This window comes from Dipteris shenzhenensis, chromosome 31, assembly GCF_047967505.1.
Source record: "Dipteris shenzhenensis isolate YYH24624 ecotype China chromosome 31, Dip_SZ_1.0, whole genome shotgun sequence".
NCBI classification, from domain to species: domain Eukaryota; kingdom Viridiplantae; phylum Streptophyta; class Polypodiopsida; order Gleicheniales; family Dipteridaceae; genus Dipteris; species Dipteris shenzhenensis.
The window spans coordinates 6,700,800-6,772,888 of record NC_141626.1 but is presented as its reverse complement, the minus strand read 5'-3'; the positions used below and the strand labels follow the sequence as shown (position 1 = coordinate 6,772,888).

At 41.4% G+C, this 72,089-nt stretch overlaps 1 pseudogene; it reads right to left on the bottom strand.

The window, feature by feature from the left end:
* Positions 1–31,889: 31,889 nt before the first annotated feature.
* Positions 31,890–34,729, bottom strand: LOC147880961 (receptor-like protein kinase FERONIA pseudogene; annotated as a pseudogene).
* Positions 34,730–72,089: the final 37,360 nt, after the last annotated feature.

The window sequence follows — 72,089 nt, the reverse complement described above, 5'->3', positions numbered from 1 at the left end:
GGAAGAGGAGGAGGAGAGTAGGGCGACAGATATAGAAGGGAGGGAAGGAGTTGCTATAGAAGGGAGGAGGAGGGGAGAGATGCTACAGGAGGGAGGAGGAGGGGAGAGATTCCGTAGGAGGGAGGAGCAAAGGAGAGGGATCCTAGGCGGCTACAGAAGGAGGGGAGAGGAAGGAGGGAGGAGGAGCCAGAAGGAGGAGGAGGAGGGAGAGGGAGGAGGGAGGAGGAGGAGCAAGATAGAGGAGGGGAGAGGAGGAGGAGCAAGACAGAGGAGGGGAGAGGAGGAGGGAGGGGGAGGAAGGGAGAGGGAGAGGGAGGAGGAGGAGGGAGGGACAAAGGGAGGGAGGGAGGGAGGGAGGAGGGAGGGAGAGAGAGGGAGGGAGGGAGAGAGAGAGAGAGGGAGGGAGGGAGATTTGAAATTTGAAATTCAAATATCAAAAAGTGGCCCCCTCCCCTCATTGATGGGGGGAGAGGTGGGCTCAAATGTGGGCTTAACCCACCTAGGTTGAGTTGGTTAGGCATCTTTGGGACCCTCCAAGCCCCTTGCATTAGACCACTAAGCATTCCCTAATCCATTACTTATGAGGCCCTTTTGAGACCCCAATTCTCCCCTAATGATTGGTATTTAGATTCACCCTAAAATGGAAGAAGTTGGAAAAGTGCAATATGTGCATGTGCAAAGATATTTTAATAAATCAAACACTATTTACAATTTTGAATTATTTCTTTTTTCGAGCATTTGCTTGCTATATGGATCATAAGCATGCCAAAGGTCATTGCATTTAATAATACATAACATCAAACCCAATAGCATGCCCTTTGGCCTATTTGTGTTTTGAAGCATTTTAGGCCACATTGCACTTGTTTGGGATATCCAAGTCTGCTGACGTCTATCACCCGAGGGGGGAAAACTGATGGCTGAAATTTCGCTACTCTCACCAATTTTAAATTTTCACACCTCTCGCCCATCAAATCTTGGAAGATTAAGTATCTGTAACCTACCCTCGCCCTGCAAACACCCTACAACCCACACACACCTCGACGTGACTTTGCACAGACTTTGGTTTGCCATTGTCTTCTTTTGGGTAAGGTGTCTTCTATTCTTTGCTTGCCTCACCATCTAGCTTCTCTAGGTCTATTCTAGAATGATCGTGGCCATGGCATCAATGGCAACATGTAGCTCGCCATGGCTTGCAAAAGAAGCATATAGAGGCTATGAGACAAGAAAGCCGAAAAGCCACGTCAAGGCATAAGGAACAAAGTGTGGGTTGAGGAAAGCACTAGCATAGTATCAAATCGACAACGAAAGACACTTTTGTAACATCTGCAAAGGGAGAAACAATGAGAAGAAAGAAGAGTCCTTGCAGAGCAACAACAGGAAGTGATTGCAGATGCACGCATTTGATTATTGCCATCGGAGCGAAGAACACGAGTTGGGTGTCACGATTGAAGGGAGCATTTGAGGAAGCAACATCAGGCCATTCCAATCTCGAGTCTTCACAAGCTTTAGCTTGCACCTTAAAGTTCATAGAGTAACAGCCCTACCAACACCTCGAGAGATGCACATCCAAGAGGCAATGCTCTCTAACCTGAGAAATGGCCTACAAAAAGTGAAAGGGGTGCACTCCTTAGATCAACTAGTTGCAAAGAGGGAGACATTACTATGTTGGTGTCCCCTGAAACAAAGAAGAAATGGCTTGGGCACACAATGTTGAAGATGTTGTCAATCATTAAGACCAATGTGGCTCCAGCGGTTGAACGTAGAGCAAAAGCAATGCACGATCATCCCGATCTGGACAAGAAAAGGAGAGACAGCCTAATTGTGGAAGTCATTGCTATAGTGATGATGTTTTGGCACGAATATACAAGAGTTTCTCCAAATAAAAAGGAAATTTGTAAGAAGCGGGCAAGACACAAGGTGTTTGAGGAGCACATCATACACATGCTAGATTGGTGCATAAACCAACCTATTGGTTGTTTGTGATTGAACTTTGGGATAGTTTATGTGTTTCATTTCTTAAACCAAACTTGGACTAAATGTGATTGTCCTGAATCAGAACATCATGCAACCATAGTCTGGTTCATCTCAATCACCAGTTATGTGATTGTCCTAAACAAACATGATTGAGTAGACAATAGTTGTTGTCTCGAGTCTTCACAAGCTTTAGCCTGCACCCTAAAGTTCATAGAGTAACAACCCTACCAACACCTCGAGAGATGCACGCCCAAGAGGCAATGCTCTCTAACCTGAGAAATGGCCTACAGAAAGTGAAAGGGGTCACACCTTAGATCAACTAGCTACAAAGAGGGTGACATTAGCTATGTTGTTGTCCCCTAAAACAAAGGAGAAATGGCTTGGGTGTACAATGTTGAAGATGATGTCAATCTGAAGGACCAATGTGGCTCCATCGGTTGAACATAGAGCAGAAGCAATGCATGATTATCTTGATCCGAGAAGTCTGTGGGCTTCAACAGAACATAAGAAAAGGAGAGACAACCTAAGTGCGAAAGTCATTGCTATAGTGACAACATTTTGGCATGAAAATAAGAGAGTTTGTCTAAATATAAAGGACATCTATAAGAAGCGAACGACGGGATGCAAGATGTTTGAGGAGCACATCATACACATGCTAGATACAACATAGGTCAGTGGCCAACTAGCCTAGTGGTTGTTTTGGGATAGTTTACGTGTTTCATTTCTTAAACTAGGCTTAGACTAAATGTGATTGTCCTAAATCAGCCTGGTGGTTGGAACATCATGCAAATGTATTCTGGTTCAACTCAATCACTAGTTATGTGATTGTCTTGAACCAACATGGTTGAACAGACATCAGTTCTTGTCCAGCCCAGTGGCATGATTGAGTAGAAATTAGCAGTAATATATTTCACAATATAGAGTTATTTTACTAAACCAACCCAGTGGTTGAAACATCATGCAACCATGGTGCTTTGGCTCAATCACCAATTATGTGATTTTTGTGAATAAGCATGGTTGAAGACATTAGTTATTGACCAGTCCAGTGGTTGAAATTATTGTGTTTCTTAGTACTTGAATTCGTTAAATTTAATTTCCTACTATTTGGGTCATATACCACTATTCAATTGTGAAATTCAAAAATGAAAAGCAATATATTGCTATTTTTTCATGGTGAAATTCAGAAATGAAAAGCAATATACTTGTTATTGTCTAATATGTGAAGTTGAGACCATTAGGCTAAACCATCCCAGTGGTTGAAACTATGATAGTGTCCTAAACCATCTCGGTGGTTGAAATTGTGATTGTCCTAGAAATCAAACTGTGTAAGCTCGCACATCTAAGTTTCGGTCAAGCCCTCCCTCTTGTTGTTGCGTAAATGTGTGAAAATCCTTTAGATACATTTTGTAAGAAAGAGCATTGGATAATAAAATGATTGGCCAAGGGGATAATAAACAGTGAAGTATGTGGTGGAATCAAAGTTAAGAACAAAATCATGATGAAAGTAAGGGTGCAACAAACTTCCATTCATGTCAGTTTGTTTGTTGCTATCTATTTGAGGACAAATTAGTGTTAATGGTATCTCACAATGTAGACCTTAATCTAGGGTGTGGCAATTGTTTGATCCCAAAAAATATTAAAGTCTATGCTAAGATAAAAGACATCAAGAATTGGCATGATAGATGGAGTCCCAAATTCCATTTGGGTGATTTCGGGACCTTTTGTCACAATATCCCATAGATTCAGTACATTGCAACATCCATCATACCATTTACATGGAGAGAAAATTGTAAGAGCCTGTGAGCCTAGGGACCACCTAATTATACTCAACCATGATAAGATTGATGGTCATGTTGAGAGGGACTTGGGGATAGCAGAGGTCTTTATGCAAGTTGGATTGAGATCAACAAAGTATCACGAGAAGTTTCCACCCAACAACATCCTGCTCATGCTCATAGAATCATGCCTACTATGGTTGGGTTGGGCTAGACTCAACATGGGTCCACCTACTCTACCAAAACTGACTCATCCATGGTTGTTCTCAATACCAAAATTGACTCATCCATGGTTGTTCTCAATACCAAAATTGACTCATCCATGGTTGTTCTCAATGTCAACGTCTATGTGGCCTTGATGTTAATAGGCTTCACTTGTCTGTGTTCAATTGAGCATCTTTAGCTAAAATCTTTGGTCCTTTACATCCCTTTACATTTGAATAGCGAAACAAGGAAAGGAATCATTTGTGGGATGTTTGTGTTTGATTTAGCATCTTTGGCTACAAATATTGGCTATTTATGTGTCCTTATATTTGAACACCACTAATGAGTCAAGGAGAGAAATCATTTGTGGGATGTTGATTTGGCAGTCACAAAATTTTGGCTACCTTTTGGCTTGATCAAAGAAGGATCAGCAACCTTTGGTGAATTGAGGAGCAAAATCAGTCGTTGTATGTTGATTTGGTAGTCACGAATTTGGGCTGGCTTTTGGCTTGTTGATCAAAGAATGATTAATGTTGGATGTTCCAAGTCTACTTCACTACCTTGGCTTCATGAGGATATTTGGCACCATCACAATTTCCTGGATCGGAAAAGTCATGCAAACCAATCCAAAGAGTCTGCATGCCCGAGACCGTGGATTGGAAATCTCATGATCTTAATGCAAACCTCTAGCTGGCACATGGGTCTTCTCTTCTCCTCCGAAATTCCATGTGTTATATTTTTGCCCGTGGTTAATACATAGAATAGCTATACATACATATGTGCATGCGCACAGACACATAGAGGTCCCCATGAAGACCCTTGTGTTTCCCTATGTGCAACTACCGTGAGATGGCTAATGTACTTCTTAAGGAGCAATGGCACTTTTTTCACTTAGTGGGATGTTCTTCTTCCCATGGTAATTACCTTGGCATATGATTTGCCCCACATATTCCTTATGGAAATTACCTTTGCATTAGAAGAGATAAAATGTCCATGAAAATTTCAAGGAGCACTACAAGCATTTATCTCTAGCAATAGCTTAGAGGAGCCGATTCCTTCCCCTCATTGTAAGATGTTGCTGGATGACTCTATATACGTTCAAGGAGCTATCAAGCACTCTGGCTATAGATTTCAACAACACATAGCTCGAGATATGGACCTCGATTGCTTAGATGGGTTGGAGGATTGCAATGGGTCAAAGGAGAATAGATAATTGCTCAGTGCAAAGACCTGAGCTCGTATTTTCCAAATGAATAGGAGGGGTCTCTTTGCTTTTCTTCCTTATAGATTTTGTGACCATCCCAATTCATGAGATGGAATATATCTTGATGTGCTTTGTACACCGCCATCGAACTCTATCTACAAAAAATGGGTCATAGGAGTCATATTAGTATGTTACTATTCTATTTTGGTGATGAATCCAACCCATTCAAGGAACGTATGACTTGTTCTCTAGCCCCTATCATAAGTTACTCTCAAAACTATGACCCACCAATCAGAGCCCTTTCCCTTACCTCTACATTCTGCTCTTGTAACTTGAGCTTCCAATCCCCAGCTGCATTATATTTATGCACATATTGTTGGAATGGTATATTTCTTGGTTGAAATCATAGAGTGGCATGTAAAAAAACACCTCATCCACTTCTACGATGCTTCCTTTGACAGTCATGCACTATGCAAGGCTCGTTGAAAGGGCCCATGTTGGCTTCGGCCCTATTGCTTGGTCACGTAGAGAGAATACTCATCCTCACCTATTAGCTTTGACACCTTGATATTCAAGCTGAGTGGTATTTTAAAGGATTGAAATTGTTCTTGAACCTTCCCAAGTCTCTATCTTACTTCGATATTTCCTAAAGAACTAAAATTGTAGAAATTTTTGGACAACTAGTTTCCAGCTTAGATATCTCTCAATCCTTGAGGATTTGTAGTCTAAATCCAACTAAGAAGTTGTATAGATATGAATAAGCTGCAACTTTGCTTTTCAAATCAAACCCCTCCGAGATTTATAACAAAAGTTATGGTGCATTCAAATTAGCTAAAAGTTGTTTTTGCTACAGCCAAGAAAATGCCTTGAATTGCACAAAAATTTGGACAGCTAGTTTGCAACCTGACTATCTCTCAATCTTTCATATTTGCAATAGGAGTCCAACTTAGGAGTTGTAGAGCTCTAAATAAGATACAAATTTGCTCTTGGAAGAAAACACATCTGAGATTTATAACAAAAGTTATGGTGCTATCAAAATAGCCAAAAGTTGTCTTTGCTAGAAGCCAAGAAAATGCCTTGAAATTGCAGAAATTTTTGGATAGCTAGCTTGCAACCTAATTATCTCTATATCTTTGAGGACTTGCAACAATATGAGTTCAACTAAGAAGTACTACGTAGATCTATGAATAAGCTACAACTTTTCTTTTGGAAGCAAACCTCCCTGACATTTAAAACAAAAGTTATGATGCTATCAAAATAGTCAAAAGTTATTTTTGCTACAGCCAGGAAAATGCCATGCATGTTTGTGAAATGTATGATTTACTTGGGATTCGCAATTATTACATGGATTTTCTTTGAGGAATCAAGTATATTCTTTAATGGATTTCTTAATCATGAATATATGATGAAATATAGGCCCTTCAAGGATCAATCACTTCTATGAGGCATGGGAATTTTTCCTAAGTGCCCCCTTACTATTTTTGGAGTATGGTAACAAGTGCATTGGTACAAGTACTACTACTTATCTTTTCTTGAAATTGAGATTGACACTGATTATTTACATTTGTCAACCTTTAATTGTCTTTGGAATATGAAGATGCCAAGATTTTGTTAATGCTAATCTAGATAGGGCAACATGGATAATGGCTATGAGCCGGCATTGAAGCCTAGCTTCCACAACATGAATGAAATATTCTAACATTCATTATGTTGTGATGGTGCCAGGTGAGTCAGCACACCTCTCCATTGGATTTGCAAGTAGATATTGTGATAAAGGATGTTGGCAACCTTGAAGAATACACTTGGGAGACTTTTGATGAGAGATATAGTACTCTTGACCCACATTTAAATAAGTATACTTGTTTGCAATTAGAACTAGAAAGTGAACTACCTTCAAACTTGCTTAATTTAGAAATTGTTTTATGGTTTTCACCATTGGAGAAATTGACAAGAAACTATTTCCTTGGATTCTTGATTTAAAAATAAGCTAGAGTAATCAAATGACTTTCTCTTTACTTGATGATTCCCTTTGCTATACTCTTAAGCATTCTTGTATTTGGAAACATAGTCTTGATGAAGCAATGGCTACCAGGGGTTTTTTGAAGCTTTGACTCAGAATGTAGATTAGTGAATATCTAGATTCATTGAAGTAGTAGGTGACACACACGAGCACATGCACACACGAATTCCTCCCCCTATCTAAGATGAGATCAGACACATTGGGGTTGATTGGAACCCTATATAGAGAAGAAGAGATACCATTGACTAAGTAGCCTTAACTACTAATATATTTTAACTTTAGTAAAAGGGTACTCCATAGGGGAGTGACATAAGAAATGATGTAATAACCAATGGGGATATGGCACCTGGCAGTGACCTTTGTAAAATTTGCTTAGGGACACCCAGTGCCTAATAACCCCCAGAAATGTGCATGTGCCCACTCCATTGTCCATTACTAGAGGATCTATTAAGTGAGATAAGATATGGTCCTAGATACCATATTTCATACATTTGGCATGAGAATTACAAGTGATTATGGGACCTTGAAATGGCATCATAAAAGATCTGCACTCTGGTACACCATTGGCCAATACCAAGGGAATTGTGATATACTAAGAAATGATACATCCTCGGGTCTATTACTAATTATATCCTAAGATTTTTATAGAAAGGCTTTATAGCCGATAGATAATCCATTGGATGGAAAATGAATTAGCTCAAAAAATGAGCCCAAGTTTGTGAAGTAGCACTAATTATTCATCTTTAGTATTAGAATCTCTAAGGGGAGACTGATCCCATGACTTGAAAGCTAAGACTATGCCTCAGAGTTATTGACCCTTGAATATATGCATGCCTACTCACCCTTGTACACTTCCACAGGGGTTTATTAGCTAGAGACTACGAAATCTCCAACCCCATAAACTATGGGAATTATGTTCCAAGGCATACACAAACAAATTTAGTGGCCCATATGATGACCAAACATGAGCGTCTAAGTTGATACAAAGGCCTACTTAAAAAGGAGAATTGCCACGATTGGTTTCCAAGGTATAAGTGACCCATAAAAAAGAGGGGACCTTGAAACGATATTACTAAAAAGAATAATGGTATGAAAAGAGATTTACATATATAGAGTACACCCATGATTGTATGTACAGCTCAACATGCCAGAGAAAGGTAAAGACATGATGTGGGGTGGCTTCAAAGCTTGTAACCTTGAACCCCCCCCTAAGATGTCAGTCGGGCTTGCTTTGAATGAGCCTTCATGTCGGAGCCTTCCCGCCTTCTCCCTAGAAAAAGTATAAATTGGACCATAGGCGAGAGCATGAAAAACCCATTGGTATACCCAACACCTACCAGAAGCTCTCTATTCCCAAGTGGATGTGCATGTTCTCTAGGAGCCAATTATTCAACTCAATGCACTTCTCTAAAGTAAGGTGCACACCACAACCATTAGGTTTATCAGTCCAAGTTAATTGTCCCATTTACAATCTCACATAAATATATTGTTGATCTTCCTTTTCGAATGCCAAGGTAATCACTTGTGCTATTACCTCCTCCAAGCCCTAGTCTCTATCCAAAGGGATATTCTCATAGAATTTTCTGATGTACTTTGTGAGGGTGGAATAAATTCTCTCTGGTAGGTTTAATTTCACCTCATAAATAGAATTCACTATCCAAAAAGCATTTAATAACACTTTTGTAGTATTCCAAATCTCATTTTGGAGATCCTTGGAAACTCTCATGCCTACATCAGAATGATTCCTTATGGACCTTATATGTGGCCATCAAATATTGTAGTGATAATGTTGTAGTGAAAAGTGCAAGTCCAAATACTCAATCTCTCTAACCAGTTAGTCCAGGGTATGAGAATCCCTTGCCAAATGGAAGTCCCTACTTGTCAGTCTTTCTCTCACCAAGGATGCTCTTGCCACACTTTAGTCAAGGAAAGCAAGGCTCCCTCAACACTATAACTCCTCCTCACAATATGGCCCAATCCTTTTTATATTTCCAATCTTAAAGTTCTCTCCTTTACAATTGCACAATCCAAAGTAACCACATTTCCCCAACTCTTATGTCAAAAACTAGAGAATGGCCATGCATGGCAATCACAAATGTTATCACAACCATCCATAAGCATCGATTCTGGTTTACATAACATAGACGATAATGATTTCATAAACTTCCAGCCAAGGGACACATTATTCAACATTTCAGAACCATGTTTCAATTCCCATAAGTGGAAAAATTTAGCAATCAATTTCTGTATAGAGAAGTATTCTATAAAGGGTTATCAAATAACACATGAACGAAAAGGCCTGAGGGACTACAATGACATTCCAATGTAAGTCTTCCATGAGGTAACAACATAATTTGTCTTTTAAAAACAAATACATACTTGTAAGTTATCAATCTTTTTCATCATATAATAAGTGCTTGACTAGAAATTACCTCTCCTTGAGTTTGTTTAGGACACCTTCTTTCCCCCTCTCAAAGCTTTTGTAGTCTGTACCTCAAATTCCAAACTGTCCAAGTGGACTGTACTCTCAAAAAAGGGCTGCCAATCAATGATTATCCCACTACCTTGGCTCCATTGGGGGTATAGGCCTGCTTCCATGCTTCCATCTGCGAGCTATGATGATATGACTCTTGAACCTTGATTTCCTTGCTAGACCAAAAGATCTCAACGGTTGCACATTTGGGGACCTCAACGTAAGCTCCCCATACGATATGACTCCAAGAGAAGGTTGTGGGAGCAAGGGGGCCTGTAGATTCTGCTCCAAATTTTTTACTACTATCAAAACCAACTCCCTCATGTAGTAAAGGCTAGCTAAAGCTTTGCAAAATTGGACAATATAATAAGACTTCATAAAAATGAGAAATGAGTTGAAAGTTGCCATTAGAGGATGGTTCGAGAAAAAGGAAGATAGATTATGAGCAATAACTAGGTTGCATGGCCAAACTACAGTGGATGTGCCTTACAATCAATATTATATTCCACACATCTACATTTTAAGTAGGGACGCCCCACATTAAAAATGTCACTCAGTTGCTTTGGTGTTCTCCTTTGAGTTTTTGAAATTCAAATTTTGCACCTCCCAAAGACCCCCAATGGGTGAAGTGCACCTGCCTGTGGCAAAGGCTGACACAATGAAAAACTTGACCAATGGGTAGTTGTTGACTATGCAACCCCCCTAGCTTCAGATTTTAAAATTTTCTCATCATCCACTAAATCAGATCAGCAAGGAATAACCAAGTACCTGGGGCGAATGGGGCTAGAAGGTTCATGTCATAAAGTTCCCAAGTTTTATTGTGATATGGCATGAGCTCCACTTCCAACATGTAGGGAGGGAAGAAGGGGTTTGTATATGTGCAAATTGACCTCTTGTTGGGGGTAGTGATTGGTGTCATATCCCAGTCTTAATGAGAGAGTTGTTGAGATATCGAGCTCCATTCATGATATGCTAGGGTGACCATTGTGCATTTATGTCACCGACTTGTTATAGCTGCAGATGTGGTTGGTACACCGCCCATGAATAATAGCTAGATGACAGCTATCTTTATGTACTCTAGTCAATGGCTCAATTAGTATGCCCCTAGGTTAGTTGAGTTTGGTTTCAAACCCACATATAGGGTTCATCTATTCCTTTTGTACTAAGAGAGAGAGTTCTTTTGGCTTTCACAACTAAGAAGAGGAAAACTGTTTTCAGTCTCCACCTTTGTGTGTATTCCCCCATTGTGTACGTGAGAAAGCTACAAGTGAGACTCCTTACCTCTCTCCCACTCTCTTCACATGGTATTAGAGCTTGGTTCATGGTAAGGAGCTTAAGGAAGCAAACCAAGTTCACAGTGTCTTGGTAAGAGGATCAATGTTGCTTTCCTTTTTTGAGTTTGGGAGTAAATCTCTGCAGGTAGCATAGTCAGAAAGTGCAAGAGTGCACTATCTTAGATTGAGACACCCTTTGTGGTGTAGCGAGAGGGCAGTATATGCTATGGCCGAGGGCGAACACTGTGGTGACATTATTTCTTTGATTCAAGGCCGTTTTGGTGGCAGAAGTTTTCCACATCCACTCAAAAAAGTGCCCTATTTTGGTTGTGTGACCATTGTTCAGCAGGTCGGTGAAAAGTTGCCGCAAAAATTGCATCATATGCCTATGTGTAGAGATATTGGGAGTGACAAAATCATTCGTATTGCCTGTTGATGCAAAATCATCACTAGGAAGTGACTATGTGGTCAAATACCACTTTTGTCAGCTTTGCAGATCTGCCCTTGTGAGACAGAAGTTGTGTTTTTTGCAGTGACAGAATATTTTTCATGTGTTCTATAATGGTGTCTGATGCTCTTTCATAGGTAGTCACTGAAAATCTTGACAAGAACAACTTCCAAGCATGGAAGTTTAGAATGACAAATTTCCTTAAGGGAAAATGCTATTGGGAGTTCATTACTAGAGCTGAACAACAACCAGTTATTCCTAATGTTCCCAATCAATAGGAGTTGCAGGCATTTAAAGGATGGCATGACAGAGCCAGGAAAGTTATGTACTGGCTATCTATCAGTATTTCAGATTCTATGATTGTGCATATTCATGATGCAAGCACGCCAAAGGAGGCATGGGATACTTTGACAAAAATGTATAGCACAAATACGCAAGCCAGGAAAATGCAGCTCAAGCAGGAGTTGCATAATGTGCAAAGAGAAAATATGAGCATCAATGACTACCACATGAAGGTGAAGAAGATTGCAGATGCACTTGCTTCCATTGGGTCGCCAGTGGAAGATGATGATTTAGCTTATGTGACATTGAATGGTCTAAGAAAGGATTATGCACAGTTCCGGACATCCATTGCTGTCCGTGAAAATTTTCTTGATTTTGAGGAGTTGATTGCTCTTCTAATTTTGAAAGATCAGAGAAATGGTGATGCATCTTATTTAGGAGGAACTTCAAAAGAAACTGTCTTCTACTCAAATGCTGGAAGAGGTAGAGGTATGTGAAGATAGTGGGAGAGAAGGAAGGAGTCTCAGTTGCAGCTTTCTCACATACACAATGGAATACACACAAAGGTGGAGGCTAAAAACAGTTTTCCTCTTCTTAGTTGTGTAAGCCAAAAGAACTCTAGTGCAAAGAAATAGAAGAACCCTATATGTGGGTCTCAAACCAAACTCAGCTAACTAAGGTGGCATACTAACTGGGCCACGAACTAGAGTACATAAGGATAGCTATCATCAGCTATTATTCATGGGCGGTGTACCAACCGTATCTGCAGCTAACAAGTCGGTGACATAAATGCACAACGGTCAACCTAGCATATCACAAGTGGAGGTCGATATCTCAACACTCCCCCTCAAGCTCAATCCCAATTCCTGCACACCAAGTAGGTCTCTAAACTTGCACATCTTCTCTATGCCCAATGCCTTCATGAATATGTCAGCTACCTGATCCTCTGTGCTAACATAAACTAGATCAATAAGACCTAGTAAAACCTTCTCCCACACATAGTGATAATGCACCTCAATGTGCTTTGTTCTAGCATGATAGACTGGGTTATTTGCAAAGTGTATACTACTCATGTTGTCACAATAAATGACAACTGGCCCATCTGTAGACTAATGCATATCATAAAGTAGCTTATGCAACCAAGCTACCTCACATGCAGCCATTGTTGCACCCCTGTAGTCAGCCTCTGTGCTCGACAAGGAAACTGTAGGCTATTTCTTGCTGCTCCAAGTGACTACAGCACTCCCAAAAGAGAACATATATCCACTGGCAGATCGTCTATCAGAAATACAACTAGCCCAATCAACATCAGTGTATTGATGCAACTGTATCTGAACCCTAGTCTCATAAAATAGTCCATACTACAATGTGTACTTCACATACCTGAGTATGCATCTAGACGCATCTAAATGCGGTTTCCTTGGAGCCTGCATAAACTGACTTACCAATCCAATAGCATAGCTCAAATCTAGCCTAGTAATAGTCATATAAATCAAACCTCCTACTATGTGCCTGTACATAGTAGGGTCTTCCAGAATCTCACCTACATCTACGCTCAGCTTCACATTCTGCTCCAAAGGAACTGAAATAGGCTTACAGCCTGTCATCCCATATTTGGACAGCATGTCCAATCCATATTGCCACTACAAGAGCCGTATCCCACTTGGTGATCTAATCACCTCAACGTAGCTCTCCCAAATCCTTCATCGCAAACTTCTGCTTCAATAACATTTTCACATGAAGGATATCTTCATCACTATCACCTGTGATGATCAAATCATCAACATGAATGACAAGCAGCATAATAACTTTCTCTGTTTTTCTCACATAAAGTGAGAAATCTGCCTTGGAAATCTGAAAGCCAATAGTGACAAGATACTATCCTATCCTTTCAGACCATGCTCTAGGTGCTTGCTTCAAGCCATACAAGGCTTTCTTCAACCTGCAAACAAACTTAGGGCGAATAGCATGAACATAACCTAGTGGCTGCTCCATAAAGACCTCTTCTTGCAAATCACCATGAAAGAAGGCATTCTTTACATCCATCTGATGTAAAGACCATCCCTTTGATGTAGCCATAGCAATGATTGCTCTTATGGTTGCCATCCTTGCAACCGGACTGAATGTTTCTTCATAGTCAATGCCATATGTCTATGCATACCCCTTGACAACTAATCTTGCCTTGTATCTATTCATAGAACCATTTGCATTGTGTTTCACCTTATAAACCCACGTACAGCCAATTGCATTCTTGTCTTTAAGCAAAGCCTACCAATTACCATCATGTAGCATTTGCTTCCAAGGCATCCATTTCTTCATCCATGGCTTTCTCCCATTTTTCTTTTCCCATGGCTTGCTCAAAAGAAGTCGGTTCTAGTTCCTGTATCACTTTGACCATATAGGCATAGTGAATGGCTGTAAATCCATCATATTTCAGCCTATCCATATGATAGACCTATGCAAAATAGGCTCACTTCTAGATGCTTTCAAAACATCCCTGGTCTTCCTTACTCCAAGTGTAACAACAGAAGGAATACCCAACTCATCATCAATGCTCTGTTTTGAGCCACTGGATTCACCATCCACATAAGAGTGACCTGCATTCACATCAAACATGGGCTGATCTACCTTCTCTTTTCCTTTTCGCGATACCTGCATACCACTATCTGCATTGCTTTGAGGAAATTCTCCTGATCTTAATCTACCTGTCCATGGCAAAGTATGTGAACCACTGCTAGAGGACACTCCACGTCCACTAATATTTTGTGATTACTACTATGAATTCTATGTAGCATTACCATTTTGTGCATCTACATCATCTATCACATTTATTGGTTTATACCAACTGCTCATCTCATCAAAAACAACATCTCTGCTCACTGTAAACTTACGAGTAGAAGGGTTATAGCATCTATACCCTTTCTACTACATAGAATAACCAATAAAGATGCACTTCTCAGCTTTTGGATCCAACTTGGACCTCAACTCATCTGGCACACAAAACATAGGCAATGCAACAAAAAATTTTCAAATGAGAAATATCTGGTTTCCTACCAATATACATCTCCTCTAGCGTCATGCCATGTATTGCTGCAGTGGGACTCTTGTTCATTATGTGGACTACTATAGTCATCAAAAAAAGTGACAAAATAATGACAGCCTCCAATAATTCCAATGGCTTCTTACTCTCTTGAACATGTCTAGGAAATGGTTTCCTTGCTTGTTTTCCAAATTGACAGGCTTCACATACCTTATGCATTTCTGCAACTTTGAATTTAGGCAATCGTGCAACAATATTTTGGGCCTGCATCGATTTAAGTCGTTGTACATTAACATGACCAATGCGTCTATGCCAGATATCAATATCTAAGACTACAGCGGTCCCATGTACAAACATTGCTGCACTCAATTCAGGCATGTCCGCATCCAACGTAAACATCCTGCCCTTCTTCTTTCCTTTTGCTATCAAGCGACCATTATTTTTCATATCCTCAACAAAGCATCCATGAGGACTAAATCTGACTTGCAAGCCCTGCTGACCAACAGAAACCAGGTTCTTGGTGATATTCAGAACATGAAATACATCAGACAGGTATTTCTTTTTCCCATCCTACATAGACAAAGGAATTTTACCAATCTGCACAATAGGATGTGCACTATCATCACCAATCTATGGAATTGCACTTTAAAAAGAGAATGCCTTTGGATTGAGCCTATGGGTTAAGTGCACTTATGTGATGAGATGGTCTTCTATGCTTGAAATCCTTGCAAAGTCTCAGTGAATTGGGGCTGCGTGCTCAGTTACAGGGAAGGTCTCCCAAATGCCACTTGTAATCATTTCACTATGAAATATAAAGAAATACCGAAAGGGGTGCCACGGTGTTTGGGGCCAATCGGGTGCACTTGTCTATGTTTGTTGAGCAAGGGCATTCTAGCCTCCATCCCTTTTTCAGTGGTTTTGTTTGTGAACAAATGGGTAAATGCCAAATGGTGATCATGCAATGGTTAATGGTTGTGATATATGCTTTGTGAGTTGTAAATAAGTAGTTGTAACACATTCTCTCTCTACATGTAGAAGTTGTAACACAAAGTTGTAACACAAAGTTGTAACACAAAGTTGTTACACGAAGTTGTAACACAAAGTTGTATCACAAAGTTGTAACACAAAGTTGTATCTAGAAGTTGTAACACAAAGTTGTAACACAAAGTTGTATCACAAAGTTGTATCACAAAGTTGTAACACAAAGTTGTATCACAAAGTTGTATCACAGCGAGGGAGAGGGATGACGGGGGAGGGGACGGGGGAGGAGAAGGGGGGCGGGGGGGGCTGACGAGTGGGGGAGAGGTTGGGCAAGGAGGGAGAGGTAGGGGGTAGCAGGGGGGGAGAGGGAGGGTAGAGAGGAGGAAGGGGAGAGGAAGAGAGAGGGAGGAGGGAGAGGGGACTACCGAGAGGGGAGGGAGAGGAGGAGCAGCGAGGGGGGGAGAGGGGGGGGCAGTGAGGGAGAGGGAGAGGGAGAGGGGGCGAGGGAGAGGGAGAGGGAGATGGGGCTGGCTGAGAGAGGGAGATGGGGCTGGCTGAGAGAGGAAGAGGGGAGGGCAGTAGCTCATGGGGAGGAGCAGTAGCTCCACTTGCTCTTGCATTTATTTAAGGAGGACAATAGGATTTACACATACCATATCAAGAAAAAAAACATTTATTTTTGAATTGAGTTCTTTGTTTTTTGCTCAATATTATTTAAATTTCATGTAAGTAAAATAGAGATTGCAAAGACAAAGGCATAATATTATTTCCTTTCTTTAATTTGCATGTAAGTAAAATAGGCATTGCAAAGACATAGACACAATATTATTATTTTTTCATATTTGCATGTAAGTAAATTGAACATTACAAAGACAAAGTCATAGGCTACAAATAATGTGGAAAAAAATAACTTTATTATGTTGAAAAGAAGGATATGCAAGATTGAGATTGCCAAGGTGTAATACACACACCCATCCTAACTATCACCCAAGGCATAGTACACAAACCAAATGTAAGTACCCTTGGGCTACTTAAGGCTTACAATAAATTGCATATCCCTTGCAGTCACTCATGATGAACCTCTTCATGTGGATGGCAACCATTTGGACATCATCCATGAGGTCTACCAAGTAGTCCTCAGCTATATGATGCAAGGCAAGTAGAACATCTACTGCTATATGCCAAGAGGCCTCCACAATCCCTCACCAATACCACCTAGGCATCTAGATTTTGTTAAGATCTTTCATAATCTCATGCACCACTTTGGCAAAATCTCACTTTTTGGATAAGGAGACCAATAGATTTTTTATACTTGCGGATCTCCCAAAGTGCCATAGTTCTCGGCATGAATCTATGCTTCCTCATTGGCAAAGGATGTAGTAGACCTTTGGCTAGATGTAGTAGTGATTGCTCTGCTTATTGGATTGGATGAGGTGCCTATCGCTATGCCCCCCCTCCCCCCGATGTTAGCTTGGGGTTGAAGCTCTTCTCTCTACTTTTGTTCTACCTCCTCTTGATGGATTCTCTCATTCAAGGGATATTGCTATCCCCCCCCTCCCCCCGTCATTAGGTTGGGGTTGAAGATCTTCTCTCTACTTTTGTTCTACCTCCTCTTGATGGATTTTCTCATTCAAGGGATGTTGCTTCGTCCTCTTCTCTGCTCATAGTAGGACTTCTTCATCTTCATCGTCTTACTTCTCTTGCCTTTGTATGGGAATCTTCTTACGATATTTTGGCCCTCTAGCATAGCTAGCTCTTTCTTGGTTGGGGGGGGATTGTTCTGGTCTCCTCATCATCAGACTCACACAACTTAAGGCCGAGATTTTGCCTTTTGCTTGGTCCTAGCCATGCAGAATGGAGAGAGAGAGAGACAAAGAGAGACAAAGAGAGATAGAGAGAGACAGAGAGAGAGAGAGAGAGAGAGAGAGAGAGCAAGGGTAGTGGGAGGGGGTGTGGAAGTGTGATAATTAAGTGCTCTTATAACAATGAAATGAACAACTCCTTTATATAGGCCCAAAACCCTTATTTTTAAAGATACTTGTTTTCAACTCTAAACTACGAGACAATACAATTGAGTCAACTTTGAATTGAAAACTTATAATGAACATGCATGAACTCAAATTCTCCCTTTTGTATTACAATTCAAAGCCTCTATACATTGACTTTACTATAGATCACATAACTTAAATTACAAGTAAATTTTGAACCTTATGCATGGGCATCCACATCGAAAGAGTACATACAATCACTTTCAACTGACTCCACCCATATGTGCCCTTATCTGCCATGATAGGTTGCACGCCACGTTGCATGATTTGGCCTTGCATTTGATGGATTGTATATTCTTTTTCTACATTTAACCTTAACATCTTGCATTACATGGGACACCAATGACTCTTTGAATGCTACTATTGCAATGATTCTTATTTCATTATGCTTGTATCACTAGGGAACCAATTGAACTATTGGGCTCAACTTAGTTCTACTACCCCAATGTTGTGTTGCTCTATTATATGCAAACGTGCTTGCCAATGCAATCTTTCCATGTCCTAAGTGGACCACACTCCAATGCTTCCGTAATGCCATGCCATATATGGTGCATGAGCATATAAAATGTACTACCAAACAAGAAAACAAATTAGTAAGTATGGGATCATTCAATATGTACATCTCAATATCTAAAGAGATTACCATGTACTATGTGAAATGATTCTTTCCCCAAGAGATCTCCATGTTTTGGCTAAATCCATTCACATCAATGAGATTAAACACTTTGCATCATCATATTTGGACCTTCTCTTTTGTAGCAAAGGTACTAAGGTATCAAGAGCTAATCAAACTCAATCCTTTTCCAATTATTTTTTCCCCTTTCACCCTCATTCACAAGAGCCATTGTGTAACATTTTCCATACATCAAACTTAGCAGCACATTTGAGCTTGTCATTATTTTTCTTTTCAGGAAGAAAGTTTAAAGTTTTGAAATATCATATCTTGGCTTATGTGAACAATTTCTTGTTTTCTTGTATCTTTCTCATATTTTGTAATCTTCACTTGCCTAAAGTGTACTCCCATATCCAAAAGAGTCTTTTCAATTATTGATATCATCCTCTCACTCTCTTATTGGGGGCTTCCAACTTATATGCATCCATGATGTATCATCGCACAAGTTTTTCAATTATTTTGAAAATAGCATGAAGGCAAAATATGGATACTCTTTCAAGAGTAATTTCAAGAAATAGGCTCCAAGATGGATCTTTCCCTAGATTATCATGCTCTAGTGCCTTATTTGATCATTTACAAGTTGAGAAGCCTAGTGCTTTTGGTTCTTTATACCATCCTATGATGGTACTCTCTTTTGCATGCACAATGGACAAGGATGGCTTGTATTTTCTCCATGTACCATATTAAACATCCATTTAATAGTCTTGAGGTTAGCAGCAACTAGATGCCATTCTATAGCTCAACTTCAAGCAACTCACCATTGTTATGACCTTTGATCACACTTGGGATATTGGTTTGGTAAGAGAACCACTTCCAAATTGAATATGACTCCTTTGACACCTGAAAAAACCACTCACATTCCAATTTAAAATATTCTAATAAGCATTTTTCCATTGCCAAATCAAAATTCAAATTTCCATGCTACCTCAAATGCAGCGATCCACCAAATCTCATGTTTTGATTGCATATCAAAATACCTTGCATCATCAAGCTCAACTTGAAGGTTGAGTATTGAATTCGTCAATGTCAAATTGACTCTTCTTGATTTTTGACCTTTGGCCACCTCACTTTCATCAAGCTTTAGTACAATCTTTAGTTGAACATTCAATTCTACCACATGTGTATCGTAAAATTTCACCATGTCCTAACGTAAGTCTTTGAACATTCATCACAAAGTTGTGTGAAGATAGTGGGAGAGAGGGAAGGAGTCTCACTTGCGGCTTTCTCACATACACAATGGGGGAATACACACAAAGGTGGAGGCTGAAAAATAGTTTTCCTCTTCTGAGTTGTGTAAGCCAAAAGAACTCAAGTACAAAGGAATAGAAGAACCCTATATGTGGGTCTCAAAACCAAACTCAACTAACTAAGGTGGCATACTAACTGAGCCATGAACTAGAGTAGATAAGGATAGCTGTCATCTAGCTATTATTCGTGGGCGGTGTACCAACTGCATCTACAGCTAACAAGTCGGTGACATAAATGCACAACGGTCACCCTAGCATATCGCGGGTGGAGCTCGATATCTCAACACTCCCCCTCGAGCTCAATCCCAATTCCTGCACACCAAGTAGGTCTCTGAACTTACACAGCTTCTCTGCACCCAATGCCTTCATGAATATGTTAGCTACCTGATCCTCTATGCTGACATAAACTAGATCAATAAGACCTAGTAAAACCTTCTCCTGCACATAGTGATAATGCACCTCAATGTGCTTTGTTCTAGCATGATAGACTGGGTTATTTACCAAGTGTATACTGCTCATGTTGTCACAATAAATGACAACTGGCCCATCTGTAGACTGATGCATATCATAGAGTAGCTTATGCAACCAAGCTACCTCACATGCAGCCATCGCTGCACCCCTGTACTCAGCCTCTGTGCTCGACAAGGCAACTGCAGGCTGTTTCTTGCTGCTCTAACTGACTGCAGCACTCCCAAAAGAGAACACATATCCACTGGTAGATCGTCTATTAGAAATACTACCAGCCCAATCAGCATCAGTGTATCCATGCAACTGTATCTGAACCCCAGCCTCATAAAATAGTCCATACTGCAATGTGGACTTCACATACCTGAGTATGCATCTAGCCGCATCCAAATGCGGTTTCCTTGGAGCCTGCATAAACTGACTTACCAATCCAATAGCATAGCTTAAATCTGGCCTGGTAATAGTCATATAAATCAAACTTCCTACTATGCGTCTGTACATAGTAGGGTCTTCTAGAAGCTCACCTGCATCTGTGCTCAGCTTCACATTCTGCTCCAAAGGAACTGAAAGAGGTTTACAGCCTGTCATCCCATATTTGGACAACATGTCCAATCCATACTACCTCTGCAAGAGCTATATCCCACTTGGTGATCTAATCACTTCAATGCCCAAGAAATAACGCAGCTCTCCCAAATCCTTCATCTCAAACTTCTGCTTCAATAGCATTTTCACATGAAGGATATGTTCATCACTATCACCTGTGATGATCAAATCATCAACATAAATGACAAGCAGCATAATCCCTTTCTCTGTTTTTCTCACATAGAGTGAGAAATCTGCCCTTGGAATTTTGAAAGCCAATAGTGACAAGATACTGTCCTATCTTGTCAGACCATGATCTAGGTGCTTGCTTCAAGCCATACAAGGCTTTCTTCAACCTGCAAACAAACTCAGGATGAATAGCATGAACATAACCTGCTGGCTGCTCCATAAAGACCTCTTCTTGCAAACAAATTACCATGCAAGAAGGCATTCTTTGCATCCATCTGATGTAAAGACCATCCCTTTGATGCAGCCATAGCAATGACTGCTCTTACAGTTGCCATCTTGCAACTGGACTGAATGTTTCTTCATAATCAATGCCGTATGTCTGTGCATACCCCTTGACAACTAGTCTTGCCTTGTATCTATTTACAAAACCATCTGCATTGTGCTTGATCTTGTAAACCCACTTACATCCAATTGCATTCTTGTTTTCAAGCAAAGGCACCAATTCCCATGTAGCATTGGCTTCCAAGGCATCCATTTCTTCTCTCCCATTTTTCATTTCCCATGGCTTGCTCAAAAGAAGTGGGTTCTAGTTCATGTATCACTTTGACCATATAGGCATAGTGAATGGCTGTAAATCCATCATATTTCAGCCTATTCACAGGATACCTAGCTCTAGTAGACCTGCGCAAAATAGGCTCACTTCTTGGTGCTCTCAAAACATCCCTAGTCTTCCTTACTCCAGGTGTAACAACAGAAGGAATACCCAACTCCTCATCAATGCTCTGTTCTAAGCCACTGGATTCACCATCCACATAAGAGTGACCTGCATTCACATCAAACATCGGCTGATCTACCTTCTCTTTTCCTTTTTGTGATACCTACGTACCATTATCTACATTGCTTTCAGGAGATTCTCCTGATCTCAATCTACCTGTCCATGGTGAAGTATGTGAATCACCGCTAGAGGACACTGCAGGTCCACTGATATTTTGTGACTGCTGCATTGAATTCTGTGCAGCATTACTATTTTGTGCATCTACATCAATCATCACATTGATTGGTTTATACCATTTGCTTATCTCATCAAAAACAATATCTCTGCTCATTGTAAACTTACGAGTAGAAGGGTTATAGCATCTATACCCTTTCTGCTACAGAGAATAACCAATAAAGATGCACTTCTCAGCTTTTGGATCCAACTTGGACCCGCAACTCATCTGGCACATGAACATAGGCAATGCAACCAAAAATTTTCAAATGAGAAATATCTGGTTTCCTACCAGTATATATCTCCTCTGGCGTCATGCCATGTATTGCTGCAGTGGGAGTCCTATTCATTATATAAACTACTGTAGCAACTGCTTCAGCCCAATAATAATCTGGTAGATCTTTCTCATTTAGCATGGCCCGAGAGACCTCTCCAATATGCCTGTTTTTCCTTTCTGCAAGTCCATTTTGCTGTGGGGTATGACTGCATGAATATTGCTGCTTTATGCCATGCTCCTGCAGGAACCTTGCAAACTCATTTGAGAGGTACTCTCCCCCTCCATCTGACCTTAGGCATTTTATTTGTAGGCCTGTTTCTTTTTCAACCATAGCTTTAAAAGCTTTGAAGTGCCCAAACACTTCACTTTTCTTTTTCATAAAATACTCCCACGCTTTTCTATTGAAGTCATCAATAAAAGAGACAAAATAGTGATAGCCTCCAATAGATGCAGCTTTAGTAGTCCACACATCAGAGTGGATTAATTCCAATGGCTTTTTACTCTCTTGAACATGCCTAGGAAATGGTTTCCTTGCCTATTTTCCAAATTGACAGGCTTCACAAACCTTATGCATTTCTGCAACCTTGAATTTAGGCAATCCTGCAACAATATTTTAGGCTTGCATTGATTTAAGTCACTGTATATTAACATGACCAATGCGCTTATGCCAGATATCAATATCTGCAACTACACTGGTCCCATGTGCAAACATTGCTGCACTCAATTCAGGCATGTCAGCATCCAACGTAAACATCCTGCCCTTTTTCTTTCCTTTTGCTATCAAGCGACCGTTATTTTTCATATCCTCAACAAAGCATCCATGAGGATTGAATCTGACCTGCAAGCCCTACTCAACCATTTGACCAACAGAAACCAGGTTCTTGGTGATGTTTGGGACATGAAATACATCAGACAAGTATTTCTTTTTCCCATCCTACATAGACAAAGGAATTTTACCAATCTGCACAATAGGATGTGCAGTATCATCACCAGTCTCCACAAATCCTGGTTTTTTCATTTTCCTTGCATCCTGCATCCATTCTGCATGATCTGTCATGTGGTTTGAAGCACCTGAGTCAACATACCTCACATCATTTCGTTCTTCTGCACTTGTCACAGAATTGGTCATCTGCTGCACCATAAATAGATGCTCATTTCTGTCATCATCCTGTCTACTGGAAGATGCATAATTGCATTTCTGCAATTTTCCATTCATAATGTCATTCTGCTTTTTGTAGCAGTCCTTAGCCATATGACCCATTTTACCACAGTAGTAGCATTCAACATTACTGTTTGGATTTTGGCCTCTCTGCCATCCACCACGGCCTCTTTGGCTCCCCCTGCCTCTAGAGTTACCATGTCCTCCTACATAGGACTGGTTTTCTTGAGTTTGCTGCATATTCTGATTTCTACCATGGCCTACAGATTGGCCTCCTCTACCTCTGCCTCTACCTCTTCCAGCATTTGAGTAGAAGATAGTTTCTTTTGAAGTTCCTCCTGAAGAAGATGCACCCCCATTTCTCTGCTCTTCAGAAATTAGAAGAGCAAACAACTCTTCAAAATCAGGAAATTTTTCACGGACAGCAATGGATGTCCAAAACTGTGCATAATCCTTTCCTAGACCATTCAAAGTCACAGAAACTAGATCATCATCTTCCACTGGCAACCCAATGGAAGCAAGTGCATCTACAATTTTCTTCACCTTCATGTGGTAGTCATTTATGCTCAAATTTTCTCTCTGCACATTGTGCAACTCCTGTTTGAGCTGCATTTTCCTGGCTTGCGTATTTGTGCTGTACATTTTTGCCAAAGTATCCCATGCCTCCTTTGGCATACTTGCATCCTGAATATGCACAATCATAGAATCCGAAATACTGATAGAAAGCCAGTACATAACTTTTCTGGCTCTCTCATGCAATCCTTTAAATGCCTGCATTTCCTGTTGATTGGGAACATTAGGAAGAACTGGTTCTTCTTCATTTCCTGTAATGAACTCCCAATAGCCTTTTCCCATAAGGAAATTCATCATTCTAAACTTCCATGCCTGGAAGTTGTTCTTGTCAAGCTTTTCAGTGACAATCTGTGAAAGAGAATCAGACGCCATTACAGAACACTGCAAAATATTCTATCACTACGAAAAACACAGCTTTTGCCTCACACAGGCAGATCTGCAAAACTGACGAAAGTGGTATTTGACCACAGAGTCACTTCCTAGTGACGATTTTGCATCAGCAGGCAACAAGCATGATTCTGCAATTCCCAATATCTCTGCACATAGGCATACGATGCAATTTCTATGGCAACTTTGCACCGACCAGTCGAGCAGTGGTCGTACATCAAAAACATGGCCTTTTTCTGAGTGTCTGCGAAGAACTTCCGCCTTCAAAACGGGCCCCGAAATGGCCTCGAATCAAAAAAATAAAGTCATCGAGGGCTTCACCCCTTTTCGTAGCATATACTGCCCTCTCGCCACACCATGAAGGGCATCTCAATCTGAGACAGTGCACTCTTGCACTTCTGGCTGTGCTACCTGCAGAGATTTACTCCCAAACTCGAAATAGGAAAGCAACACTGGTCCTCTTACTAGGACACCACGAACTTGGTTTGCTTTCTTGAGCTCCTTACCACGAACAAGGCTCTGATACCATGTGAAGATAGTGGGAGAGAGGGAAGGATCTACTTGCAGCTTTCTCACATACACAATGGGGGAATACACACAAAGGTGGAGGCTGAAAAACATTTTTCCTCTTCTTAGTTGTGTAAGCCAAAAGAACTCAAGTACAAAGGAATAGAAGAACCCTATATGTGGGTCTCAAAACCAAACTCAACTAACTAAGGTGGCATACTAATTGATCCACAAACTAAAGTAGATAAGGATAGCTATCATCTAGCTATTATTCGTGGGCGGTGTACCAACCGCATCTGCAGCTAACAAGTCGGTGACATAAATGCACAACGGTCACCCTGGCATATTACGAGTGGAGCTCGATATCTCAACAAGTTGTTGTTCACTGTGACTTCCAATTCTTTAGACTCCCTAGCCTTTCCTTTCAAAGTTACTATACTACATCCATGCTGAGACTCACCAACTAAATCAAGTATGCATAAATTGAGAGCATGTCTTGCCTTATCCATGGATGGAAGCAGGTTAGTGGACTAGCTTTTGCACTAAACAACACCTCTAACTTAGCAACCAATAAGAGTGCTACCCTAGAAATAAATAGGCAGGAGCTAAGGCCCCAAATCCTCCACAAAGACAAGTGCATGTGGTTAAACGTGCTAAAAAGTACACCGATGTAGAGGTTTATCATGAGGATAACATCCAAATGTGTTGCAATGTGGGAGCCCACCTTTGGTCCTCATGACTTAATGAGGATGCATATAAAAATTAGGAGGAGGAATGTAAGAATTATGGTCGATCATAATGCCACACACAATTGCTTTAACTATCCATTAGTTAATAAATTGAAGTTGCCTGAGAGCCTAGGTGCCCATAACTATGTGGTCTCTTTGGGAAACAGAAGTGATATTAAGATTTGGGACACCATGATTCATGGTGTAGAGGTGGACATTCAAGGCTACTAGGATGCCTTGGATTACCAAATTATGCAAAAGACCCCAAAATGATGGAGTTATTTAAATAACTCTGCTACAGGCCATGCCTAAGAGTATATAACTATTCTTGACCAAGAGCAATACCAAGGCCCCAAAAATAGTTCTTGGTATTGTTCTTGGTATTGCTCTTGGTCAAGAATAGTTCTATACTCTTAGGCATGGCTTGCAGCAGAGTTATATAAATAACTCCATCAATTTTTAGAAAAATGGTATAGTCTTCCAAATTTAGGGAGAACATGAAGTCCCCAATCTCCCCTTATTTGTTTGATGGAAATAGAATGACTTCTACAACAATAAGAATGCAAGGTATATCTCTATGGACTTACTTTTATTGGTGACTTATTTCTATTATAAATCTTTTTTTCATGATTTAGCGATTGAATTTAAATATGTTTTTTTGTCTTATTTCTCTTATGGTTTACCCCCTTAGAGAGAAGTAGATCATAAGATAGACATAATTCTTGGTTCCATGTCTGTTTGTAAACCCCCATATTGAATTAGTCAAATGAAAGAACATGAGGTCGAAAGACAATCAGTTGAATATCTTAGAAAGGAACAAAGTCAACCAACTAGCTCACCTTGGTCTTCACTAATTTTACTGGTAAAGAAAAAATATGGTACTATGCACGTGCATAGATTGTCGAGCCTATGTAAAATCATAATAAAAAATAAGTATCATATGCCTAGCATTGATGAGCTTTTTGATAAGTTGCAAGGGACAAAATATTTTACTAAAATTGACTTAAGATCGAGATATCACCAAATGCAAATTAGGACAGAGTATGTCCTTTAAGACATCATTTCATACTAGGTATGGGCATTATCAGTTTAAAATAATGCCAATTGGTTTAACAAATGCTCCCAACAACTTGTATGACACTTATGAATAGTGCCTTGAGGTCATACTTAATGAAAATTAGCTATATTGTTCTTAGGTGATATTCTTATCTATACTAAAATAAGCATTAGGGGAGATTTAGGATTTCAAAAGGGCCTCCAATTAGTGTTTCCTAATTTCAAGGAATTAGAGAGAGATTTGAGGTGTACCAATGAGAGTTCTCATTTGTGTGGGACAATGGTACATTGAGGTGTACAAAAGGACATGTTATGCATTTATGGGTGGAGAGACCTCTCATCCATGGTCTAGACCCATGGTCCTCACTCCTAGCCATTGATCTAGTCTCCAATCCAAGGGTCACATTCAAATCATTCCTAGCCATTAGATCAAGGGGTAGATCCAAGGGAGGGGATGAGAGGAAAGTGTGCTTAAATCTAGGCCATGATCAAGGGGTGGATCCAAGGGATGGTATGAGAGAAAAAAGCGCTTCAATCTAAGCCATAGACCAAGGGATGGATCCAAGGGAGGGGATGAATGCAAAAGGTGCTTTAATATGGGCCATAGATCAAGCATGGATCCAAGGGAGGAGGTGAGAGAAAGAGACGCTTCAATCTGAGCCATCCAATCTGGTGCTTCAATCTTGTCCATCCATCTTGATCTTGTGATCTCCACCCTCCATGAAGCACCTCTCAATCCTAGCCCTTCACGAAGCATCTCCATCTCCACCATAGTTCTTGAATAGATCTAATGGCCTACAATGAAGCGCATTATCCCTCTTTATTAGACCTTCCCCTTGTCAGATTTGGAGGCCACTAAAGTCAACCTTGGCCCCATACAAGGCATCCTAGGCCCTTAATCCATCCTCCATCCAAGGGCCAAGATGAACCATGTCAGCTTAGTAAATACCAAGGGTCCCTTATACCCTTGGGTTACCATAGTAGGTCACTTTTGCTTAACTTAATCTCTTCCTTAATCTATTCCTTATGAGGCCCTTTTGAGACCTCAAACCTCCCCTAATGTTTCGAAAAATCACATGGAACATTTGAGGAAAATGTTCGAACTGCTTAGAGATAACGTAGTCATGCATGGTCCACATCAAGATACCCCTGACCAAAATATCATTGGTATGCCTAGGAGCTCTAGAAATATCAAAGACCTGCACTCCTCTCCATAATATCTGTAACTCCTCTATCAAAGGTGCCATGTACACGTCCATATTTTTTACCTTGTACTTCCCTGGCACAAGTAGTGCAAGCATGAGGTGTCCCTTTTTTATTGTTAGCCATGGTGGGATATTGTAATTCACCATGACTATGGGCCATGTCGACCAAGATGTCGAGCGTAATCTGAAAGGATTCATGCCGTTCATGGCGAGCCCAAGATGTAAGTTGTGTGGCTCCCTCGCAAAGTCTAGCCACTGATTGTCTACGTGCTTCCAAGCTGCACAATCTGCAGGAAGCCTCAATGTGTCATCAGTGGACCGATGAGATGCATGCCATGTCATCAACTCCCTTATGGATTTGCATCGGTGGATTTGCATCGGAACATGTGTTGTATTCTTGCAATGATGGGAAAGTGTCTCAAGACCTTTACTGGTATCTGCTCACCCTCTGCAAGTCATCTCTATATCATTGTTTCCCACACTTCGGACAACTAGCCAAATCTCCATGCTCACGATGAAAGAGAATACAATCATTATGGCAAGCATGGATGGTATCATAATCCATACCCACCGTTGTTAGCATCTTTTTCACTTCATCTCTTGATGCGGTCATGGTATTTGGTGCAAGCAACATCTTCTAGAGCAACCTAGCACAATTCAAACATATATAGCGATGCTTTTTATCACTATTAATTAAAAGCGTCACTATATAGCGATTGACCAGCGTCGCTATATAGCGACGCTGTGGGTTAAAACCCGAATCTCACACGACGCTTTCTTTAGCAATCTCTATTGTAAGCTACAATCTCTCCTCCCACCTATTTTCGACGACCTCCCACTCTATTCTTCACTCCTCACCACACCTCATCCCTCTCCTAACACTTGTGCTCCCTCTCCACCCTTCTTCCTCTTTCTTTTCTTGAAAAGAAGTTTTTCAAGAAGGTGAGTTTCTTTGAACAATGTAGGTTCTTTTTTTGTGAGATTTCGTTTCGTGAGTATTGAAGGATGTTTCTCCTTGTATTGCTAAGGCTATGTGCTAGTTTTCATGCTTGATTTCAAAGGATTAAAGCCAAAAAACAAGATTTTGTGAAAGAAAGAAGACTCACCTCATCTAGTCTTTTTTGTATTTCTCTTCCTTCGCTTTCTCCTTGTCTCGTCAATCCAATCTCTTTAAGAAATTGTTTCTTTAAACTCCTCCTTCCTCTAACTAGTTATTTCAAATGGTATGTTTCCTCTCTTTTGTAGGACCAGTCCACAAAACACCAAGCGGGATGTACTATTCCAGGTAAAAAGTGCTTCCTCTTTTTTCCTTTTATTATTTTTGTTATTTGCATTGGCCTGCAACTAGCGCATTGAGCGCTAGCTGCAGTGATGGGCATAGGAACCCTCTCTTCCCCTCTCTTCCCTCTTCTTTCCCTCTTCTCTCCTCTTCTCTCTTCTTTTTCCCTCTTCTTTTTTCCCTCTTTCAATCTCTTTTCCCCTCTTCTTTTTCCCCCTCTTTCAATCTCTTTTTCCCCCTCTTTCAATCTCTTTTTCCCTCCTTTCCTTCTCTTCTTTTTTTCATCTTTCAATCTCTTTTCCCCTCTTCTTTTTTTCCCCTCTTTTAATCTCTTTGTCCCTCCTTTCCTTCTCCTTCTCCTTCAATCTTTCAATCTCTTTCCCCCTCTTTTTCCCTCTTTCTTTTCCCTCTTCTTCTTTATTTTCCCCCCTCTTTCCCCTCCTCCAACCTCTTTCCCCTCTTTCATGCTCATGCTTATGCTTATGCTTATGCATGAGCATAAGAGATATATGCTCATGCTTATGCTTATGCTTATGCATGAGCATGAAAGAGGGGAAAGAGATTGGAAGAGGGAAAAGAGGGAAAGAAAGAGAAAAGAAGAGAAAAAAAGAAAGAGGGAAAAAGAGACATATGGTCAAGCATGAAAGAGGGGAAAGAGATTGGGAGAGGGGAAAGAGGGAAAGAAAGAGAAAAGAAGAGGAAAAAGAAAGAGGGAAAAAGAGACATATGCTCATGCATAAGCATAAGCATAAGCATAAGCATGAGCATATATTTCCTTCTCTTATGCTTATGCATAAGCATAAGCATGAGCATATGTCTCATTCTCTTAAGCATAAGAGAATGAGAATGAGACATATGCTCATGCTTATGCTTAAGCATGAGCATAAGAGAAGAAGACATATGCTCATGTAGTGGCGCATGAGCATGTCTCTTTTTCCCTCTTTCCTTTCCCTCTTCTTCTCTCTTTTCCTCCCTCTTTCTCCTCTTCCAATCTCTCTTTCATTTTCCTCTTCTTCTCTCTTCCCCTCTTTTTCTTCTTTTCCCTCTTTCATGCTCATGCTTATGCTTATGCTTATGCATGAGCATATGTCTCTTTTTTCCTCTTTCCTTTTTCTCTTCTTCTCTCTTTCTTTCCAATCTCTTTCCCCTCTTCCATACTCATGCTCTTATGCTCATGCATAAGCATAATCATAAGAGAAGGAGACATATGCTCATGCATATGTCTCTTTTTTCCTCTTTCCTTTCCCTCTTCTTCTCTCTTTCCCCCCCTCTTTCCCCTCTTCCAATCGCTCTTTCATTTCCCTCTTCTTCTCTCTTCCCCTCTTTTCCCCACTCTTTCCTCTCTTTCATGCTCATGCTCTTATGCTCATGCATAAGCATAAGCATGAGCATAAGCATGAGCATATATCTTTTTCTCTTATGCACAAGCATGAGCATAAGCATAAGAAAAGGAGACATATGCTCATGCTTATGCTTATGGATGAGCATAAGAGACATATGCTTATGCTTATACTTATGCTTGTGCATGAACATATGTCTCTTTTTTCCTCTTTCCTTTCCCTCTTCTTCTCTCTTTCTTTCCCACTTTCCCCTCTTTCAATCTCTTTCCCTTCTTTCATGCTCATGCTTTTATGCTCATGCATAAGCATAAGCATGAGCATATGTCTTCTCTCTTATGCTCATGCATAAGCATAAGCATGAGCATATGTCTCATTCTCTTATGCTTATGCTTATGCATGAGCATATGTCTCCTCTTATGCATAAGCATAAGCATAAGCATAAGAGGAGACATATGCTCATGCTTATGCATAAGAGAAGGAGACATGAGCATAAGCATGAGCATATGTTTCCCTCTTTCCTTTCCCTCTTCTCTCTTTCCCCCCTCTTTCCCCTCTTCCAATCTCTCTTTTCTTTCCCTCTTCTTCTCTCTTCCCCTCTTTTTCCTCTTTCATGCTCATGCTCTTATGCTCATGCATAAGCATAAGCATGAGCATATGTCTTCTTCTCTTATGCTCATGCTTATGCTTATGCATGAGCATATGTCTCCTCTTATGCATATGTCTCCCTCTTTTCCCTCTTTCCCCCCTCTTTCCCCTCTTTTCTCTCTTGAGCATATGTCTCCCTCTTTTCTTCCCTCTTTCCCCTCTTTCATGCTCATGCATAAGCATAAGCATATGTCTCTTTCTCTTATGCTCATGCATAAGCATAAGCATGAGCATATGTCTCCCTCTTTCAATCTCTTTTTCACTTTCCCTCCCAATTTTTCCTCTTTTCCCTCTCTCATGAGCATGTCTCATTTTCCTCTTTCGATCATAAGCATATGTATTTGTCTATGCCTATGCTTATTTTTATTTTTTGTTTTCGTGTTTGTGTCTATGTTAGATATGGGATCACGTCGCACGTCCGACGAGTACGGACAACCTCGCAAGAGAAGACATCACGATCTCTATGCTCCAGAGGACTTTGATTCTTCTCAAGCGGCACCTGAGGGACTACCCCTTGTCCGACTCCTCTCGGACATAGCACTACGACTACTCCTGGTCCGACTCCTCTCGGACCTAGCATTGCAACTACACCTCGGGGAACTCCTTTGCTAGCAGCACATGGCTTTGTCAGGAGTCCCGACGAGTTTGTAGCGCAAATGACCGATGAGGAGGCAACAAAATTCTTCTCTCTGCTATCTCAGAGGACCTCAACCATTCCTTCTCCTACACCAACGGCTAGACCTACTACCGAGCCGTCCCCTCATGCCCCTTCGACCGAGGGGTCATCACCTGCACATGCCTATCGTAAGGGAAGGAAAAGTAGGAGGAGCCGCTTATGTTGTGTTGACTCGGGAGATGTATTCGGAATTGTTAACTATTGAGCACAAGATGCAAGCTCCATCATCATGCAGGTACAGCCTAAGCACCTCTCCAAGGAAATTCGATTTTAGGAAGAGGAGACCCTCGCCTTGCATGAGAACAGAGCTCGATCGAGAGGAAGAAAACAACTTAGAGAAGAAGAAAGAATGTGGATGGGAAAGAAGCTGCCAATTCGAACCAGGACAACTGATGAGCTATTTTATCTTCCTTGCGGATTGACAAGCTGCGAGAAGACAGCACTAGCAGTGGCATCGTCTGAGCTTTCACTGAATACACCGCTGTGCGTGTTTCCCGTGCTGATATCCACCTTCCCTGCGCTAACATCCGGAAGCTCCACCTCTGAAAACGCTTTCAGAGGCATCTCCTTCACGCGCGGGTTGCTGTTATCCATCTCTTTCTCTGCCGATGTCTCGTGTAGCTGCAGCGCATACTCCAAGTTCCACAGGATATCCCCCATTGCCGGCCTATCAAGCCCCGATTCGGCCAGACACTTCTCAGAAGTCTCGGCGAATTTCTTGAGCGACTCTTTGCTGACCCTGCCCACGAGAAACGGATCTATTATCTGCTCGATCATCCCCTTCTTCTGCCAGTGCATCGCCCACTCTGCCATGTTCACCTGCTCTCTCGGAAGCGTCGGATTAATGGCTGGCCTTGCACACAGAGCCTCTAGCAACACTACGCCGAAAGAATACACGTCCGACTTCTCTGTGAGTTGTTGTCTGCGGAAGTACTCGGGGTCGAGATAGCCGAAGCTGCCTTTCACAGCTGTGCTCACGTGAGTGTGATCGAGAGTTGGACCTGTCTTGGAGAGCCCAAAGTCGGCGACTTTGGCAACAAAATTCTCGTCGAGAAGGATGTTCGTGGTCTTCACGTCTCGATGGATGATTCCGTGAGCAGCACCGGTGTGCAGGTAGTGGAGACCCCGGGCTGCTCCGATACAGATCTCCAACCTCTGTTTCCAAGAGAGAGGCGGAAGACCAGCACCATACAGATGACCTCGCAATGGACCGTTCGACATGTAATCGTAGACAAGGATCATCTCCGAGTGCTCTTCACAGAAACCGATGAGCGAGACGAGATGGCGATGCCGGAGCTTCGACAACAGTTCGATTTCCGTCTGGAATTCCGTCACCCCTTGCTCCGAACATGGATTTCCTCTCTTTACAGCAACCTCGGTTCCGTCTTCGAGTACTCCTTTGTATACCTTTCCGAAGCCTCCCACTCCCAGGACACGAGCTTCGTCGAAGTTGTTGGTGATTTCCAAGATTTCCGCGAAAGAGAAGAAGCGACAGAGATTCGAGGGCGCAGAGGACACGTAGCTACCGGTTCCACTCTTGCGAGATGTCGTAGAAAGCTTGCTGACCATGGACTGCGAGTTGCCTCCGTGAAGCGGCAGAGGGAGCCACGACGGAGATCGACCGCCCTCCCAGTTCTTCTTCCGGTTCCGGAAGCAAAGGAAAAGGATACTTAACGCAGCCAACGCAGCCACAGACCCTGCGATTCCACCGATGATGGGCATTTTGTTGCTGGAGGCGGAAGCAGGGGACGCCGCCGCGGTTTGTGAGGCAGGCATTGCCAGTAGCAACGGCGTGGGAGGAGGTCCTTGAAGGTTCCCGTTAGAGTCGTTCATCTTGAAGATCTCCAAGCCGTTGAGGATGGCATTGTAGTAACTAGGCTTGGAGGTTATGTTGGGATGGAGGTCGACGGTGATGGTGGAGTCTGCACCCTGAAGAATGAGAGCGAAATCGAGAACAGTAGCATGAAACTCACCGCCGGAGATCGCAACGACGTCGTAGGCCGGGAAGGCAGTCTCGCCGTTGATAAAGATGTCGAAGACGCGCATGTTGATCTTAGAGTAGACGAGCTCGCAGAAATGCAAGCGGATGTAGTAAGTGAAGTTGGGATCGACGGAGAAGTTCCAGGTGAGGTTGAACTGCAGGTTGATGCTGTTGTCGCTGGTCATGGAACGAGCGGACTGGTAGACGGAAGCAGGGGCGGTGTAGTTGGGGAGGGTGGCATAAGAGATGGAATTATCGACGGAACCGGACATACCCTGGGATTGGCCGGGGATGTAAAGGGAGTCGGTGAACCAGGCGCGGCTGAGGGGGTCGGAGGTGGCGAGGACGGGCTGGCCACCGACGTTGAGGCGGAAAACAGTTTCGAGGGAGGTGAAGGGGATGGGGTAGGGGACGGAAGTTCCGAGGCCGACGGAATCGAGCGAGGATTGGAAGAGATCGTCGGGCATGGAAACGATTTCGATGCCGTTAACCATGGCGAAAGCGCCGGGGGCGCTACCGGGGACGAAGGTGAGCGACAGAAAAGCGGAAGATACGTTGACGGAGAATTCCTTGAAGATGAAAGCGAGGTTAAGGTCGTCGAGATCCGATTGGAGGGAGACGTTGGTGAGGAGGTTGAAGTTGGCGGTTTGGACGGATAAGATGGCGGAGGAGGGGAGGTAGGATTGGAAGGCGAAGGGGTAGAAATAGAGGCGGATCCAGTAGCGGCCGGGGGCGGCCACCGGAAAGGAGTAGGTGGCGGGGTTGGTGAAGATACGTGCGCTAAGGTAAGGGACGGAGCTGGGGAGATTGGCGCTCTGGATGGCGGTCGTGGCCGCCACATCTTTGGCGGTGTTGAGATTTAGGTAGCTATTACCGGCGGAGGAGCTGGCGTCGCCCGTCCAAGTCCGTCCTTGTTCGTCCGTCGAGGTGCCCGTCGCCCCGCAACTGATTCTGAACACCGTGCCGCCCGCCGCCTCGGCTGCCTTCCCAAACCACAACAACGCCATCGCCACCGCCACCATCGCCCCTGCCTCCATCCTCCTCCTCCTCCCCGCCATCACCTCCTCTCTTCCCCTCCTCCCCCTCGCCATCTCCCCTCCTCCAGCTGCTTCCCCCCTCTCCTCCTCCTCCACCAGCTTCCCCCTCGCCCCCCCCTTCGCTCCTTGCTCCCTCTTCTCCTCCGCTCCCCTGACTCCCACCTCCTCCACCTGCATTTCTTCTCTCTTCTCTCTCACCTTTCCACACTGAGCCTGCTCCTTTCTACAACCCAAGAACTAACACTCTGTCTTCTCCTCCACCTTTCAACGCCGCTGCTCCTCCTTTCTTCGCACAACTACACCACAAGAACTAGACCAACGACGCCGGAACTTGGAACTTAAGGGTCCTTTCGGCACACATGAGACTGACTACGTAGCGAGGCCCGAGTAAGTAACCTTGGCTACATGTCCCTGTTCAGTGTTCTTCCTTCTGTCCGATCACTGCGTCTGCTTCTTTCTTCGCAGCACACTCGCGCACAACCCACTACGCAACACAAGTCTCAACTCTCAAGAGACGCCCGAACTTGGAACTCTCTCTCTCGCTCTCTCTCCGTGAAGAGATCTCTTCAGATCTGAGAGGGTACCAGCCTGTAACCTCGCTGTGAGGCCCGAGTAAGTACCGACTACCTAGGCTGTGAGCTTCAAGCCCCTGACAACGTGCCCATCACCACCACGCCAGCACACACCCCTCGCGGCGGCCTCGCCCATGTGCATTTCCGCGTCCTACGTTAAGTGCCTTTCGGCCTCTTCATCTTTTGAATCCCCAAATTAAAGGCTTCCCTCGTCAATCCAGCCTACCTCGCACTATCTAGAGTACCTCTATCATTCACACACTCCAAGCTTAATCGCACATCCCCCGAATCATGGTCTTCACACACTGCACTTTGGTGGGCTCCGAAAGGAAAATTTTGACTTTGGTTAGGCCTCATTAAGTGGGGAAAGGTGGGTTTTAATATGGGCCCTTGATTCAAGTCCAAGATCAATGGATGAGACGGAGGCGCCTAATGGAGGGTGAAGATTGAAGCACATTTTGGAGGGCTACGATTGAAGCGCATTTTAGATGGCTTGGATTTCCCACTTGCAAATCAAAGGTCCGGATTCAAGCGCCTTTCCCCCTGATCTCATCCCTTGATCTACTGGCTCCGATTGAAAGGTATCAATATAAGATTGTTCCGCAACAGTCTTAGATTGTTTTGAATTTGCGGGCTCGGTTAGGAAAAGGTGGTTGTGTCAGGTTAGCGTGATGGTTAGGTTAGTTTAGGGTTCGTATTTTTAGGGTTGTGGGGGCATCATTTGTGAGGTTTTTGTGGATTGTGGAGATCATTCGCGCTACCCATTTCTTGTAGAGATCATTCGTGCTACCCGTTTCTTGTGGTCACTTCTATTGGCGGTCTCTCGCTAGTACTCCTTAGACACTCCAAGGTGTTTGTGTTGCTTCATGAAGCTTCTCTCTTGTGGATACTTCTATTCGCGGTCTCTTGCTAGTACTCCCAGACACTCCGACATGCAAGTTGCTAATCTTGCATGTCAGTGTGGAGGGGAAGAGAAAAAGGGCCTTCTAAAGGATTTGGTGTCTGTGTTTGTATGGTCTCCTGTGAATCATGTCACCTCCATGTCACGAATTCGGTTCTTGGCTTCAGCATGTGCTATTTTCGAATTTTGTTGATCTTCCAGCAACTCACATGTCGGTGTGGAGGGAAAGAGAAAAAGGGCCTTCCCGAGGGTTTGGTGTCTGTGTTTGAGTGGTCTCCTATGAATCGTGTCACAAATTCGGTTCTTGGCTTCAGCATGTGCTATTTTCGTATTTCGTTGATCTTTGTTCACCTATAAAAGGTCGCATGCGTGCACTAGATTCGTATCTATGTCATGCAATCATAGTAGTGTGAAATTGTGTGTGTACAGTTGGAGCATACAAAGTTCGAAAGAAATCGCTTGGGCTAGTATGGGGAGCACTTGTGAGATGGACACGGCAGAATATGTGGGAGGTGATCCTTTTATTTTGATAAACGATATTGTTAATAAACTTCGGTCGAACGTGGATGGCGTTCATGAAATTTCTAATGAGGCCTTCATCTCTGATGCACTAGAGCTCATGAAGCATTCCTCTTACAGAGGTCAGGAATGCTTTGTCTGACTCAGAGTCATTGCCTTGTTTTTTATTTATACCGAACAGGTTTCCTAGTGACCATGTCTTCTTATTGATGTGCGGCCTCTTTGTTCTTCTGAGAGTAGATGATCGAGATATTGTTCTAAATTTTATGCTACCAAGCTTAGGAGCTCAATCCGTCAGATGGATGAACTGATTGTTGGTGATGGCGAGGACATGAAGGAATTAATAATGGTATTAATTTATTACGACTATGTCCCTTCCAACCAACCTACATAAACTTATTCATGGCCTCTCTTTTGTTCTTACACAACCAAAATTCTTTTCTGTTTTTTTTTAACACCTCACATTTTGGAGCAACAGGCGTTCTAATTATGTTAAGATTATATAAAGATTCAAGGCCTTTGGTTTTTGTCATTTCATACTAAGGAATGTTGGGGTGAAGAAGAACAGGCAGCCTATCACACTGAATATGTTGGATCTAACTATTTTGGTTCCGGCTCGAATTCCCTCCATCTATGCATGGTTGGCACGTGTTTTCCATCGACATATTCAATAAATCAGTTTTGGTAACCGAGTAAGTTTGACTAGTCTGCAACCTTTGCAGTGTTCTGTAAACCCAACTCATGCTATTGGTAATTCACTTTAACACCATTTTGCATGAAGGTGAGTGGTGTCCTTAGTATTGTCAAAATCAACTCAACATTGTATGAGCCCATATGCACTTTTTGCAAAGAGGGAAATTTTTCAAAGGACAATATTGTGGCTCGTTGTTTGACCTGTAACCGAGTTACAATTGTGGAGAAAATTCCCAAAGTGAAAGGCATTATTACAAGTTTGGATGGTGCAACTATAGACATTACCTTGAAGGACATGTGGGTGGACAAGGTGTTGGATTTACCTCATCCTTTCTTGAAGAAAATACACAGTATCTGAAGTCCAAACTTTTTGACATGAAGATTGAAGGCAGATTTCTAGTTAACATGCATGGTGCGGTCGCAGGATTTATTCCTTTGCGAAATGTTACTGCTTAGCCAATCCCTTCACCATAGTTCTACTACAGTATAATGCGGTTTTTAATGGTTTTCGAGTTTACCATCTTGCTTTTCTCTTGTACAATAAACTGTCGTATGTTTAGCATGTTTTCATCCACTGTACAACACAGGACCGGTCGTCTTCGTTTCTTTCAAAGAAGATTGGAGTCTTAGTGCTTCATAGTAGAGTGCTTTGCCTTCGAGAGAAGGACATTACATGTCCTTTTGTAAATATGCCTTATTTTTTTGGAAAAAAAAAAGAAAATTGTACATAGGGAAAAGTTGCACATTCTACCTGTTTTAGAATTAATAGTAAATATATAAAGTTCATTCTTGTACGACTTGTAAGTGTTTTATCATGTTCGACGCTTTAATTGTAATGGTCCATTTATATAATATTAAATGATCTAATTATAGACACTTCGTACTCGTGACTTTCACGCATTTTGAGAAGTTAGACGTTTCAATAAGTGCTTACTCATTAGTGATAATGGTATTAATTAGTGTAAGTATACGAAGTTTATTCCCGTGTAAGTTCAAAGTACTTCATTTTATTACACACTTCAAGTGTAATATTTCATTCATACAACATTAATTAAACTAACCATGCAAACTTAATACTTATGTGCCTTCTTTGTTTTTAACTTGTTGGATGCCTCAGTATGTTAAAATAAATTAAAACCTCATGCATGTGGAATTATTGTGCATGTTGTGTCACTCCATAGTTTAAGTACGACGTTGTACTTTGATAACATGAAAAAAAGATCAAGCACATGTTTTCCAATTAAAGTTTGCTCATAGCATATTACAATTACTTAATACTAAAATAAAAACGTATTTTGCATACTCATAGCACATTTACAAAGGTGTTGCTAACAATATGATTCTTGTACAGTATTCTGGAACTCAAAATTCAAGAACGGCACATGCGTTTCATGATGGAACGTGTGCAGGGAAAAATAGCCAAACATAAAACCACTTGCAACGTATAATTATACAATTACATTAACATCCCCCCTGCTTCTAGTACATATTGTTATATGCTTCAACTAGAGTATTCTATTTGCACTCCAAGGCAAATTTATGTATAAGATGTAACTGAAAATGTCACTCTATCTAATCAAACATATGCTTTAGTCTAAACTCATGGCTCATAGAAATCTTGTGTGGTTACATATTTTAAGTAGAAAATCCTCATTTTGTTGCAAAGAACATATACGTTTCCAAATTTAAATTCGTTAACATGTTATCTTCAGATAGCATGCTCATAACAATTGATCATTTCACTTTAGTAATTTCATGCAGAATCCGAAACATATTGCACACATTCGTGGTACGCCTGCAAAAGCCATCTCACAATATTTGTGACAAACTCTCTTCCTTCATTCCACAATGCTAGCGACCTACTCTCTTGCTTCATGCGCACATTCTACAACATCTCAATACTATTGTGATAGACAAATCAATTCTTGAGCCACTCCTCTCATACCTTATTGCATGCTTTCAAAATGTATGCCTACAAGTAAAATCAATTCACATGCACAACTTTGCAATTGCAACCACGACTGAAGTACTCTCTACATTGTGCACAACATAAGAGATGAAAAACAATCATTTTAACAAATGGACTGTAAATGCATCACACCATACAAACTAACAACACGGACACATTAGTGGCTGCATCCATTGCACAGCCTACGGCAACCCATTAGCGCTAACACCGAGACCCAAGCAAGTAATGGCATAGTTCCTACTTCCAAAACATCAACATATTCAAATTGAACTTCTCCTAAAGCACGAGCTTTGGAAAATCTGTACTCACAAATGAGCATCTCCAATAATTTAAAAGAAATACACATTGACACCTCCTTCTATGAGCTTTATCCGCAAAACAAGTGTGTATTCACATGTATATCTTATATGTTGCAATTTCATATCATGCCTGCAACCCTGAAAAAGATGGTTTACTTTGAAGGGAAGAAATTACTACAAACAACTACATTCAGACATGACAAATGGGGACAACAATTCTTTCAATCGTACCTTTCAAGCAACTTTACTCGCACATCAACAATACTAAACAACACTTTGAAGGATTGCTACATGATGGTTGTCACTGTTGTGTGGAATATCTATCCTTATAACACATTTTGTTCAACATTTTTGGTTTTGAATTCAAAACATATCATGCCTGTGATGAAATAGACTACGATACTTCAGTACCCATGAAGCTCCTAAAATAACCAAAACAAATACAGCTTGTTATAAACCACCTTGAAATGTTTACCTTCGTAGCTATAGCGCAACCAATCAAAAAGGAGAACATTCGTTGGACAGAAGCCATGGTGACTGGATTGGAGCACATTGTTAAAAAAAGCATCTTCATTTCAACAAATGATGTAGTGCATACCTTGTGTGAACAATTTCCTTCAACATTAATACGTCGTGATACTACTAGACGCAAAATCTCAAACCTTTAAAAAAAGAATCCAAATTACAATTCCAATATCGACACATGAGTCTAACAACCAAAATAATGGCCACAATGAGAGGATGGACCATCATCGCTGCATTTTAAAAATGACACAAGCAAAGCCGCGAATCTAACTTCAGAAACATCTTCAACAATAAAAAAAAGAAAACATGCACTACAACAAATGATTGTACAACATTAGCAAAGTATTCAAAAACATTCAGAAATCCTACAAAGTATGTACGTGCATACATCAATGCAATTGAAGATACTCCAACGCATGGTGCATATCTTGTGAATGTTTGAAAACAAACAATAAATGTTAAAGAAGACACGCACGCTTGAGTAATGGCCAAAAGATAGTGCAGCACACCATTTTAGGAAAAAGCACAATGTATTCGCATAGAATGTAAAAAAGCCATATGTGCAAATACATTGCCAAAATATTTTGTCCCCCTCCAAATTTGATGAAATATTGCAACATTTGCTGTAACAATTCTAACTGATATTGAAGAACGATTGGTTGCCCCCAGAATAGCATTTACTCAAATCAGAGAACTATCACATGGTGGACAATATGGAGTGCAAGGTAGCATTGCCAATGTTGTGTCCAACACAAGTAAAGTGCAGCACATCTTGCCACGATTCATTAATGATGAGTCATCCATAATACTCGGAATCAAGAAAAACTACAATATAAGAGCACATACCTCCTCGGGAAAGTTCGTCCGAATGTTTTAATGCGAGCGCTACACACACTCATTCAAACACCACTTTAAAGAGCTAACAATGTCGAAATTAACAACCAATGGGCTAAACATTTACAACAAATAATACATAATGACCAAACTATAGAAGAAGAAAACAATAGCAATGAAGCTGATGAGGAACATAATGACGACACCTATACGGACACACTAATTAATAATCTTATTACGGCTGAGCAAGTCATAGATTATGAAACTAACATCAGGTATGTTGCTCCTTGTGAAGACAATAAACCATTGTGTTTGTTTCAAGACAAGCATACTAGTGAAGAACTAGACTTTCCAACACTCTTCTTCAGCCATGAAAGACAAATTGGAAATGCAAAGCTAACATACCAAGACATTGTAAAGTGGAAATTAACAACACATCCCTTCATTTCTTACAAAATATATCAAATCTATTCTTCAAGTCAATCAAAGTTTTAATCAACCAAGTGATGCAATCGATTTGGGTTCGTTTGCATAAAGGAGCACTACAAAATAAAATAATATAGGCAAAGGATGTCATGAATGACACCAATATTGAAGCCATTTTGAAATCTACAATTGGATACAGAGACTTTGAGAACCTACGCACTTCCTTGGATCATAAAGAGAAACTCAAGAAAGATGCGTTTGCAATGATGAGACGATTGGGCCATCCAACCTTCTTTATAACACTATCATGTGCAAAGAGACTATGGGAACCTTTGACAAAATGTCTACAACAAACATATTCAAACAACAACAAAACATATCCAGAACACAAAAACTCAACCACGGAATTAAGAGAATTGATAAGAGACAATCCAATGACATGTGCAAGATAGTATACACACAAACTTCAACAATTCCTAAATTTGATAATGAAAGACAAACAATTACTTGGAAATGTAATGGACTACTTCTTTGTCACATAATTTCAAAACAGAGGAATCTAGCATGAACATGGGATTTATGGGTACAACATGCACCTGCATATAGTAATCATGAAAGTGAACAAATCATCGGCAAATACATAACATGTGACAAGAGCCTATTGCCAGCAAATATTAAAGACATCCAAACAAACAAACACACATTTACTTGTGCAAAAAAAAAAAAGACTGTAGATTCCACTATCCAAATCCTCCACTGCATGAAACGATGATACTAGAACCTCTATAACAAAACATGATGCAGAGTTCCAAACAAACATACCAAACCATTTCTGCAAACATGGACTACATAGAACCTGACTAATAGTTGACATTTGCTGAATGGATAAACAATATTGGAGTGGATATACCAACATATATACTAGCACTACGTTTGTCAATATCAAAACCAACTCTATTCTTAAGAAGACAACCGAAAGGCATTTTCACAAATGCTTTCAATCATGAAATGAGTTTCTTATGGAAATCAAACATGGATATACAATACATTATGGATCCATACTCAACTACTACAACATATTGTATTTCATACATCACAAAAACAACAAGCCTCCAACAAACAATGAAGACGTGCACAATAGATAACAAAAGCACACATGACATTACAAGCCATGGGCAATACATTCTTGCATGCATAACAAATGAGTGCACAGTTAGCATCTTTTATTACTTTATCTTTATCGTTACACAAAACAACAAGAACTTTTACTTCATAAATACAAACAAACAACAAAATAGAGCCCTCATTATTAAAAGAAAACAATAGCTTCCCATCAAATCAACATAAATTACATGTCAAACTATGATAGAAACTACAAACAAAGAGAAAATATGAACAATATTTGCCTCACAACATTTGTTGCAGAGTATGACCAAAAAGACAACACAATCAAAAAAAGAAAAAAACCAAGAATCATAAGATTTATAAAATTCAACATAGCAAAAGATCCAAACAATTATTACCATGAAAAATTATTATTGTACTATCCTCTCAAAAACAATGAGGACCATGAATAATTAATACATGGATCTTGGGAAGAAGCTTACCACTCTCGATATCAAACCATTACACAAAACAAGACTTTATATACAAAAGATAACGACAACGATCAACCAACAAATGCAAGCGATAATCTATTGATTGACAATAATGGCAATACAACAACTGAAAATCATGCCACAGAAGCACGACTTTCCCAAATACGACATCACATTAGACGTGAAAACAAAACATTGGAAAACGTTAAACGACAAATTGATCATTCCTATTAAAAAACAAATACTCATGCAAAATGATGAATACTTCAAAATGATTCAATCGCTAAACTCTGAACAAAGACAACTGTTCGTTGATGTTATGATACAAAAAAGAATCAAACTAGTAGAAAAAATACACTTATTCCTAACAGATTGAGTTGGAACAGGAAAAACATATCTTTTGTAGCTCATGGTACAAGGTTTGCTACGATTTTACAACCAGACAATCCAAAACATAGATTATGAATTACTACATGTACTAATGTTAGCTTACATTGGAAAAGTTGCCTACAACATAAACGGGATTACCATTCATTCTGCATTGCATTTGCCACTACAAATGAAGAACCTGACATGCTTGGCTAGGGAAAAACTAGACACGCTCATCCATCTCTATGAACAAGTGCAACTCATTGTGTTCAATGAGATCGCATTGGTTGGCATACACACTTTAGATTTTGTAGACCTTCACATGCATACATTCAAAAGAAATCATGCAGAATACTTTGGAGGCATCGACATCATTTACTGTGGGGATTTCTATTAGGCCAAACCGATACGAGATAGTTGAGTGTTCAAACCAGAGAAAGAGTCATCACAAACATTAATGGACACATACTGGCTAACAAAACCACAATATTAGGAGCTCAAACAACCAATGCGACAAAACAATTGCGACTTCATAGAAGCACTCAACTGTTTCAAAACCTATACACACAATTTGGAATAGATTAAATACATCAACAAGCCCTGCTTTCATCCACCACCACAAGACCACATGACAAAGAGTATAATATCAAAGCAATTGATACATTCCACATTTCATATAAAGTATTAGAAAACCCTAAAGCAACAGATGGCTTAAGAACAACTATAAAAATTAAAGAAGGGATGTTAGTTGAATTATGCTCGAGAAACATTAATTAGCAAGATGGAATAGTTAACGGTGCAGATCGTGTTTTCATGAGCATGTCCACACATCAAAATGATGACATCATATGGATTCTATTTAAATAACAAAAGAAACAAGACAAAGTAATTTCCATGCATATACAACAACTATTAATTGCAATGGACACCAGTATTAAGAGCCACAAGAGAAATACAAATTGGTCCTTCTAAAAAAACAATCCTCACTCATCGTCGACAATTCCCAATCCAACCAGCTGCAGCACGAACAATTCAGAGAGCACAAGGGCTTAAAATGGGACAAGGTCGCTTTCTCCCCGATAGGAATTCGAACACAGTCTTACATACACAGCCCTGTGCTCAAGAGATTGACTGGATCCATTATGTACACTCGATAAAATCAATTGGCTAATAATGGTGGCAATGATAATCAACGGCTCGCAAGCTGCACCAATTTACAACCCTTCAATGAACATAAGCCCATTTAAATCATGCGAATTATGCCACGTTGAAGCCCTTAGATCCATGGAGGATCTAATGATGCCGCCCTTGGTAGAGATCCAGCCACCTGCCAATAAGACACACATTGTGCGACCCAACCACCGCCAAATAGACAAATCCAACATTGACGAGCCCCCATTTGCCTCCCCGATCCCTCGATAGTCAAAAATTAGCCCCAGTTGTTGTCGATCTCGATCGAAAATTGGGCCTTTGCCAGTGGCCTCGGTTTCCTCCTGCGAGTCGACTCTTGAGGCCAATTCCCTATACCTTCCCACCCATGGAGGAGGAAATGGAGTTAGAGGATGGTTGTCTTATGTGGTGGTTCACACCAATCAGCAGTCATCAATCTCTCAAATTATGTCACCAAAGTGTGATTGGTGTATCGCCAAGCATGTAGTGGTTGGAGGAGTTGGCCATGGAGTGGGGGCAGCCTTCATGGGCCAGACACAAATCTTTTGTGTTAGTGTCCAAGCCCGTCCCTCCTATTTAGCCAACTAGGATGGCAACCCTTCACACCATCTTTTAGAGGATGGTGGATGGGTGGAATTAGTAAGCATCACATAGTCTACTCCTGGAACAAACCTATCAGGCAGTCTAGACACTCTAGATGATCTTCTCAAGGGCATTTCAGCTTCCTGTCCCACTTGCATATCAGCCACATTTGGCTCATCATTTCCACCAATAGATGATCCATCATCTACCCTTGATTGTATACCTGTGGGAGTACTTGGTTGTACCATTTCTTGCACATTTGGTGCATGGACAGCTTGCTGTCTATCAACATATGCAAGTGGATTCACATCCTGGAAAGTGATTCTCCTCATTTCCACATCCCTCATGGGTGCCTTATGCATCTTCTTCTCATTGAAGACCACATCATGGCTGCGTATGATCTTCTTTGCTTCTGGATCCCAGAGACGATAGCCCATCTCTCCATTTCACCATAACCTAGAAAGATGCATTTCCTAGACTTAGTATCTAGCTTCTTTCGAAGCTCTTTTGGCACATGTGCATATGCCTCACACCCAAATATACGCAAATGAGAGTAAGAGGGCTTCTTGCCACTCCATGCCTCTTTAGGAATACCACCATCCAAACTCTTACTAGGTGATCTATTGATCACATGCATTGCAGTCTTCATTGCCTCAGCCCAAAAACCACCAGAAAGACTTGCATTGGAAAGCATGCATTGCAACCTTTCTTGAATGGTACGGTTCATCTTTTCTGCAACTGGATTTTGCTCTGGAGTACGAGGGGATGTGAGCTCCCTCTTAATCCCACGTGTATCACAGAAATGCTAAAAGTCATGAGAGAGATACTCTCCACCATTGTCAGTCCATAGGCATTTAAGCGTTCTACCTGACTGATTCTCAACCAAGGCCAGCCATTTCTGAAATACCTGGAACACATCACTCTTTCGAGCTATAGCATAAGCCCACACTTTCCTAGTTGCATCATCAATGAATGTCACATAGTATTCAGCCCCGCCTAATGACCGTGTAGGCATGGGACCGCATACATCTGAATGCACCAAATCAAGCTTTTCAAACTCTTTCTTTCCCCTTCTTTTATGGGCTGATTTAGTCTGCTTCCCATAGAGACAATGCTCACAAAATTCAAAATCAGAGAAACTCAAATGCGGTACATAACCCAAATGGCATAAGAGTTTCATTCCATTCTGTCTCATGTGCCCCAACCTGCAATGCCACAAAGAAGTGCTTGGCTGCTCGGTTATTGCAACAACATGATCAAATACCCCTGATACATGTAAGGGATACAAAGTCCCACACTTGGCACCCCTGGCCAAAAGCATAGAGCCCTTCTGAATTTTCCAATTTTGAAAGCCAAAAGTGGTGTGAAAACCAGCATCATCTAGCTGACCCACTGAAATAAGACTCTTGGTCAGCTTAGGCACATGTCTCACATGTTTCAAAACAAATGCAGACCCATTTGCAAAAGAAAACTTTATGTCACCTGCTCCCACTATGTCACATGCATAGTCATTTCCAAGATGCACACAACCTGTCTTTCCACTATCATAAGTGGAAAACCATTCCCTATGGGGAGTAACATGGAATGAAGCACTAGAATCCAAAATCCAATCTTGGGAATATGCATCATCTGAAGTGGTAAGCAACTCTGCAGATAAAGTAGACATGAAGAGAACATCATTGTCACTATCATGTGTGACTGCATTGATCTCCTCGATCTTCACTTTTCCTTTGTCCTCCCTTGGACTCTCTTCCTTTTGATTTGCACCCCAATTTGCATTCTTTTTCTTATCCTTTTGCTCTCTTTTCAGCTTGTACCAATCCTTTTTCATATGGCCCTTCTTGCCACAGTGGTAACACTCAATGTTTCGTGCCCTAGATTTGCTACAAGACTTCCCTCTTTCGTGGGACTTCCCCCTGAACTGTGATCTACCCCTTTGCACATTTAAGGCTGCATCCTGCTTGTTGCCATCCATAGACTTCCGTCTAATCTCCTCGACCAACAAGCTACCCACAACATCATCAAATTTCAGTACTCCACCAGGTGCAGAGTTACTGACAGCTGTACGGAAGGTATCCCATGAGGATGGCAATGAACATAAGAGAAATATTGCCTTAGTCTCCGCATCAAAATTCATTTTCTGAGCCTGAAGCTGGCTGAAAATAATATTGAATTCATTCAAGTGAGAAGCAATGGAGACCCCTTCCTTCATCTGCAGCTCAAACAACCTCTTCATGAGGTAAACTTTATTAGAGGCAGTTTCCTTCTCATAAGTGGTACACAGTTTCTTCCACAAATCTTCCATAGTCTGCTCATTTACTAGTGTGAAATAAACTAACTCTGCAAGATGAAGTCTAATAGTAGACTTTGCTAATGCATCCAACTCATTCCAATCATCCTCAGACATATTTGCAGGCTTAGCTTCAATCCCTGCCAAGGGTTTAATCTGCTTCTTTTGAATAAGCACATCCCTTATTTGTTCTTTCCACAAAGAAAAGTTTGTCCCATCAAACTTTTTAATGCTGAAAAACTCCTTTTCAGACATGGAAGAGGATGCCATAATGGAAATAAAGCAAAATCCCAAATGCTAGTGCCTGCAAGAGAGAATTACACCAAATACCAGGTGCACCCAAATGTGTATGCCACAATAGAGTGAAATATCACAAAAAATCAAAGCTCAAAGCATCGACTCATGTGCATATACTATGCATCCATATGAGCAAATCTGGCCCAAAAGAAAATGCCAATAAGTGCCAAATGACTCAAGCATAAACACCGTCCACTGGCATATGCATCAATAATATCTCATCCAAGAGAGCATAGCACTATCAGCATCACCTGCAATGTATCAAAGCTGTCCCTCAGCATAAAATAGCATCCTTGTGCAAAGTGTCCATAAAAAATAGCATCCCATAAGGCAATTTGAGCCTATCAGCGCATCCAATAAGGACCGCAATGCATCCAAATGGCCTATAAATCATCCACTGCAACCCAATGCACACCACGAATGAGCGCACACTGCTCAAACTGCAACCAGAGTGATCTGCATAAGGTATGCTCAAGAAATCATAGTCCCACGGTAATGAGCGCTACTGAAAATAGAACCTGAGATGCCTCAAAACATGGGCGCCATTGCATAATCGGAATCAGCAAGAAAATCTGCAAATATCTCTCTTCTGCCAGAACTCCAAAATCCCAACCGATGAGTGAGAAATGGGAGTCAACACTTATCCACTGCCATGTGGCATAAATCTAAGGTTTCAAAACCTTAGAATGAAAAATGCATAACAGAGAGACGAAATCGAATACACAGAGATCTATAACTCTGAAAATCCTCCACCGAATTGTGCAAGAACTGACAGGTAGGGGTTTTTGGGCATCCGAAACGCAATGGGATAGACGGTTTTGGAAACCGTGGTCTCAATCACTGGGTCCAACACACGGACTGTGACAAAATATGAAGAGGGGAGAGGAGAAGAGTGGAGATGAGGAGAGAGGGCATAGCTAGAGAGCACACCACAAATGACTAACTGTACACTAGAATTAGTTGAAAAAATAGAATATATACAAACCCTTTTAGGGTTAGGGTTAGGGGATCTAACCCTTTCCTTTATAGCACTCTATAAGGTTAGTGCTATGCACATATGATCACATGATGGTGCTATGCACACATGATCACATGATGTTGAGCGTGAACTCTCAACACCTTCCCTCAAGATCAACATCATGAAGTAGGCCTTCCCTCAAGATGATGATTCTGGGGAATCGAAGAAGGACTGAGCATTACATTCCATCACACCCCTTTAATGGGAATGTCCTTCCTCTGCATCAAACCAAGAGCTAGTCGGTGTTTCTCGAATAGCTCTTTACCGAGTGGTTTGGTAAAGATGTCTGCAACATTTTCTTTGCTATCACAATGCTACAGTGTGATGTCACCAAGTAACACTCTTTCTCTGATGAAGTGCTCTCTGACATCAATGTGCTTTGTTCTGGAGTGATATACTGGATTTTTGGCCAATGCTTGAGCCGATTGATTATCACAGTATATTGTTGTTGGCTTTGACTCAGGCTTTGACTCATCAAAGTAATCTGTTTCTGACAATAGTCTTCTGAGCCATATAGCCTCACATGCACCTGTAGTGAGTGCTCTATATTCTGCTTCAGTCAAAGACAAAGAAACAGTTGGCTGTTTGTTTGACAACCATGATATAGCACCTTGACCAAGGAAAAATGCATATCCCTGTGTCGATCTCCTGGTCTCATGATCTCCAGCATAGTCACTATCACAGTATCCATGCAACCGTGGATGACTTCCTCTGTATTCTATCCCAAATTGTCTTGTACCTCTGATGTATCTCAAGACTCTTTTGGCTGCATTCCAATGAGACTGTTTTGGATTTGCCATAAACTGTGCTAGTGAGCTTACTGCATAACAAATATCTGGCCGTGTGATTGTCAGATATATAAGAGATCCAATGAGTTGCCTGTAGTATCTGTCATTGACTGTAGGCTTTTCTGAATCTTTAGTAAGTTTCAAACTCTGTTCCATGGGAGTGGCTGCAATCTTGCAATCTGCCATATGAAACTTCTTCAGGAGATTGTCAACATATTTGAGCTGACTCATGAATGTGCTATCTGAATCTCTCCAGAACTCAATTCCAAGACAATAGTGCATAAGGCCAAGATCTTTCATGTCGAACTCTGCAGATAAGTCTTGTTTTAGTTTTCTGATGAAGCTATCCTTGCTTCCTGTCACAATGAGATCATCTACGTACAAAAGTGCAATAGTAATATCTTCCCCTTGAACTTTGTAGTAGAGAGTATGATCTGCATTGGACTTCATGTATCCTAGATCAGCAAAATACTTGTCAATTCTGCTGTACCAACTTCTGGGTGCTTGCTTTAAGCCGTAGAGACTTTTCTTGAGATGGCAAACCTTGTTCTCTTGTCCTGGTTCAACATAACCGGCTGGTTGTTGCATGTAGACTTCCTCGTCTAGATAACCATTGAGAAATGCATTCTTGACATCGAGCTGATACACATTCCATATGCTGAGTGTCGCTAGTGATATCAAGAACCGTATGGAATCCATCTTTGCTACTGGAGCATAAGTCTCATCATAATCTTGACCATATTGTTGTGCAAATCCTTTTGCAACTAATCTGGCTTTGTATCTCTGAATACTGCCATCTGGATTGTACTTCACTTTGTATACCCATTTGTTGGCTATGGCCTTCTTTCCTGGTGGAAGGTCGCATAATTCCCAAGTGTTATTTTTAGACAAAGCATCCATTTCTTCATTCATGGCAGTTTGCCATTCTGGCTTATCTACTGCGTCTTCGAAGTACACTGGCTCTTCTGTAGCCATGATGGTAGTCATAAGAGCATAGTTGGTGGTTTCCACCTGAATTGCTTTGCCTTTCTGAGCATATGTCAATCTGGCTGGTGGTCTGCTTTCCCTAGTAGACCGTCTGAGCTGCTGTGGCACTGCTTGGGGTGTTGCTGGCAATTCTTGCTCTTCTTAATCAACCTGTTCTGTAGGTGACTGTGAAGTCGATGCTTCTATCTCCTGTGTAGGTGAGGTTTTCCATTCTGATTCCTCATCGAAGATTACATCTCTGGAGATAATGACTTTGCGGTTGATGGGATCATACAATTTGTATGCTTTGCTTTCTTCACTGTAGCCAACCATGATGCATTTGCGTGACTTCGCATCCAATTTCCTGCGATGATCATCATGTATGTGGGCATATGCTATGCAACCAAATATGCGGAGATGCCCAATGCGTGGCTTGTGTCCAGTGAATGCTTCATAAGGAGTCATACCTTGTATCGGTTCGGTAGGAAGCCGATTAAGCAAGTAGTTAGCTGTAGCTATTGCTTCTGCCCAATACTGATTCGGAAGATGCTTTTCACTAAGCATTGCTCTAGCACTGTCTGCTAAAGTCCCATTCTTCCTTTCAGCTATTGCATTTTGCTGAGGAGTATCTGCACATGTGAATTGTCTTCGAATGCCGTGAGTTTTGCAAAAGTTCATGAAGGCTGAAGACATGTATTCACCTCCTCTGTCTGATCTCATGACTTTAATCTTTCTGCCTGTTTGGTTTTCTACCATGGCTTTGAATTCTTGAAATCTAGCAAACACTTCAGATTTCTCTTTCAGAAAGTAGACCCAACAATATCTGCTGTAGTCGTCGATGAAGGTCAAGTAATAAAGTGAACCATTGATGCTGCGAGTCTGGGCATAACCCCATACATCTGTATGAATCAAATCAAGAATACCTCGTGCACGAGAGGTACTTCTGACAAAGTTGGTTCGCTTTTGTTTGCCGAAGCAGCATGCTTCACAAACTTTTCCAAGAAATTGTAGCTTCGGAATCCCAATTGCCATATTTTGATTCCGGAGATCTAACAAGTACTTGAAGTTGACATGACCATATCTCTTGTGCCATTTTGTGGATAGTGGCATCTGTTGCATTTGAGCTGACATGGCATGCTTATCTGGTACTGTAGCTAGCATCCTGTATAAGCGTCCTTTCTTGACACCTTTTGCTACTAGCTGACCTCTTTTGGATTTGTCTCTGATAGTGCATTCATCACCGTCGAAGATGACTTTGTAGTTGTGTTCCGTCATTTGACCTACTGACAAAAGGTTCTTACTGAGCTTCGGAACATAGAGCACATCTTTGACTAATCCTTTTGTACCAGTGAAATTGTTCATAGGGATAACACCTGTCCCTTGAACCGGATTTCGGTGTATTGTCTGCTGTGTAGATGACATTCTTTTGACCTTCTAATGGCTTCATTTCTGTGAACCATTCTTGATGATTTGTCATATGAGATGATGCACCGCTGTCGATGTACCAAGGATCCTGTTCCACTTGGTCGACTTGATAACTGAAATCCTCTTTGGGATTGAAATCAGTGTCTAGGTGTGTCTAGGTGCATTGTATCAGTCTGATGCAATTCCTCACTTGCAAGAAACATATTGCCATGTTCATTTGCAAAATGACTGTGACTAGAATGTCCACCACAATGATTTCCTCTTCCTCGGGAATTCCCTCGATTACTGCTGGATTGACCACCTTGGTCATACTGCTTCTTGCGGCAATCTCTTTCATAGTGTCCAAACTTGTGACAATAGTTGCATTGAATGTTTGACACATTGGTGGATGCATTCCCTCGTCCTTGGAATCTTCCTCGGTTGGAATGATTTCCTCTTTGCTGATTTTAATGTTGCTGAGGATGCTGCTGATGCTGATGCTGATTCTGACTTTGATTTTGTTGATGATGACCACTTTTCTGATATGATCTACCTCTGTTTTTGCCTTTGCCTCTACTTCTATCTGAAGCTGTGAATGCCTGATCATTAGAATGACCTTTACGTGCTTGAATGGCCTGAGTCCTGAGTTCTTCACCAAGTAGAACTGACTGAAGTTCTTCCAGTGTTGGAATTTGCCGTTGGATGGCAATACTCTGGAATAGATTCTCATATCCTTCTCCTAGTCCATTCAGGATTACTTGAACCATTTCTGCGGGATTCATAGTCTCTCCTGCTGCTGCAAGTTGATTGTTGTAGTCTTTGATGCGGAGTACATAAGCATGACCGGTTTCACTGCTGTTGCGGAAACTCTGGTTGATCTGGTTTCTCAGGGTGAGAATCCTGGATGTGTTCTTGGACTCGTAGAGAGCTGCGAACATATCCCATGCTTCTTTTGATGTCTTGACTGTGTTGAGCTGTCCTAGCATGACATCTTGCACATTCTGCTTGATCAGGTGATAGGCATACTTGTCTTTCTTATCCCATTCTGCTTGAGCTTGAGCTCGGGCAATGGCAGGATCTGCTACTGGTGTGGAAACTGTTTGTGTAGATGTAGATCCCGATGTAGATCCCGTTGCTGGTTCTGTGACAACAGATGGAGTAGAGCTACTGGTGGTTGGATCGGCCAATGGTCTAGGTATAGATCCATCGACATACTCCCATTTGTCCTGAAGCACAAGAATGGTCTCCATTCGGTATTTCCATGTACTGTAATTGGAGTTGTCTAACTTAGCAGATGCCTCCAGATTGAGGTTGCTAGTCGACATGGTGCAAACAATGTACTCAAAAAGTGTCCTGGAAAACTCTGTATGAATCAACTGCAAATACACTGAAGATGCTAAGTGAAATCTCTGTACCGTCGGTGAAGATAGAACTGCAGTAAATAAGATCTGACCTGTGTTACAAGGCTTGTGGCAATGATGCCGGGAATAGCCAAGAGGCTTTACAAGGCTGAAAAATGATGTGCACAACGCCGTGAGATAGCCAAATAGGCTTTACAATGGTGGCATGTGTGTGTGAAATCAAGTGCTATCTGCCCACTGAATCAATCTGCAATGCCTCTGAACTCTGAAGTCTGCTCACTGAACTGATGAACGTAAGGTTTCAGGTAATGTAATGATGTGAAATCGGATGTGAGCGTATGGACTGACTTCGAGTAGGTACTAGTCGGCGGGAATTTTGGGCATGGCTTAGATTGGCAACTTAGGGAATTCAAAGCGTCCCCTCTATGGCGATCTAGTCTACTCTAATCTAGATCTAAACCAACCGTCGATCGATGAAAGAGCAGCAAATAATTCCTTTTCCTTTGTTCTTTTTAAGTGCTGGGTCAGATGTGTCGATGTAGAGGCAAATGTGCGTGAAGGAAGTGGTTTTGTCGACGAGGCTCAAATGTGAGTGTGTAACTTGCGTCGAAATGTGCGCGTGATGTAACGAGCACGTAGAGCACGAAAAATCGAGCAACTTTCCTTTTTGGAGCACCCTCAAATTCTTCCTGGATCAAGAGATATGACTTGATCTAGGTGGAGGGGCAAAAGGAGTGCAAATGGTGCTCAATGATGATGTGTCACTGTGAGTCACATGCAGTGATGATGTGGCACTGTGCTTAGCAAGAGGTGTGCCAGTGAAGCTTTGTGCTGAGGTGGCAGGAGTGTGCACATGCAGTGTGTGCACAGTGTGCCTGGCAAGAGACTGTGCCTGCAGGGGTCAGTGCTAATTGGACTGTGCTAACTGGACTGCTGAGTTGGCACAGATGATGTCAGCAGGGTGACGTGACAGATGATGTGGCAGTGCTGACGTGTCAGATAAGGATTGCCACGTGTCAAGATAATGTGATGACGTGGCACGTGGGTAGGATAAGGTTGCCACGTGTCCAACTGTGGGTCAGCCAGTTAACCCAAGGTCATCGCAACCAGACCCTGGTTCTATTCTATCTGCCACGTGTCTGACTGTTGGGCATCGGAATCTTTGAAAGATTCTAACGGAATCTAAAAAGATTTCGTTGGCCTCTGGATTTTCATTGATGGAGTCGTGTTCGCTCCCGTTGATCGATTCATCTTGCGGGAGAGGTTGCGTTGTGAGAGCTTGTTTTGGAATCGTTGCTGCTAAACCGGTTTGCGAGCGCTAGTCGAGCCTTAGGTAGATGTTTGCTTGGCTGTAAAGGGCAATGCTGGAGCAGAGAAGAGCCTTAGGTAGCAAAATGTCATTGTAGTAGGTAGCAACAGCCGCCTATTCCACTACGCAACGTTAGCGTTGAGCTGTATGATGCTGGAGCTTTTGCCCGTGTGCATGGATAAAGCTCGTAAGCTGTAGGAGTGTTGGAGTGTTGCAGCCCATGTGCTGCCGCCACTGGAGACTAGAACATTGGAGTTGGAGGTCCTTGGAGTTGCGGGATGGAGCTACAGGTCTGGAGAAGGCGTTTGACGATGGCGCTGTTGTGAGAGGCTAGAGGTGCACGTTAGAGGAGCAAGATGTCGCGGGGCTGCAGGCGCTGGCATGCGGGTCGCTATGCAACACTAGTCGCTTGAGGGTCATGAGCAAGGCTGTTGGTGGCACAGGTATAGGTGAGCCGTGGCGGAGCTACAACCCGTGGTGGTTGTTGGAGTCGACTGGTGAGCCTTGAAGTCAAAGCGGGTTAAAGGTCACGGCGGGCAGCAACAGCAGCCAAGCACTCGTGTTGGAGAAGGAGTTGGTTGAAGAGAGCCACTGTTGGGCTACAACCGCTTGAGCTAAGAGTTTGGAGACGAGGGCGCTGTAGTAGAAGATGGCATCACGGCCGTTGCAGGCTTTGTAGAAGGCTATGGCTTTAGCCTTAGTTGGAGCTATGGATGGCGGCCGTGGAGAGCTCTTGAGGTCATTGAATAGGATGTTGGAGGCTAGGTCATTTTGGAAGAAGCCGTCGTGTGTTGCAGTAGTTTGCAAGAGAAGCTTTGCTTGTTGGAGAAGCTATGCCATAGAAGAACGTGAACTTCTCACAAAGAACCACATAACTCCGAGAACAAACTTACACAGACCTTACAAACTCTTGAAATGTCTCTCTTTCATACAACCTCACAACGGAAGAGATGTATCTCAGATCTCTCTTTCTCTCGATGAACTAAGAATTCCTTCAATAGAATGAACAGAAATCTCTCAATCTCTCATGAAGAAATCACACATAGAATGGACAGAAATTCTCTCAAAATAGACGAAAATTCTCTTAAAATGGACTGAAATTTTCTATCACTCTACGGAAGTGAATGGAGCACTCAATCTCTCTATCACCGAATCTCTCACAAACTCTTGAAGGAGATGATTGGAAATATCTCACCAAATGGATGGAATTTTCTCTCAACGGAAGTGAAGGGAAGGATCTCACAATCACTCAAGAGAACTCTCAATCTCACAATCTCTCTCACACTCTCAAGAATCTCAATGTCTCAGCGGAAGACAAGGGAGCTCTGATACCATGACAAAATATGAAGAGGGGAGAGGAGAAGAGTGGAGATGAGGAGAGAGGCCACAGCTAGAGAGCACACCACAAATGACTAACTGTACACTAGAATTAGTTGAAAAAATAGAATATATACAAACCCTTTTAGGGTTAGGGTTAGGGGATCTAACCCTTTCCTTTATAGCACTCTATAGGGTTAGTGCTATGCACATATGATCACGTGATGGTGCTATGCACACATGATCACATGATGTTGAGCGTGAACTCTCAACAGACTGAAAAACGTTTTTTGAAACAGAGCTGTTTGTAAACTCCACCGGAGTGCGAATGATGAGCAACATAGAAGTTTTAGGACCTCTTGAGTCCACTGGAACTGACAGATCTGCAAATGGTTGCTCCAAACTTGAGTTCCAACACCCGAGCAAAAAACGCAGGAACTGACACAGTGAGTCAGAAATCCAATGAAATGACCCTAGATTCAAGAATGAAGGTGTTTCCAAGCTCCTAAAGTGAAGTGGACACCAAAAGCAAGCAATAGTTGCCTCTACAAGTCAATATGGAGTCTCTGTCGTCGAACGGAACAGGGAAAAGCTCAAAAAACGACTTTTTCTTTGAAAGCTCTTAACAGGCTCTCAAAACCACTTCGTAAAGCCAAAGTGACTTTTCCAAAGGTTCCTCCAAGGTCTTTGCACACTCGGATGCAAGTAAAGTCACCCACGAAGCTTCCCACAGAGCTTCTCCTTCCTCCCATAGAGCTGCTGAGCTTCAAGCATTCACGCACGCTCAGCTAGATCACCCGGGCTCTGATACCAGTTGAGAGTGCTCTCAATGGAAGCAAGAATGGAAGAAGGAGAGAGAGAGAGACAAAGAGCCGCACAAGTTTTGGTGGGTGCAGAACCACCCTAATCTTCTTTTTCATTCATTTTTATATGTGTTTGAGTATTGTACATAACCGGGGTTAAGGCACAGTGACCTTTAACCCCCACAAAGAGCAACCGGCAATGAGTCCTAATGTGAGAGCGCCAGAGTTGAAATGTGAGGATGAAGCAAGACACAAAGTATACCATTTCTCATCCTTCGCTCTTACTCTTCAAGTCGATCTATGGTCCCTCTTATTTGCATGGAGTGCAGTTATGCTTGGTGGGTAGGGATTGGATGGAGAGTCTCCATGTTTTGGCAGTGGGATTTCTTTTGTCATTGTGCATGATTTCACCATTTTTTTAGCGCTCCTTTTTGCATGTCAAGGAAATTTTCCGGAAGCCATATCTATCAGTCTTTAGTTTTGATTAGTGATTGCGCAACAAATTGACGAATTCATATTGGGTGCAAGATGCCCTGTATGGGGGCTTTGCACACCAAAGGGAAGACTGTTTCTAGAAAAGATCTCTACAATCAAAGCAATACAATTTGGGGTAATTTGCTGCTACAACCTTGACCTTTTCGTAATTTGTGTTGTGGTTGTATTTTTGTTGTGTTGTGTGGTGGATTCCTTATCCCAGTCTATGTGTTGTTAACCACTAATGCTTTCTTCATCAAAATAATCCTGGATAAGTATGATGTTACGCATCTTTTCACTGAAATCTACACAAACATTGATGAAGAGGGATGGTTTTATGTTGGACCATTCCATCCAAAGTTAAAACCTCCTTATGGTCATGTGCTTTGCCCTTGAGCATGTGCAAGGTTATTGTTCTACTCAAAAAATCTTCAGACATTTAGGTGCATATTTTTTCTGATTATTAGGCTGTTGGACTTACTCTTGGTCTTCCAAGGAAGAATCAATGAGTCACCAAATTCAAGATACAATTCGAGCTCATGTGATACGGCGGATCATATATGTTGATGGATGTGGCAATTTTTGTCCTCCTTTGAGGGCTAGTGAAGGAGATTCTATTTTCTAAGAGTAAGGTACGTGCGCTTCTTGGGTTACTACAAGGTCTAATGCCACAAGCCATGCCAACTACTTCATGATTAGAGTGGAGGTGTGAGTATTGGATCAGACATAAGGACACCGCTATCCCTTGCAAGTGTGGCTGACTTGGAGAGGGCTGTTGGAGTTGTCTCTATCAACATGTTGAACATGATTGCTATTCACAATAGAGTTCAAGGAAGCCATTTTATGTCATCTTGCACCAAAATGAAAGTCAAGTTGGTGACTATCTGCCACTACTAGTGCCACACAGTCTCATAAACTTGTAGCCAAGGCCATTTCATGTTTGTTGGGTAGCTATGGCAAAAGGTGAGGATGGCAAGTCTATTCTTCCTAGCCATATACATAAAGTCCCATCAATGAGAGATGATATGCTTTGATGCCATCCATACTACTATAGCCCACACGAAGATGCAAGGGGCAATCCATCTTCTTATGTTTATATTTTGAAATACATCGAAAGGGAGAGGTTTGGACACCACCCATGCCACGATAGGGCCTTTGTCCATTTGGGGCCAAAGAGGGAACCATATTTTGCATGTAAACATGAATATTTTAGCTAGCTACCATCAGAGTTTTTAAGTAGGGTTTAGAGCGAAAAACAAAATATACATTCCTAGGATCCACCTCTGAAAGAAAGAATCAAGTTGTTGTTTGCCTAATTGGAAGAGCCATGCATTTCTTTAAACCCTGGCAATCAACCAATAATACCATGCTACTAGCAAATTTCTCTATACGCAGCATTGTTTCCAATAAATCCTCTATATTGCGAATGGTGTGGGTGTTATCTTTCATAAAACCTTTTCCTTTCATTACAACCCAAGACCCGGTTCTCTATCTCTCTCCCTCTCTCTCTCTCTCCCTCCAATAGACCAAAATTGTATCAATAGGCTCGGAAGCATTCTTAGGTGTTTCTCTTTATGGGGGTATAGCAATAAGTTTGAGATGTTTGGGAGTAGAGGAGCTACGGGTGGAATAGTCTGACTTATAGATTGCAAGGCCACAAGAGTTGCCATGTGGTAGGTGGAGGGGGAGCCAAGAGATCTGCAATGTGGCAATCACATGCTAGTGGAACTTGATAGACCGACATCTGACTAGATCATAGTTGCAGATAGCCCAAACATCGAGGATTGTGCAATAGTGAGGGGGTGAGAAAATTACCATGTTTCCTTGTAGTAACACCTTTATTACTAGTGAACCAAATTTGTTTGTTGCAGTTATACTTTGTAGATGAGAGGAGGAATACACTATCTTTCCTTGTACAAGAGGAGTTGTCATGTATGATGCAAATAACATTTCATTCATGCATGCTGGAGGTCTTTGATCTCACCATCTTGGGAGTTGTTCTTGAGGGTAGCCTTTGTGACACATTGCAGGAGGCTTTCATATGATAAGTCTCTGACCTAGGATATGGGCGTAAGGTATTTGGATTGCCCTTTGATATTGAGCTGCATTGCCAATAACATCTACGTACAAATCAGTTGCTATCTTTCTTATATGTTACTATTATGCTACAATTCATGAAACTTATTGCCCCACTTGTGGAATACAAGTGCACATATTACAAAGGATCTCGAGCTTTGCACAATCTCATCAAGCCATTCTCCTGTACTTGCAACATTGCCCAAGATATTGTTCTTGTGCCCTCACTGAAAAGTCATGTATTGCTTTAGGATGGTTCACAAGTTGTTGTTCAGGTCAGAGGGAGCCATGTAGATGACTTGCTAGGCATGCATTGCCAATTTACAAACTTCCATGCAAGTAGTGTGGTAACTACACATAGCATACTCATGGAGAGAAGACCAACAGGGCATCGACACTTTAACATAAATAGCTCTTCCTTCATCGTTGGCGTTGAGGAGAGCGCATAGTCTAATCGCTTGTTTCATCTTTGTTTGGATAAAAAACTTTGAATGTACTAGTCTATCTAGTCTAATTTGAGGTGCAAGCATTTAATCAACATTTGTAGGTTCAAGATGCATTAAATATATTGATTTATTTATAGACGTAATGTTGATCTACTTTTCAGTAACATTTTATGGAAATAATGAAGCAAGCTTAAATGAATGCTTCCCTCATAACTACTCAAGAAGTTAAGGAAGACACACATTGCATAGGAACCTAGATCGCGTAGCCACAATATGCCAAGGGTATTGTGCATGCTTACAGGCAACCAAATATTAGCATGCATAAGCTGGCCCCACATACCAAATAAGTACTTATGAAAGATACAAATGGATGTCAAAATGAACTTTGAAACATACAATGTGCAATGGAATGATGAATTCATCATGCAACATCCATCCCAACATTAATGTTCGTATTTGTTTGAAGGAGGTTTATCCAACAAACAGTTACAATTAGTTGCTTGATATGCTATATTGTCACATTTTAGCATCCTTGAATGTGGAAAAACATCTTGGCAAATGTTTCTTACATCTTCTAGGCGAATTCAAGACATTTCATTAACCAAGGAAGATATTGAAAAGCTTCTTTGCAATTCATCAACAAAGGCCTTGATTTTTTACTACTTGACATGCCTTTCATTTGCATTCATAGACTCATTCACTATACTTCCTTACATCGACATACGACATGAAAGTGACTAAACTCTTCAGGGTATCCCATTGCATGCATGCAACAACAACATAATTTTCATGGATGAGAGAATGATCCAAACCAAAGTCGCTCCGTTGCTCCCAATTCAAAGGACATGCACATATATCAAATGGAAGAAGGAGGAAGAAGCTCAATTGCCATTACTTCTTGTGAATATAATAGGTATGTCTGCAAGAATGGTTGCCATACTCAATGACAAATAGTATTCCCAAGCGAGACACTCACACATACCGGTTGCAACGATCATCATTTTAGCAGGGAAATACAACGATCAAGATGATGGCCTACAAATATGGAAAGCCATCTATCTAAAATCAAAGGTCGATTGTCTATATCACCTATATTGTCCCATCACCCCAAGATTGAGTGTGTTATCATCTTTTGCTAGGTTTAATCCTCCTATTGTCTGAATGTATGGATACAATAGCAGATATAGATAGATGAACCGAAACCCATCAAGCATTTCTAGGTATTCATCTCTTTCAGTACCTATCATAGTCTCAACAAGAAGAATCTCATTTTGTTGGCGAAGACTAGTGCGATCCACCACTTCCTCATACATGGTTGAAGATGATTCTCCTTCTGAAGCTCCATTTTCTTGATTGTCCCCCCAATTAACACCAAGGCAAAGACCAAACACCACTCCTTCCACCTCTCCTTTTGAGATGGACTCCTAGAAGGTGCCACTTGTCTCATGATCGGATGACTCAGACTCTGAGCTCTCAGAAGTTGAAGTTTCCTCCTTTAACACCTTCTTGTGGTGACCCTTGATGTTGTAGCGGACCTTCCGATTCCCTCCTTGGAGAATAAGATCACCTGTCTCCCACTTCTGTACTACCTTCACTTGATGGAGCCAAGGTCTTCCCAAGATCAATGGGTAAGCCCTAGCATCTAGTTTTGTAGGAATAACTTGAAATGTTGTAGGTACAAAAATTCCACACACATCCACTGCCAAATTCTTCACAACTCCTAGAGTTTTCACTCTAGTCTCTCTAAGGTCTATCAATAGATCATAGTAAGAGTCCCTTGTCCAAGAGGAAAATCAGATTGTCCAATCTTTCTTTGGGATGATTTTTTCTTCTTATGTTTCCATTCTTTCTCTTCCTCCTCTTCCTCGTCACTCCTAGTTTTACAACTTCTTGTCATCAATGGCATCAAAGTCTCTTCCTCATCTTCCTCCTCTAAACATGTTCTTTCTAAGAGTACTACACTCTTGTCTTCTCTTTTTTTCAATTTTGGACATTCGAGACGATAGTGTCCCTTCTCTTGACATTCATAACAGGTAACATCGCTTTTATCCCTAGGCTTATCCTCGATTCATGGAGCCCTAGGTGGCTTGGCATTCACTAAGTGCAACTTCAAATCAACAAATTCTACCATCAATGGTGCAATATTATGATCCAGTGAGGGAGCAAATACCTGGGATGTTGAGGCTACGTCTACCCGATGTGCCGGAGTCATGACACTTGTAGATGGCTGAAATGCGGACTCAATTTGATGGGCCGCCTCTTTCTTCAAAGCAATGCAAAGAGCCTCTTTGAAATTACTAGGATTTTTACTTAGAACCTTTCCATGCAAGGTAGAATCCAAACCATAAAGAAATTTGCTCATCTTGAGATGTTCTATTGCCCATGAACCTTTAGAATCTCCCGTAGAAGATGAAGAAGACTCAACCACATGCAAAGTAGCTTGTTGGTACCTGATAAATAAATCCTCATACCTCATAGCAAAGGTCAAAATTGACTCTCGTTCCTTTTGGGAAATCTTTTCCAGTTGTAATAACAAGGAATTTAGTGACTCCAATGTCCCAAATCTCTCCTTCATTGCCTTGACCAAGCTTTCCCAATCTTCCTTGGTATCTTTTGGCAAGGCCTCGTACCAAGTTAAGGCCACACCCTCCAAGAAATCTGGAAGTGTCTCAACAAGTTCCTTCACCAACCAGTCAAGTGATATGGTCGATTGAATTCCCGAAGGTAACTCCTCGGGTCTTCTCCTGATCCACAGAACACTGGAATGTTGCACATCTTGCATAGAAAATGCGCACAAAGAGGAAAATTTTTGCTTGTAAGCAAGATGAGATTGTGAGGTTATGATAGGAAAACCCTAGGCAAAACCTACGTGGCATCTCCACCAAAAAGATGTGACACAAAACTGGGGTTTTGGTTTTGGTCACGTCTCAACCCACAAATTGAAGAAGAGAGAAGAGATTTGGGCATTAGATGAAGCTTAAAGAGACACTCACTCTCTATCTTCTTAGATCAAAACAAAGATATAGACATCAAAGGTGAGGTTGTACTCTAGCATTGGAAATAAGAAAGGCTGAGGGGAAGCATTAATTTGAGCTAATCGGTCAGCCCCAAAAGTAAGGGCAAGCCATTGTTGGAAGAACATCTTTTTACTCAAAACAATGTGAACTAATGTGAAAGGTGTGAATTGATAGGGCTGATTTGGCTGAATGGGACGGTTGGTACGAAACATAAATCTCAAAAAGACAAAAATTATGATATCATTTTCATTCAAAACGGAGCTTGGAATAGAAAGTTATGATGGTTTTACGAAAGGTTCTCAAAATTGCTCCAAACAACAGACCTGACCTCTCAGACAACAATAACTTTTATTCTACTAAATGGAACAAATATCTGAATACATCAATAGATAGATCTTCAAAAGAAAAAGATAATGATATAAGTTTCATTCAAAATGGAGCTCGGAGTTGAAAGTTATGACCATTTTACGGAAGACTGTCAAAACTATCCATACCTGACTGCAGTTATGGAAAGGGCAATGATCTCCTTTAGTAGAGAAGTAGCTACCCAAATACATGGCAAATTGAGGTCGCCTAGGGAAGTAGAGAATACCCTTAACACAGATCTAGAAATGACTCACTCATGTGGGTACACTAAGCTTTAGAGCGAGGAGAGAGGAGATGGAAGAAGGATGAGGAAAAAGAAGCATGAACTTTATCCAAAACATCAAAAGCAAGAAGAGGGGTACAAAGTAAGAGCCTAATGCTCTAGGGAGAAGGGAAAATATAGGCAAAGCTAGATACAAGTGATGGCATAACTACGAAGGGAAGAACCAGATTCTGGAGAGGGAGGAGAGAGGTCTCTTTTATAGAGCAATTCTCACCCTCCTTCACCTTGTTACATTTTCAGCCAATAGATTCCTTCACCCCCTAGTGAATAAGGACATGGGTCACCATCAAATGTCCTTTTGGGCACATTTTGACAAGTGTCCCATCACAAGATCCTCATGACTCTTTAAAAATTGAGAAAGTCAAGAGTCTTTCCCCTTGGAGTCCATAGGGACCCTCTCTTTTCCATATGCCAACATCCTCCATATACCACCTTGGAATTCTAGAAGGATTCCTCTTGACTTTACACTCTTCCACACTCCTCCACATGCCCTCCATGTGCTTGGCATGTGCTCTCCATATTATTTTAGTATATTATGGAGGCCATGCAGTCATCTGGCCCACTCAAAATACATGACTCATTTCTATTTTCCCAATTACAAAGCAAATAATATATCTCTCAAACTATTCTATCCCTATACCAAGGTATTTATAATTCATACCCGTCGTATTTACAATGATGCACTCCACTCATAATCACATTTGCAATCATTTTCACTAATTATTCTAATTAGTGTCAAACCCACATTAATGATTACATGAAATAAAGTAGTCGACATCAAAAGATTGACAAGCTGCAACGAGAGTAGCCACAAAGAGCCATCTCCTGCCACCAACTTCTCCATCACGCTTCTTGGTTCTTTATCTCCATGGCTAGATTTTGTCACCTTGCGGGCCCCACAAATCCTCCCATAGGTTTCAAAACAAAATATCATTTTTTGTTGTCACACTACCACTTACTTTCTATCTCCATCATGGCATGTGGTAGTGTTGTTTATAAGCAATGCACATAGTGTGCAAAGTCTCTTGCTCAAGCTACATACCCAGCTATTCTCTGCCTTTTTATAACCTTATGACACTGAACACTGGCTGCACGACCTCTACAAGGAGTCCATCATGAGACTAGTTGCGTGGAACCATGTCACGAGCTCCACCAGTGAGTAGCCATTCCTCTGCTCCAACAATGAGCAACCAATAACTACCAGATCTTTTTGGGTCCTTTATTTGCTGGTTTTCTGTCACACAAAGGTGTGATATTATAGACTCTTGCATTGTTCCTTTATGAGATGAGTTATTGATGTGATTACTAGCTCTCGGTGTAAAGATATGGATAGAAACCATTACTTCCTAACTATGCATCTAGTTGACGTTCAATGAGAGCATGCAAGATGAATAATAGCATTTCGGCTGAACACTAAAGTTTCTTCGAGATCCTCTATGGTAACCTGTTTTTGGCACGACCGGATTGCTTCTGAGCAAGTGGGTTATGATCCATGTCAATTTTAAATAGTTTAAGCATAGAGGCTTGACATGCACTATGAACTAGTCATCAAAACACAAGACTCACAGATGTAGTATTTTGCCATGGTTTGCTTAAACATTGAGATGAGTTAATGTGTTATACCTCTTACTTAATATCCAAGCATCATATATTTTGATCTTGTTTAGAGTGCAGGGTTTGATATTTGTTCCATATATTTTTTTATTCGAAGGAAATTTTGGGATGCTGCCTATACATAGCTCATATAGTGTATTTAAGCTTAACTTGTCACCAGTATTCAGAGAAGTTTTCAAAGGAGAATATTCTCAATTGCCAAATTGTGTTATGAGGTGTACTCTATTGAAAATTCATTGAAAATAGGGCAACATGAATTGATCTATGAGGCACTCTATTTCAAGCTTTAAAACTTGGAGAAATGTAGTATTTGGATGCTTTGAAAGAGGAAGATGTTAGTAATGGTGCATATTCATTCATTGATCTAAACATGATATGATTATTATATCTATATGAGAAGTAGATTAAATGATTGGAAATTTCCCTTCAAAAATTATGGTCTAACCATGTAATGGACATTATTGGGACATGGAAAAATGTATTTGCCTTTAATAGGTAGGAAGTCTATACATCATAGAGGAGCCTTGAGGATACCCTAGATAATCAGGGCTTCAAGATTAGGGATATTACAAAAATATGAGCCTTTCCAAGATTAGATACTGTGAAGATAGTGGGAGAGAGGGAAGGAGTCTCACTTGCGACTTTCTCACATGCACAATGGGGGAATACACACAAAGGTGGAGGCTGAAAACAGTTTTCCTCTTCTTAGTTGTGAAAGCCAAAAGAACTCTAGTACAAAGAAATAGAAGAACCCTATATGTGGGTCTCAAACCAAACTCAACTAACTAAGGTGGCTTACTAACTGAGCCACAAACTAGAGTAGATAAGGATAGCTGTCATCCAGCTATTATTTGTGGGCGGTGTACCAACCGCATCTCCAGCTAACAAGTCGGTGACATAAATACACAACAGTCACCCTGGCATATCGCGAGTGGAGCTCGATTTCTCAACACTCCCCCTCGAGCTCAATCCCAATTCCTGCACACCAAGCAGGTCTCTGAACTTGTACAGCTTCTCTGCGCCCAATGCTTTCGTGAATATGTCAGCTACCTGATCCTCTGTGCTGACATAAACTAGATCAATAAGACCTAGTAAAACCTTCTCCTGCACATAGTGATAATGCACCTCAATGTGCTTTGTTCTAGCATGAAAGACTGGGTTCTTTGCCAAGTGTATGCTGCTCATGTTGTCACAATAAATGACAACTAGCTCATCTGTAGACTGATGCATATCATAGAGTAGCTTATGCAACCAAGCTACCTCACATGCAGCCATTGATGCACCCCTGTACTCAGCCTCTGTGCTCGACAAGGCAACTGTAGGCTGTTTCTTGCTGCTCCAAGTGACTGCAACACTCCGAAAAGAGAACACATATCCACTGGTAGATCGTCTATCAGAAATACTACCAGCCCAATCAGCATCAATGTATCCATGCAATTGTATCTGAACCCCAGCCTCATAAAATAGTCCATACTGCAATGTGGACTTCACATACCTGAGTATGCGTCTAGCCGCATCCAAATGCGGTTTCCTTGGAGCCTGCATAAACTGACTTACCAATCCAACAGCATAGCTCAAATCTGGCCTGGTAATAGTCATGTAAATCAAACTTCCTACTATGCGTCTGTACATAGTAGGGTCTTCCAGAAGCTCACCTGCATCTGCGCTCAGCTTCACATTCTGCTCCAAAGGAACTGAAATAGGCTTACAGCCTGTCATCCCATATTTGGACAGCATGTCCAATCCATACTGCCTCTGCAAGAGCTGTATCCCACTTGGTGATCTAATCACCTCAATGCCCAAGAAATAACACAGCTCTCCCAAATCCTTCATCTCAAACTTCTGCCTCAATAGCATTTTCACATGAAGGATATCTTCATCACTATCACTTGTGATGATCAAATCATCAACATAAATGACAAGCAGCATAATCCCTTTCTCTGTTTTTCTCACATATAGTGAGAAATCTGCCTTGGAAATCTGAAAGCCAATAGTGACAAGATACTGTCCTATCTTGTCAGACCATGCTCTAGGTGCTTGCTTCAAGCCATACAAGGCTTTCTTTAACCTGCAAACAAACTCAGGATGAATAGCATGAACATAACCTGCTGGCTGCTCCATAAAGACCTCTTCTTGCAAATCACCATGCAAGAAGGCATTCTTTACATCCATTTGATGTAAAGACCATCCCTTTGATGCGGCCATAGCAATGGCTGCTCTTACGGTTGCCATCCTTGCAATCGGGCTGAAAGTTTCTTCATAATCAATGCCATATGTCTGTGCATATCCCTTGACAACTAATCTTGCCTTGTATCTATTCACAGAAACATCTGCATTGTGCTTAATCTTATAAACACACTTACAGCCAATTGCATTCTTGTCTTTAAGCAAAGGCACCAATTCCCATGTAGCATTTGCATCCAAGGCATCCATTTCTTCATCCATGGCTTTCTCCCATTTTTCATTTCCCATGGCTTGCTCAAAAGAAGTGGGTTCTGGTTCCTGTATCACTTTGACCATATAGGCATAGTGAATGGCTGTAAATCCATCATATTTCAGCCTATCCATAGGATACCTTACCCTGGTAGAGTCAAGCAAAATAGGCTCACTTCTAGGTGCTCTCAAAACATCCCTGGTCTTCCTTACTCTAGGTGTAACAACAGAAGGAATACCCAACTCATCGTCAATGCTCTGTTCTGAGCCACTGGATTCACCATCCACACAAGAGTGACCTACATTCACATCAAACATGGGCTGATCTACCTTCTCTTTTCCTTTTCGTGATACCTGCATACCACTCTCTGCATTGCTTTGAGGAGATTCTTTTGATCTCAATCTGCCTCTCCATGGCGAAGTATGTGAAGCACTGCTAGATGACACTGTAGGTCCACTGATATTTTGTGATTGCTGCTGTGAATTCTGTGCAGTATTACCATTTTGTGCATCTACATCAATCATCACATTTACTGGTTTATACCAGCTGCTCATCTCATCAAAAACATCTCTGCTCACTATAAACTTACGAGTAGAAGGGTTATAGCATCTATACCCTTTCTGCTGCAGAGAATAACTAATAAAGACGCACTTCTCAGCTTTTGGATCCAACTTGGACCTCAACTCATCTGTCACATGGACACAGGTAATGCAACCAAAAATTTTCAAATGAGAAATATCTGGTTTCCTACCAGTATACATCTTCTCTGGCGTCATGCCATGTATTGCTGCAGTGGGAGTCCTGTTCATTATATAAATTGCTGTAGCAACTGCTTCAGCCCAATAATAATCTGGTAGATCTTTTTCATTTAGCATAGCCCGAGATACCTCTCCAATATGCTTGTTTTTCCTTTCTGCAATTCCATTTTGCTGTGGGGTATGACTGCATGAATATTGCTGCTTTATACCATGCTCCTGCACGAACCTTGCAAACTCATTTGAGAGGTACTCTCCCCCTCCATCTGACCTTAGGCATTTTATTTGTAGGCCTGTTTCTTTTTCAACCATAGCTTTGAAAGCTTTGAAGTGCCCAAACACTTCACTTTTCTTTTTCATAAAATACACCCAAAGTTTTCTGCTGAAGTCATCAATAAATGTGACAAAATAGTGACAGCCACCAATAGATGCAGCTTTAGTAGTCCACACGTCAGAGTGGATTAATTCCAATGGCTTTTTACTCTCTTGAACATGCCTAGGAAAAGGTTTCCTTGCCTATTTCCCAAATTGACAGGCTTCACAAACCTTGTGCATTTCTGCAACCTTGAATCTAGGCAATCCTGCAACAATATTTTGGGCTTGCATTGATTTAAGTCATTGTATATTAACATGACCAATGCGTTTGTGCCAGATATCAATATATGCAACTACACCGGTCCCATGTGCAAACATTGCTGCACTCAATTCAAGCATGTCCGCATCCAACGTAAACATCCTGCCCTTCTTCTTTCCTTTTGCTATCAAGCGACCATTATTTTTCATATCCTCAACAAAGCATCCATGAGGATTAAATCTGACCTGCAAGCCCTGCTCAACCATCTGACCAACAGAAACCAGGTTCTTGGTGATGTTCGGGACATGAAATACATCGGACAGGTATTTCTTTTTCCCATCCTACATAGACAAAGGAATTTTACCAATCTGCACAATAGGATGTGCAGTATCATCACCAGTCTCCACAAATCCTGGCTTTTCCATTTTCCTCGCATCTTGCATCCATTCTGCATGACCTATCATGTGGTTTGATGCACCTGAGTCAACATACCACACATCATTTCGTTCTTCTGCACTTATCACAGAATTGGTCATATGCTGCACCATAAATAGATGCTCATTTCTGTCATCACCCTGCCTACTAGAAGATGCATAATTGCCTTGCTGCGATTTTCCATTCATAATGTCATTATGCTTTTTATAGCAGTCCTTAGGCATATGACCCATTTTGCCACAATAGTAGCATTCAACATTGCTGTTTGCATTTTGGCCTCTCTGCCATCCACCACGGCCTCTTTGGCTCCCCCTGCCTCTAGAGTTACCATGTCCTCCTGCATAGGACTGGTTTTCTTGAGTTTGTTGCATATTCTGATTTCTACCATGGCCTGCAGATCGGTCTCCTCTACCTCTGCCTCTACCTCTGCTAGCATTTGAGTAGAAGACAGTTTCTTTTGAAGTTCCTGCTGAAGAAGATGCACCACCATTTCTCTGCTCTTCAGAAATTAGAAGAGCAATCAACCCCTCAAAATCAGGAAATTTTTCATGGACGGCAATGGATGTCCAGAACTGTGCATAATCCTTTCCTAGACCATTCAAGGTCACAGAAACTAAATCGTCATCATCCACTGGCGACCCAATGGAAGCAAGTGCATCCGCAATTTTCTTCACCTTCATGTGGTAGTCATTGATGCTCATATTTTCTCTCTACACAAATTGTGCAGCTCCTGCTTGAGCTGCATTTTCCTGGCTTGCGTATTTGTGCTGTACATTTTTGTCAAAGTATCCCATGCCTCCTTTGGCGTACTTGCATCTTGAATATGCACAATCATGGAGTCCGAAATACTGATAGACAGCTAGTACATAACTTTCCTAGCTCTCTCATGCCATCCTTTAAATGCCTGCATTTCCTGTTGATTGGGAACATTAGGAAGAACAGGTTCTTCTTAATTTCCTGTAATGAACTCCCAATAGACTTTTCCCATAAGGAAATTCGTCATTCTAAACTTCCATGCCTGGAAGTTGTTCTTGTCAAGCTTTTCAGTGACAATCTGTGAAAGAGAATCAGACGCCATTACAAAACACTGCAAAATATTCTGTCACTACAAAAAACACAGCTTTTGCCTCACACGGGCAGATCTGCAAAACTGACGAAAGTGGTATTTCACCACACAGTCACTTCCTAGTGACGATTTTGCATCAACAGGCAACAAGCATGAATCTGCAACTCCCACACACAGGCATACGATGCAATTTCTATGGCAACTTTTCACCGACTAGCCGAGCAGTGGTCGCACAGCCAAAACAGGGCCTTTTTTTGAGTGCCTGCGAAGAACTTCCGCCTTCAAAACGGGCCCCGAGATGGCCTCGAATCAGAAAAATAAAGTCACTAGGGGCTTCGCCCTTTCCCGTAGCATATACTGCACTCTCGCCACACCGCGAAGGGCATCTCAATCTGAGACAATGCACTCTTGCACTTCTGGCTATTCTACCTGCAGAGATTTGCTCCCAAACTCGAAATAGGAAAGCAACACTAGTCCTCTTACCAGGACACCGTGAACTTGGTTTGCTTTCTTGAGCTCCTTACCACGAACAAGGCTCTGATACCATGTGAAGATAGTGGGAGAGAGGGAAGGAGTCTCACTTGCGACTTTCTCACATGCACAATGGGAAAATAAACACAAAGGTGGAGGCTGAAAACAGTTTTCCTCTTCTTAGTTGTGAAAGCCAAAAGAACTCTAGTACAAAGAAATAGAAGAACCCTATGTGTGGATCTCAAAACAAACTCAACTAACTAAGGTGGCTTACTAACTGAGCCACAAACTAGAGTAGATAAGGATAGCTGTCATCCAGCTATTATTTGTGGGCGGTGTACCAACCGCATCTCCAGCTCTAACAAGTCGGTGACATAAATACACAACAGTCACCTTGGCATATCGTGAGTGGAGCTCGATATCTCAACAGATACTTCACAATGATCTCTATAGATTTATTTTATTTTTATAAATATGGTAAGGAAAGGAACTTTTTTGGGATTTTTTAGTAGATTCTTCTACAATTGAAAGTGGCTTGTACATATGGAAAGAGTTAGATAAGACTTATTAAAGGATTACCAAGAGGGTTGAAGCAGACTTGTTAATATTATGGCTATTTCCTTAATAATCTTTGCCCAGGATCTTTTACTACTCCATTGTAATTTCTTATGGGATTTCTAATGATTTTCTTATAGATCATACATTTTATGAGATTCCTTATGGGATTCATGTGATCCCCCTTCAGAGAACCATTTTTTAATAGTATAAATTGAGAGTGCCATGACTATAAGTGGGACCCTTTGATTTTTACTACTATGTGAATCCCATTAGGGAGAAGTCAAATAATTGTCAATATATAGAGTTGAACAGACCTTATGCCCTCTTGTCCTTTGCATAAATGGATAGAAAAGAAAGTTGTTAATAATAGCATGTCTATATTGAAGTTGGAATAAATGACCATTGACATGGTATCACAATGTGTTGGACCATTGGCTTTTAGAAGGAATTTTTAACCATATGTGGTAGATTATTCAAGTGATTCACGGGATTGTCTTGGATATAAGCTGAGTTGAGACACGCTTTACCCTTTGGTTCTATATGCAACTGGCTTCTATGCATCATTTTGGGTCCTTGTTTGCAGGCCTAACATGATTCAATATCATGATTGGTTGAGAATTTATCAAAGGACAACAGGACTTGTGATTAGTCCATTTAGTCCCTTGAAAATTACTTTAACATTTTATAAGCATTTCATTACTTGTGATTAGTCCATTTAGTCCCTTGAAAATTACTTTAATATTTTATAAGCATCTCATTATCTGTCTGAATGCCAATCGTTGATTATTTGCAA